Source organism: Clytia hemisphaerica, unplaced genomic scaffold, assembly GCF_902728285.1.
Source record: "Clytia hemisphaerica strain Z4C2 unplaced genomic scaffold, Clytia hemisphaerica genome assembly, whole genome shotgun sequence".
In the NCBI taxonomy this organism is placed as follows: domain Eukaryota; kingdom Metazoa; phylum Cnidaria; class Hydrozoa; order Leptothecata; family Clytiidae; genus Clytia; species Clytia hemisphaerica.
In genome coordinates, this window is record NW_027104416.1 from 17,028 (window position 1) to 84,899 (window position 67,872).

Genomic DNA, 67,872 nt, shown 5'->3' on the forward strand with positions numbered 1-67,872 from the left:
ATAGAAATCCTTAACATGTTCTTACTTTCACCATGCTTTGAGTACTTTTGTCCATTTTCCTAAGAAACAGGGTGTTTTAGAGTCCGCAAAGCCTTAAAATGTTCTTAACTTGTTCTTAACATTTTGGCCATGGAAGCCTTTTGTTCTTATATAGTTTGTTCTTATAAAAAATAGTGTACTAACTGACTTTCATCAATTTTACAGGTATACCACCACCACGATACTAACCGACACAGTAGTTACACAGTGTCTTGTACTGATTGTTAAACCTCTCCTGACGTAGGTGTAATCTGGATCAGCCCACAGTATAGCAGAAAAGAGCCAATGATAGATTTTTTGGCTATGAAAAAGCAGTCTTGTAGGAGCCAGTAGTAAAGTAGAAGAACGTAAATTTAAAATATGTACTACCCAGTATCTTGTCTTGAATTCGAGAGATGGACTTAGAGCTAACTTATTTACAAAAAGTAAAGTAAAGTAACTAAATTTTTGAAATAATAAGAAAATGGTGCCTAGTAATGAGGAAATAAAGAAAAGAAATAAACCAAGTAAAAAAGTTATAACTATTTCATAATTCATCAATCAACCATCAATTTTCATGGCAAAAACAATCTGATTAAAAAGGGCCATATTTGACGGACTACCTAATGAAAAAAGGTTCAAATTCGACATTCGAATTTAATCAAAATATGTCGTTAGCAGAGTTGTTGCCGGGGGGGGGGGGGGGTTGGAAATTGTACTTCTGAAACCCAAAAATAAGGTAAAAATAGGCTAAAATCAGGCTATTTAGAGCCTTCTATTTAAGGGGCCTTCTCTTTGACAGCTGAAAATATTCTTAGAGATTAATAAACGGGGGGTCCTAATAAGGTCCGGGGGGTTGGAAAATTTTCGAAAAATTAACAAGCGGGGGGGGGGGGGGGGGGGGCTTTTTTGGTTACAGCAAAAACGTTTGAAGATGAACTAAAAAGGCGACTTATTTTAGTCGCTGGGTCATCACGGATAAGTTCTAAAGTACTAATCTAAGGATTTAAATTTAAAAGGCAAAGATAATACAAAAAAGTCTAAAATAATTCAAGGAAAAAAAAGGAAATGAATATAAAGAAATTTTAATGACGGGTAGTAGTGTGTAAAAGGGCACTTACTTAGATAAGAAGGCTATCAAAATAGTATTCTAGCTAGGAAATATAATACTCGTGGTGTTCTCGTTCATTGTGGTATAAAAAATACTAACATTAGTTATAACATCATCTTTCGTTCATTAGTTGTAGAATAAGTTTTGTGAAAAAATGAAGGGGACGATATATGCGTAAGTTAAGGTCCTTTATTTATTATGTCCATCCAGATCTATCTTGGAATAGCGCGATTCAATGTTTCAAGTTTCTGTGAAAATAGTATTGAACGTCTTGGGAAGTTGATCTTCATTCAATACTGTATGAATGAATTACAGCTAAAACTAACAAGTGAAACCAAAATTATTTTCGCATACTATACATCAATTAACAGAGAAAAAAGTACGAACGTAAAAAGCTTAAAAATAATCTCATAATTAGCTATAACTTTCTATAAGGTGTAATAGAGCGTGGAATTGAAAAGTAAATTGTAAAAAAATTAAACATCATCATCATCATCAATATTATCAAAAAATTTTTAAACGAAGTTCAACCAGAAAATAAAAATAAATAAAAATCATTCGGCGCTTTGAATTTATTTGTAGCAGTATTTCTATCGTAATTTGTATTCAGTGCTAGATAACTAATAACCGTCTTTTAAGAAACCTTTTTAAAATGTTCATCATTTGTTATTGTAGTGATGCTCAAAAAATTAAAAAATGAATCTTAATTGGTTTGAAAAGTTCTAAAGTTAAGTCATTTTGTAAAACAGTTTTATTCAGGCATTGAGTCATACATGTGTATTTGTTTTTTTGGTAAATAAAAACAGAGGTCACAACATAAGCCTAAAAAAGAGTGACCTTCACATAGGAAGTGATACTATCTCAACATTGCAATAGACGATATCGGATTTAGATAAATGCAATGCATTCTGGTTTCTAGGGACTCTCAAAGGAATTATAATCTATTATAATTGATCTATTATAATTCCTTTGAGAGTCCCTAGAAACCAGAATGCATTGCATTTATCTAAATCCGATATCGTCTATTGCGTTGTTGACGAATATCCTGAACCAGTTAGACGGAATTGAAAATCTGCACTTGAAGAACAAACAGTCGCCACAACACGGCTTGAACGTACATTGAATGGTTAAATCCAATGAAAACCACCAAATGCCATGAAAGTATAATTAACTTATTCCGATTCCAAAGCATAAACCGTGAAACCCTTAGCTTTCCCATTCTCCAGTGAACGACATCCCCCAAAAAATGCAATGTGAAATTGTACCAACTTTTGATCCGTTATTTCTCCATTCAATAAAATCATACTCTATATTAATTAACCATTACATAGACCACCCTATCTAGGCGTTGTAGGTTTGGCGATGCTTATCTGGGGCGGAGCCACGCCCATGACTTGCATTAACGCCTCTACAGTCCTGCATAATTTTATTGGTGATTTCTCCTCTAAAATGTCTGGTGCAGTGCAAACATCCACCTGAAAAAAATGAAAGATACATCAAACTAATCTGCAAATTATAAATATAAATATTCTCAAAATATCTCATTATTTTTCTAACTTATTTCGAACTTTCTTTACGAGGCACTGTACAAAAGCTCGAGAGAATTGAATTAAAAATTTCCTTTAACGTAAGTAAGTTTCGAAACATGAAATTTGTCGTTCTTTTTTGTCGTTTTTTATGAAATTTGTCGTTCTTTTTGTCTATTTTTAGTAATGCAGGAATTGTAAGATAGAGCAGTTTCCTATAAGTGATTCCAATCTTCCTATTATTTCTATCTCTAAAGAAGGGTGTCAGAATTGGAAGAGGGAGCTCGACATTAGACCAACTTACGGTATATCACACGCCATACCAATAACATGAATGAATCACATTTTATGTTTTGCAGGGCTAGAATATAAATCTTTTGGACGAGTATCTTTCGTTCTCTTATTTTGAATGAATTCTTTCATCATAAATAAATTCCATACCTTTTCAACTCCCACCCTTCGACAAGCATCTAAAAACGCATCAACATTCATTTGACATTTTGGCATCGTTAGTTTCGGCTGTATAGAAGAAAAGAAGATAAAAATCTTAGTTAGAAATCTTAGTAAAGGAAAGCAGAAGCAAGTCAAGGATAACCGTCATGGCTTGAAATACCAAGCGAGACAAGCAGCATCAAGTCTCCTAGGTAGAAGACCGAGGTTTTCGATATCACTGATTTCTGGCTATTTGGCTGAATCGAGCTTCCTATACCTTAAGGAAACTATTTTCGCGTTTTTGGGCGTCTACCGCGAAAATTAGTTCCGGAAATACGCCCATTTAGTACCCTTGCTCCGCGAAAATAAGTTCCGCAAAAATAAGTTCCGAGAAAATTATTTCCCTTAATGTATAATAGAAAGCGTGTCCATGTTGAGCTGACTAGTCCGCCATCTTTCTTTCTATAATGCTTGTATGTTTGGCTTCGAATGTTTTGAAATTCAGACTAGAAGTTAAGACCGCTATGTTTTTAGGTGTAACACATTAAAAACATGAATTGACTAACAGGAGGATAAAAAAAAGGTTTAAAATTATAAACTTACTACTCCTGAGCTTGGTACGTGTATGACTTGTATAGTTCCTTTCCGTAAATGATTAATCAGATGACATAATACTATTCCGTCCGATAACGAGGCTGGTAGGTCGTCCGGTAATTTGATCCGCAGTTTTGATTCCATTGCCTACGAGGAAAGAGTTCAGAACATTGAAGTAACATGTATTGAAATACTTACATTTTAGAAGTGTGGTTTGGTCTGAAATTTGAGTTTGTTAAGACACTTTCAAAATAAAATCTGTATATGTATTTCAGTGACTCAATTGAAAATCAAATTAAATTACAAAATACGTAAAAAGATTCAACGGCATCAATAAATTAGCAATCCAATAAAACTGCAAAATAGTAATTTATTAACAACTAAATGACGTGTTGAATCGTTGACAGTTTTGTTAAAAGAAGCAGCGTTGCCATGGCAGCAACAAGGCAAATAAGTCAAATCAACGGCCATGGTGATTATACATACTTCTCTTAATTTTTCTAGCTTTTCGAATTCTTCTTTAGCGACGTCGTAGAAGCGCCTCATTGTGTAATTAGAAGCGCCGTCTTTTAATATTTTATCTACAACAAGAATTAAACCATACGTCATGACATTATTGGTGAAAAAGATTTTGTAAAAAAAAACTCGATTTTTTCTTCCAGTACTGCCTTTATTAGAGTTGCTGAAAATTTTAACATCTAAAGACTATTATTGCTAATTATTCATCAAAACAATCTACCTTCTATTCTAAAAAAAAAACAAGACAAGACAAAAACTGAAAGCAAGGCGATTCCAGCTAAGACCTAAATATAAGGCAGAACAAAACACAATTGCCAGGAAGCAAGATCTTTATTCACATTTTTATATTTTGTATAAAAAACAATAAATACTTATTTACAAACTATTAAAGTGAGTTATAGCCTAAATTATGACTAAGGAGTTGCTAATGATCTAATTAAAAACTTCAACAACGCTGATTACCGCAAGTCTTTTTATTGAAAGCCACTGATGCAGTTGGGACTGGTGTGAGATATAACTTTGTTAGGACTCGATTTCAGATAAATTAGCAATGCTGGTCAAGCGACTTACGAAATTTTCTAAAAAAATACTTCGATACTAAAATATTCACTTTATTTACTATTTAGGAACTGTTCCGAACTTCTTTTCATGCTTAGGGGTCGAGGCTCGCCAATGCCTTATACAACTTTCAGCTACAAAAATAAATCATTCAAATCAATTGTAAAATTTTAGCTACTATGGGACCATTCATAAACTAATACGTACTCTCAAATTTAGACAAAATTCGACTACCCTTTCCCTTTGTACGCTCCCCCTCCAAGTACGTACGTATCCCCGCGTGTGCGAAAACGTCTTCCAGATATTTTTAAAATGGAAAAAGGAGACTTAAAACTTAGTTTAGTTTTTTTCAAATAAAACGTTACACAAATTACTTGTAAAAGCAGTTTGAAAAAAATTTAAAGCATACGTACACTTTTTGATTGACCCTTCCTCTCCCCACGTACGTTTTCGTACGCTTTTCGATAGACCCCCTCCCCCTCTCAGAACGTACATACCTTTTGAATGGTCACTATGCCTTAGACCTCAAAAAGACCTTCCAAACACAGTACAAAAACTGAAGTATATCTTTTATCTTCATAAAATCTCATATAAAATCTGGTCATCAAAGAATGTAGAAATAGAAGGTTGAAAAAAGACTAATGACGCTGTACACTCCCCTAAATCTATACATGTTATACATACCAATACTTGAGAAATTTTCTGCAAATTTTAAAGGAATTAAATCTCGCGGTAACTAAATTTATTGGATAAACCCTTACTACTTTTAATAGGATAAAGATTCCTTCTCTGTCATTCGCGAAATTCAAGAGCTTTGAAATAAGACACTCAACTAAAGAAAAACTTACTATTCCTTTGTTTCAAGGATCCACGTTTTGCAATGCCTTCGAATACAACCTCCTACGGAAGAAATTAAAGGACAAGATAAATAAAAGGAATACTAGACTCATATGTATGCGTTTATTTAGTGTTTGAAACTTTGGAAGCGATGTAGGTTTTCTACATCATTTCATAAAACGCGTTCAAGTTTGAATATATAACCTGCGTTTTGCAACCAAATAATTGCAAATAATATTTCAAATTTATACTTTTGACCGAGTGGTTAAATTCATGAACCTTGGTTATCCTGAGAAACGACAATTACCTTTTTTTAATCTCATATTTCAAAATGTCATAGCTTTTAGATTTTCAATGAAAATTTTTTCAAATTTGAAAAAGTTTATTGGGGAGAATCGCATTTGGGTTTGAAAGGGACGAATAGCGAAAGGTTCAGAAATTCTACGTCACTAACGAACCTGATATACTCGTCCCCAAACCCTTTAACGAAGTGTAAAAACGCATGGTCTTACAACCTTATTTCGCGATTGGAGATAATGGCACATAATTTTCTCATTTAACTCAAAAGGGAAAACATACTAAGTGTTGCAAAGACAAAAAGACTTAAAGACAAAAAGACTTATTAAAACTGTAATATTTGGATAGGTCACAGGCAAGAAACGACAAAAAATTTATTTATTGATAAATTTTCTCTCTACTCTATGGTAGAGCATCTTCAGATCTATCATAACACTCATAAAAAACCTATCATATGACATCTAGCATTTACAAATAGTTATGAAAGATCTGAAGATGCTCTACCATAGAGTAGAGAGAAAATTTATTAATAAATAAATTAAATTTTGTTGTTTCTTGCCTGTGACCCATCCAATTATCAGACAGTTTTAATAATGGAAAGGCAATCATTGAAGAGTTTTATAAAAATACTTACACCAGCTTGGTTTGAATCTGACGAAGTATGACTGCTCGTTGAATTCTAAAACAAACGGGAAACGATAAAAAGTATTAGTACCTCGAATCACTTTATCATTTTGTGATAAAAGGAACCAGTCTACAATAGTTATACCGGGTGACTCGAAAATGACTTTCTTTGACACATACTTACAATACAACAATGGAGTTCTATATTGAGCTCAGTTTCTTTTACCAGACAGATGACAGTTGAACTTAACTTCAAGTAAACATTTTAAAATTAGGTCCAGGTATAAGAATTTGAAAATTATGCCTCAACGTTAAAGCTTCAAATTCCTCGCTCTAGCATAAGTAGCTCTGAGAGCAGGATAGAATCTTTTTTACCAGCCAAAAAATTCCGAAAGAGCAATATGTGAAAAAAGCCAAAAAATGATTTATTTCTTACCGGCGAGGACAGCTCTGGTTTATCACCAGGAGACTAGAAGAAAGAATTTATATATGAATGAGAACATTTATAAATATGTGAGACTGCGTCCAACTCAATCGCAATAAAAACACTTTCAAAATAATCTCATCAGATTTGTTGCAAATTGTTTCCAAGACTATACCAAGAGGATCAAGGTTCAGATGTTAAACGCGGGGTCGGATGACACAGTTCTGCCAAAAGAGTTTTTCGCTATGTCTCTGCCTCTACGACCTTTAACCCTAACAATACACTGGTTTTTCAAAAGATGACGGAAAGTTTTTATTTACACTTCCTAAAAGAAACGAGCAGGAAAGTAATACAGTTAAAGGGCCAGGTGGCGAAATTGGTGGCGAAATTACTGACACAATTTCTTAAGAAGAAAATTTATCCGTTGGGGGAAATATTATTAATTCTGGCATACTCAAGACAAACTCAAACTCTCTGGTCTTTCGTAAGACAAGGCATTTTGATGAAGAGATAGAGATTTTTACACACATGACTCTCTGGAGATGTCACTTTCATATGCACCAATAGGGACGGCCTTCTTGAATTTGAAAGTTATGGTTATGCTTAAACTCACCAGCATATTATTATCTCGTTGTGAAGTTTTGGATTTAATGAGTTCTAAGCGTTGTCTAGACTTGATTATTTCTTCTTTATTTTTTAACAATTGTTCTTTGCGTGCTGCAATGTTATTTAATTTCTGGAAAAAGAATTTAACATTTTAAAATTTTGACTTCTTTTGGAGGTATGATTTGTTAGTTAGAGTTAAATTTGAAAATGTATTTCTAGTCGATGAATATTTTGGTTAGCAAGCAGGTTAGTTTATATTAGCGTTTGTAAACACCCAGTGATGTCTAAAAAAGAGTAGGTTTACAAGTTTACCCTATGTTTTCACTTATTTTATTTCGGCAACTATAGGGTTTCAGTGAGACCGAAAAACATTAATTGCGTACAGTTGACTCTCTCTCTCTTATTCGATCTTAAAGCAAGACGTTTCTTTGAGTTATAGAAATAGTCGAATTACAGTATTTTACACTACTTTTCAACTGCGAAAGGGGACCAATGTTTTAGCTCAAATTACAGATAAATTTGAATAATAGAAATTCGAATTAGAGCGAGGCAACTGTAACGATTTTTGGTTTTAGTAGTAGTGTGTTTGAATTGACAGTTAATAAATTTCGATTAGTATATGTGAATTACAACTAGTAAGATTTTAGTTAGTAAGGTTTAGTTCCGGTTATTCTTAGTTATTCAACGGTTTAGAATTAATGTCATTAGAAGTTAAAAGAAAAAAAAAGAAGAACAGAAAAATATATAGTGGGAAAGAATATGAACATTATAAGCATAGCAAACCTCTTCTTCTGTGAGACTTTCCGACCTGAAAACAACAAAATTATGAAAAAGAATATCAGTTATATTCATGATTTAAAATGTTTCTGCTGAAAGCCTATACATGCTTGTTTCATAAGAACACGACATTCAATTTTGGCTTAATGATAAATTAAGCAGCACCCCAGCTTTAGATTTTAGAAAAAGCCCAATGCTGAATTTGATCTCATTTTAAGCGAATAAGTGAATAAAGGAAGCATTAAGCCTGACAATCTAGAAAAAAAAGTTAAAATTTACTGTTTCACATGTACTTCTAAACTGAGAACAAAAGCTGCAACCTAAACTCTGCTGATACAAAGATACATACTAGCTAAGTGGTAAATTTATAAAGTAAACAAACTTCTCATTGATTTACCTCTTGTTTCTTCCAAAGAAGGATGACATTCTTCGCATCAAACTATTCTTTCTACTAAAATATTACAAACAAACAACAAAGAATAGAAGATTGGATTAAACTTTTATATACCATAACTCAGCTCTTAACTGTTAAGTGCTACAAAAGTTTGAAAGAGAGTTTTAAGTCTGTGCCGGAAGAAGTAGTGTACTTTACTTTTAAGGCCCCCTAACCCTTTTAGGACAAACCTTTTCTCAAAACTTTTGATAAGCAAATACCTTCCTCACTGTCACTGTAATAGATTTCTTTATTGTCTATCACAGAAAAATGTTCATACCTTAGCTTCTCATTTGAGTCTTTGCTTTTAACTTGGCTACCCACTTGCCGTCCGACATTTCGGTCAAGAGACATGGTACCTTGTGTCGGCGACGTCACCATTTGGTTGTCCGTTGTTGGAAAAGTCGGTGTCGGCATTCTTGTCCTGTGAAAGGTCGAAAGTAATAAAACCAATCTCATAAACCCTATTTTAAACATGTAGATTTAGAAAACTGGAGTAAGGCTTATCAGGCATGTTAAGTAAAGGGACAAAACAACTTGTTCGAGTCCAGGAAACATTCGAGTTGTAGAGTTTCGAATTATGGAGTTTCCACTGTAGAATAAATAAATTATTTTATGGATTTTTCATTGATACATTCTTCTCCGCTTTTTTCTGGACACACTGTAACATATTAATCCCTGTCTTTTACATACTTGAATTGCGGTGTAAGTTTTCCTTTTTCTTGTAGGATCCTTTGTTTTTCTCGGTTTTCTTGTAATGTTAATCCTTCTGGTTTTCGAGGTAGCTTGGGTTTGATTGGAGAAAGAAGAACATTACCATCAGAAGAAGACATCATACCCAGCTGTGTTAATTGATTAAATGAAAAAGAGATTAGTAGTAGGTTAGTAGTAGACCTGAGTCTTCTTCTGACTAAAGTTAGTTTTCTGATAATTTTTGAAGTCGCTTCTGGTAAAGCAGACAAGAAGAGCGCGATTAAAGAGCCTTAAGTTGATCCTGGGCTAGGTTAGTAGAGATTATGGAAGGTTTAGATCAACTCTCTTGCACTAAACAAGTTGAGTAGGTAAGTTACACTATTTTTATGAGGCATTACATAAGATTAATAACATAATTTAAAAACTAAGTATCACCAGCTAGCAAGTTTATGTATTTGAAATAGATCGAAGGAGGACGGTAAAGTTGACATGTCCCCGAAATTGCTGTCCACTTTGCTTGACGACTGTAAAAACACCCAAATACCGTCGTCTGTTTAGGTGAGCAAAGGCGGTAAAAAGCCGTGAATCAACTATCGACTTTATTTTGCGTTGCCTTCTTACCGTCGCTCTCGATTTACTCCGATACATAAACTCGCTAATATTAGTTTTGATGAAATATTAGGAGCTCTAGGTAAAATAGAATTTTTTCCTTAATTCTTGTTTGACAATTTAGAAAGCTTGTTATATTAAACGTGACGAGCATCAATTAAAGTTTCTGATAACCGAGCATTCACAAAATACCTTGCTTATTCACTGGATAGGGTTTTTTACCTTTGCCAAATAAACTTTACCCGAATACAAATAACCCAATGTACTGTTTTAAGAGGTATCTATGGGTCTTATATCAAAACTTTAATCAAATAGCAATCTTACTTCGGATTTATGAGTGAAAGAATCAGATCTTGTAGGAGAATCGACCAATTCCTTCTCCAACGTATCCTTAAAAAAGTCAGACAGATACAAAATTTAAAAACATATTCATTCAACTGATTAGTTGTTAAAGTTGTTAAAGCATTTTAACTTAAAAAGGACACGGAAGAGGTCGAAATATCGTTAAAAAAAGAAAAAATGTGTTGTGTTTTATTTTGATTTGGTTACACATCACAAGGCTTTTTATGTTTCACTCATTCATTCAACTGATAATAGTAATAATGTTCATGTCGATTTAAAATCACATCACTATCATCCTTGAGCTGAGCTGAGAATGTAATGTTCCACGATTTTCAAAGCAATGAGGTCAGATTATTTATTAAAAAAGTGTACATCGTTCAGTTAAAAACATGCCATCTTAGAGATCTTTTATCATTTCAATAGATCTATGAAATACAAGTACAATGTTACATTGCGCTTTGCACAGGTTAATTTATCGGCTTGGTTTTGAAATTTATCAAGAAAACTCGAGAAATTCTTGCTGTAATTATTTAAAAATTCCTTAACATATTTTTGGTTGTTTTTTCTTTTGCATCGGCCAACAAAATTGATATGTTTAACACGCACATTACCTTTTTTCAGAAATTGAATTCTTTTTGGAATTTTATCGAAAATTTGACTTTCTGAGGCTCCGGTGGTCTGAGTTTTACTTTAAGTGAATTAATTGTACACCAATCAACGCAAAATGCCACGTAGATTTCAAAAATACAATGAAAAGGCAATCACAAGTTTTCTGTGTCAAAAGTTATGGTCCTTTGAATAACTACTGGTATTTTACGAGTATACTCGTAGTTGGCAGTGATGGTGTTAAAGCATTTTAAGACTGAACATACCGATAAAACATCCATTTCTTTGATGGCACCGTTAGCCATAATATCATGAACTTCATTTCCAAGTTGCTTATCTGTCATGTGTTTCTCACTGTCACTAAAAATGTAAAAAAAGTCAAAATTCTCAAAGTAATACTTGTGTCAGTTGGTAAGTTCAATTTTGATGAAAATTTATTGAAACTGAAATCTGTTTTTAAGATATTAATAATGCCTTTTAAAATGCTTTTTTAACTGGACATTTTTTTTTTGAGTCATTCCTTTTTGACAGAAATAAGGAGTTATTGTTGTAAGCAGCACTTACTTATTTGTCGTTGTTAGACTATTAGTTGATGGTGATCGATTTGCTTTATCTTTCAACATTGTTGACCAACGCTGAAAAGCAAGAAAATTGATTTGAATCAGTTAAGAATTCGACTTACAGCTTTTATTAACATATTACCTTTATAATATGAGATAAACTGGTTTCTTTATAATTCTGAAACATAAAATATGGATTTGGGTCACTCCAATTAATATAATGTTGTTGAAAATGAAAACAATGAGAAATTTGAAATTTCTTTATGCTGAAATGTATTTGGACGTAGTGATCAAAGCAAAATTTTTGTCTGAGATGGAAAATGAATCCAACACAACAAAACAGCTCAAATTTTCAATATCCTGGTAGGAAAGTCTCTGTTTATACTTCGCATAGACAGAAATCTGTCCACAACAGAAGAACTTAGAACATTGTGGACTCTATGAAAGTAACTCAAACCTTTTCTTGTTGTTGGGCTGCCATACTTAAAAATTTTACAATGTGTAGTCTTCCTTTTAAGCATATCTAATATTGAAAGAAATAAAAGAACAAAAAATGCACTAAGATCATTACAAAGAAACATAGTTGAATTGCTTTGGATGTCAGTCCTTGGCTTTCAGGTAGAATAGAATAAATCCATGAAATAATTCTTTAGTTTTATACGGAAAAACCTTCTATGAAGAAATTATATGCCATTACAAGCATCACTGTAAATTATTGTAGAAATACATGCCACAAAAAGCTCTTTTTTAAATGAATTTCCTTAATAAGACATGATCTTTGAACTTAAATTTTTACCGATAAATTTTCATATGATTTATTTGTTGAGATGATTTTAAATTCTAATTACCTGTGCAGGTGGAGATGATAGTGGGTTATTGGTCAAATCCAGTTCAATTAAAGATGATATAAGACGAAAAGCTGGCGGGATATTTGATATGCGATTGCAAGAGAAGTTTAAATTGCATAAATTCTTCAGCTTGCTCAACTCTACCAAAAGACAAAAAATACAATTTTGGTGTTAGTGGACAGAGTACATTATATTTATTCATATGAGAAGTTGACATGATATTGCAATTCTACCTGTTCACTTGCTTGGAAGGAGCTGCATGTAATGAATTAATAATTTCAAAGATCCTTAAAAGAATCTATTGTGTGAAATTTTATTCTTTTTGGCTTTGTTTTCAAACACTAGCAATTCAATACCAGAACTAGAAAAATGTACCACAACATTTTAGAATAATAAAAGATTGAAATTGAAATTAGGGTCGAAACATTTCAGTCAGTCTAAACTTTTTTTTAATATAACAACGAGTTTTTGAAGCTAGACAGCTAGATTTCCTCTATTACTTCATCATAGTTAGTGATATTAAATCTGGGTGGAATCTCAAAATTAACAATCACCGCATCACTTCAATTGAACTTGATGAATTTACTCAAAAATCATGCCTCTAGTAACTTACCATCAGGCAGCGATACAATAACATTTCTACGAACATTTAACATCCTGAGAGACGTTAAGTCGCCTAATGTAGATGGCAGGTTCGTCAACTCATTACAAGAAATATCCTAATGACGAAAAGTATAAAATGAATAGAATGATGGAAAACAAATGCAGTAATACCAAGTCAAATTCAGGGGATAAAACAAGAAAATGACTTAAATTACAAAGCACAATTTGGAACGAACGTAGTGAACAAAAAAAGGTGCATATTTAATTGAATTTGAAAGACTTGTAAAAGGCTGAGATATTGTTTTGCTTTATTTTGCTTTGGTTACGCATCTACCTTGGCTTTACTTGTCTGGTATTTTTAAATGTATTGATGGTTTAAATGAATTATTAAGATACTTACCAAGGATTGTAGTTTACTGAGTAGTCCTATTTCACAAGGAATCACGGTAATCTTATTATGACTGGCTTTTAGTATCTTCAAGGGTAGCGAACAAGTGTGTACTGGTATAGTTTGCATCTGATTTTGACTAAATACAAACAAAAATAAACCAGCTGCACTGGAAGGTCAGCCCAATAAGCTTAAAACGATTAGAAGGAAGTACAATCAAGAAACCTAATTCGATGTTAAAGCCAAAGAGGTTAAAAAGCTCATTTTGGTTGAACTTCAGGGGGGGCACTCGAGGGGTAAATCACTGAAAAAAATCACGTACACCTTTTTGAAAAATCAAAAAGAAATCAAAAAGAAATCAAAAATCAAAAAGAAATCAAAAAGAAATCAAAAATCAAAAAGAAATCAAAAAGAAATCAAAAATCAAAAAGAAATCAAAAAGAAATCAGAAATCAAAAGGAAATCAAAAAGAAATCAAAAATCAAAAAGAAATCAAAAAGAAATCAAAAAGAAATCAAAAATCAAAAAGAAATCAAAATCTCGTACACCTAATTTTTAGTGATTTACCCCTCGGGGCACTTGTCAAAACGAAAAATTCAAAATTTTTCCCATTTTCGCCCTGAAAATAAAAGTAGACGAAAATTTTAAAGATTTTGTGTTTTCCATCCTAAAAATTGTCCAAAATAATAAAAAATCGACCCTATCAGATACACATCTTGAAAATTAGTAAATTTGGGAACCTGTCAGATATCTTCAGAGCCTAAAAAAGAAACTCTGATAAGTGGCACGTCCCCGTACCCAATTTTGCCTAAGTGCCTCCCCCGGGGCACGGTTAGCTGTCTAGTAATCACATAGTCAATTGATTCAGATTGATTTAAATGGCGTGTCGAACCTAGTATAATGTGAATGAATAGGGACATTTTATATTGGGGAAGCTGCTTAGGAAATTCCGTCCAGTTTCGATAACGCAATCAAAAGTTATGACGATTCTAAGTTTATGTTACGCCACACTTTGACGTTCCTTTCTTACATACAAAAACGCTCCAGACAAGAAAGCCTCAAAACCAATCACAAAAAACTTTCTTTTACACCCTCTATTTATTTACAATACAATAGCTTCTTTCAATTTATTGAATAAACAAAAAAAATCGTTTTTCACTTTCTTCTTTTTAATTATAGTGTTCTTTTATTATTATGCGCAAATCTTTTAATGAAGTTATGTGTTTCTTTTCTCTTCCAAGAAAAAATATTTTTCGCGCCAAAGTTTTCCCGATAACTTGTTTTCCCAAAATAATCCGAAATCGGATTCAAACTTGAAAGTCTTGACGACGACCTCCGGGAAAAAAATCGTGAAAAGGATTTGAAGGGTCACCGGGGCTGACCAATAAGTAAGAGCTATTGTAAACATTAGTTTTCAAACATGCTTTCTTTTCTTTAATGAAATTGAAAAGTCTTATCACCTGTCATTAATATAAATAAATTACCTTATTATTGGGGAAACAAGAGATTAAAAAATAATTTGTCAATTTCAGTCTCAGGAAAACTAATATGATTAATTATGCAAGTCATTTTGAAAATGGTAGAAGCATTGCGGATTGCCCTCCTACAAACTTGACTTAAGGTAGAATCAAAATTCACGGTGATGGAGCAATACCTTATATCGAGATAAGTTAGAGCATTCAAGTTGCTTAGATCAGGTAATGTCTTGAGGAAATTATGTGATGCGACTAGCTTCTCCATCATGACGAAGGATAAAACCTCTTGTGGAAGCTCCACAAATCTGTTCTTTGAGATGTCTAAAGAAATAAAAATCACACTTATCATTTATCAAAATACACTGTTGAACATCTAATATTCCTTATTAGTAACAAAACCAAAATACATATAATCAATCTTTATAATAAAAAGAACCAAAAACTTACCAACATTGAGGACATCCAATAAATCATATTCATCCACAAAATTTGGAAAACATTTTAAGCCTTTGTGGCAGACCTTTAGTACTCCACTGTCCTGAGCTTCTTCAAAGCATTTCTCAACTCCAGCTGGGCTACTCATTTTCCAAAATTATTTGGATGAGGTGAAATGTTTATTGAGAGTATCATCTTTCACAAAATTCCATCACTAGTATTCACATCATGCTTTTTATTTTGAAATAGTATGCTTTAACACTAAATTACAAGCAATTAAATTTTCCTTAAAATATTGAAATGGTCAATAAGATTGGAGAACAAGAAAGTGCTTGACGCCTAATCACCAACAGCCTGATATAATGAAAAAATATAATTTCTCCTAATCACAATTTACCATTTTAAATCAAAACTCCACCCAAGCTCCAACATAAATTTTAACTTTGATGTTGTTGCTGTTTCCTGCCTATCCATTGCAACACATGGAGCTATCATAATTTAAGCTGGAGTTTTTTACTGTTCAACATGGCACTGAGAATAGGTTTAAGTTCTCCCACACTCGTGAAAAACTTTAATCTGTCACTCATTTTTTCAAACAAAGAGTATGAGAAGCAATTCTAGCTTTACAATAGCGCTGCGGATCATCAATGGATAGTATTTAATAGACCTTTTTGCCTTTCCATCTGAATATTGAAGTGTTTGCAAAAATTATGGTGGCCAAATTAACATGGTGAGATTGCATTAAAAATATGTAAAACTTATGCAAAATAAAAGTATTAAAATAAAACTTACATGCATAATTGGCATTATATTGTATTACAAGTGTAATCTTGTAGAAGAAAAATTAAATTAGCTTCTCTTGAAAACTAAAAATAATCATAATCGCTCATCTCTTAGAACAAGCACTTCAAAAACCATAACATTAGACATAAACTCAAGCTGAAAAATCACCAGCGAAGTTACAAAAATAATCCTTATTTGGCTGAACATAAATTATTCTCCTGGGGATAGAACCGCCAAATGATCAAATCAAAACATTGATCCGAACCCCCTGATTTACAGCGGCTTTTACTAACGTTTACTAACGTTTGCGCTTGACGTCTTGTATATCAAAACAGGGGTTTTAATGTTTTCTTGCACAAGAAAGAATGTGTAGTGTCATATACTGTTTTCAGTTTGCATGTTTTGAAAGTTTGATGTGTGTACCATCAACTGCTCTAACTTGGGACGATTAGTCGAAACATGGGACTGTAGATATCTGGCCTGTATTTTCAATTACTGTTAAATCTCTTTGACAACAAATTTGTGGCTGAATCGAATGATTAAAGTTCGATTAAAAAAATTAATTGAACCTAATCGAACACTCACAATTTTTGAAGCAATAGCAGTTTGATTAGTTCGGTCTGTAAAAACTTCGATTAGTTTGATGATATTAAATCCTCATATCTTCCCCCGCTTGCAAAAACTTTATCCTTGCATGCCATTGCCATTTCGACAGTTCCCGGACTTAACAGCTTAATGTTTATTGTACCTGAATATTTATCTATCTGGAATAAAGCGATTTTGCGCGCGCGGCCGAGTGGCGGAACACTACGCCCCAACAAACCGCCTCTGGTAGGGTGCGCACTCGTTAAGATTTTTTGCATGGAACAAGTCGAAAATCAAAATTAGAACATTCCATCCATCATAACTTATCCTTAACAACTCCAAACTTGTTCATTCTTTTTTTTTAAATGCTCAGAATTTATCAGAGAAAACAAAGAAAAAAACCCCATCCCATTACCTACCTTCAATAAAAAAATATACCATTTATTAGACATCAAGGTGAAAAAATGGCGACTCGGAATTTGTGGCACCACCGTCTACCTTGACCACCAATTTTCAAATGGCTATCGCTATTGAGCTAAATTAGTTATAGGTTTTTTTTATAAAACGCGTGAAAGATAGTACTTTAGTTTGTCACGTGGTAGCCTTTTGGATAATCTACGGGCGGTCTTTAAATCGAGAAAAAAGAAGAAATTTCGATTTTTCGGCACTTTCCTGAAATTTTTATCAGGACTACCATATATCGTTGGAAAGCTAAGGGTTACAGCTTTTCATTGGTAAAATTTGTTTTTAGCTATCATTTCCAGCTCATTAGCAATAGGCTAAAGTTTAACAGTCATCGGGCCGATTTTCAGACCGTGCCAGCAAAACTCCTCACGCCCCGCCACGCGGAAGGCTAGAATTCACCCGCCATCTTTAATGTTTTGCGGTGCTGTCCAAAGGTCATTTCTTGGTTGCGCGTGGTAGGGAGACGATTCCTTGAAAAGGTGGTTCTTTCGTATACTTCAGTTTGATTTGATGATATTCATCTGTCCAGCTCGTTGAGCCCAACACGTATAATTTGATCGAAAAGAGCATTTGATTCAGCCAATCTTGTTTGTCGCGACGTAATGTGAGGTTCGTCGGGTATAGAGCACAGATATTTATCGAGTCGTTTCTTGAATGAATCTTTTGAACAGCCAGTGATATTTCGTATGTCAGAGGGAATACTGTTGAAGAGTTTTGGACCCTGTACAGCTAAGCTCTCACAAATAAATTTGCGAAAGCTACTTCGTTCGATTGTTCATAGTTGGTATTTTCGACCATGATGGCTTGTAGTTGAAGACGAGACACCACCTTTTACAGTGCCATCTCCTTCAGTGTGGCTGAAATTTGGTACTAAACCCTCTAGTATCGACCAAATATAAATAATTCTGTATCTCTCCTTCCTCCTTTGTAGAGAATACATTTTCAACATTTTCAATTGTTCCCAATAATCGAAAGCACTAAGGCCTTTGATTTTATTGAAGAAGTTCTTTTGTACGGATTCAATCTGTTCAATTTGGTGGTTCTGTTTGGTGACCAAAGCTGAGAACAGTAGTCGAGGTGAGGGAGAACTAAGGATTTCCATAACGTTATCATAACATCACTGCTTCTGTTGTTGAATGTTCTCAAAAAAATGTCCTTAGCTTTTGCTATCTTTTTATTGATGTGATCAGTGAATGAGCAGTCACTACTCATCCACACTCCAAGATCTTTGACAGAGTTTTTGTTTTCAATTACAGTTTTGTTGTGAAATAGGTTGATAAACTTTTTGATTCAGTATCTTTACCGTATTTCAAATGTTCGAATTTACAACTATTTAGTTTCATGTTATTGTTCTCAGTCCAATCATAAACTATGTTGAGATCATGTTGCAACTTGAACGTGTCAATTATTCCTTGGATTTCTTTAAGCATTCTAGTATCGTCAGCAAAGCTTGCAAGGATTGAATACCTGATATTATCATCAATATCAGAAATCATCAGAAGAAACAAAATTGGCCCAAGTACTGTTCCTTGAGGTACTCCTGATATGACAGGGGCACTTTCGGATTTGAAGCCATTTACAACAACAGATTGTTTTCTGCCTTTCAAAAACGATTCAATCCATCGCAATAGCTTTCCTTTGATCCCGAGCTGAGACAATTTATGTAACAAAATTGCATGATCAACTTGACTCAAACAAGATCTACCTTGTCGAAAGCCATGTTGGGAGTCATTAACAATGTTATTCGCTTCTACAGGGCTCGAAATAACGATATTTAGGTGGTCGGACACACTGTCCGATCAAAAATTGATTTGGGTCGGACGTGTCCTAAGGCTTTTAAAGTAAAATGGGTCGGACATGTCCGATTGATTTTTATGTGGGGTATACTTCAAGTCTAATACAAGCTTCTGATAGAATTTTACATTGATCACGAAGAATCTAAACAAATGTCAATTAATGGTCAGAAGCCCATGATTTTTACTTGAAGCATGCTTTCATTTGTTGAGAAAAAGCATCACACAAAATGAATATCTAACACTAATGATCGCAACTTTGAGAGTTTTTGTGTGTAAATAAAGAAGTTACTAATTCTATGTAAATTACAATTTCTTTTGGAAATTTCACAACGCATCTGACAAATTTTTCGAAGGCACCGAAAGTAATTGGGTCGGACATGATGTCCGACTAGAATCGATTTGGGTCGGACATTTCAGCAATTGGGTCGGACAATGTCCGATGTCCGACCGTTATTTCGAGCCCTGTTCTAGATAATTAACAATGTTTTTTCGCACAATCTTTTCAAAAGTTTTCATTATGTGCGAGGTTAGTGACACTGGCCGATAATTTTGGCCTTCACCTTGGTCCCCACCTTTGTAAATAGGAATGATATGACTGTCTTTGAAGAGATGTGGTGTTCCCCGTTATCAAAACACTCTCTCCAGATTGAACAAAAAGGAGTTGCTAGTTCTTGACTACAATTTTTGAGAAAGATTGCAGAAAAACCATCGGGTCCTGGTGCTGCATTTTTGGATATTATTCCAATCTCCTCAACAAAGTCCTCTTTCGTAAAATCCATATCAGTCAAAACAAAATCACTGTCTTTATCATTATATTTTGCGTTTTCGAGTGGTGTACTGAAGACTGATTGGTACTGTTTTTGAAGAATGTCTGCTATTTTTTTACTGTCAGACACATAATTGTTTGTTGTTTTATCTATTAAAGGACCAATTCTAGCTTTGGTCTTACTATGTCTTTTAGCATAAAAAAAGAAATATTTTGGATTTAGTTTGATCGCTTCACACGCTTTCTTTTCTGCAGTTGTAGTACTCTTCCTGTATGAGGTTTGTAATTGTTTTTCAATATCAACAAGTTGGGTTTTGATTTTTTTTATCTGAAAACAGTTTCTTGCCAAGATGAATCGTTTTTCTAGCTTAGAACGCCTCCTCATTAGAATCCTCCTTTCTCTCGGAATTCTTTTATTTTTGTTCGTTTTGTAAGGTTTCCTAATTGGAACAAATTTTTCTACAATTTTTTCGCATATTTTCAACAGTTTTTCAAATTTTTCTACAGATTTTAATTCATAAAACGCATTGTCCCAGTCAATTTGAGACAGTTCATTTTTTACAGATTGTGGTTTAAAAATGGAATAACTTTGGAACTACTTAACCAATTTTAACAAATGACCCCTCATTTTTCTCACAAAGGTAAGGACTTTCAAATAAAATTAGTTTGGTTTTCAAAATTTGAGGGGAAAATTTTGGCCTAACCACCCTACCTCTGGCGCTAAAAGGATACAGGAAAAGTGTGTAACCCGTTATCGTAAGTGATTTCCCGATTTACATTCCAAATTTGGCTTTGAAAAGAAGTTAATATACGGCGGCAGAGCAGCACAAACTTGTCGAACAAAATTGGTTTATCGAACTAATCGAACCGAAACTCATTGATCACACTTAATCGAACACTCACAATCTTTTAAAATTTTTTAATAGAACTTTAATCGTTCGATGCAGTTCGATTGTTTGATTGGTTCGACAAGTTCGATTGATAGGGTCTGGTATAGTACTGTCTGCAGTCTGCTGTGATAAGCTTGTAATAGACCAACTTCTGAGTAATTGTGCAAATTACATGGGTATCAAAATTGTAGAATTTCTTAAAAGCAGGGTGCAATAGACCTTTTTTCAAAGAGGCCACCCTGTTGAATAATTATGTAGTCCAGCAGAAAAACAATGATAAAACCATGCATAATTATTACAATATGCATGAATATACAGTATTTATGCATGGCTCTATTATTGTTTTTATGGCTGGACTACATAATTATTCAACACTATTCAACAGGACGTCCTCTTTGAGGACCCTGCCGACGCACCGGACTGTCCGGTGTATTTGTCCGGTGGCAAAAAGTATCCTTTCGCTACACCGGACGCAATAAGTCCGGTGTCAGTCCGGTGTTGCATACAGGGAATTTTGGACGGACATTAATGAAACAAAAAATTAAGAAACACCGGACCCACCGGACTGCTCATGTCCGATGGTTTGATTGTCCGGTGGAAAAAATATCCTTCTTCCACACCGGACATCTGACTTCCTTAAGTCCGGTGTAGAGATTGTCCGGTGGTAAAAAAAATTCTCATTTTACACCGGACTTTCGCGTGTCCGGTGTTCGTTAAGTCCGGTGCGTCGGCAGGGTCCTCCTCTGCTCTTTGAAAAAAGGTCTATTGCACCCTGCTTTTAAGAAATTCTACAATTTTGATAGCCATGTAATTTGCACAACTACTCAGAAGTTGAGCCCATAACTAAGAGGATTTCCCAGACTGCTGGATAGATACCCCAGCCGCCAGAGCTAGCTGACAGGTCGTAGGCTAGCTAGCTAGAAAAAAAAAGAAAATCTAAATACTGGTTTGGCTTTATACTTAACATGCAAACAAAGTCTCACAGGAAGGAAATAAATTTTGTGTGTATCAAATAATAATAATGATGTACACAATGAAGTGTGTTACCTGCCATTCCATATAAAAAATTCTCAAAAGTCAAAAAGCCAAAAGCCAAGTGAATTTTTGATAAAATTTCATTTTTGGTTTCTCCCACTACAAGTTCCGCCATTATGTTTACATTAGAAAATATGTTACCCGCGTTTTCGACTAACCGCGGTAGCATGTGAAACAAAACGCGTGAGAGTTCATTGCCGGCAAGTTTTTCTTAAACGCGGGCGGGAAATTCCGCTGTCTAAAAAATCACCAGCTGATATTTATTTGATTTGCCATTGAAATTTCAACAAATTCGAAAATTTCCCCCAAAACATTTGATGAAAATTACCTAGGTAATAAATTGAAATTTCTAATGCCTAATTTTTCCTTTTTTGTTACAAAGTCAAAAGAAATTGGAGAAAAATTCCTCTATCTTCAATCTATGATTCCACCCCAGCCTCCTTGGTCCGCATTTTGCACGTGTTGAGCAATAAGATTCGCAGGGCCGTGACGATCTCCTCTTGCCATCTGCATTTCGGTTGGAGCTGATTTCGCTTAAACTTTTCTATTAAAAATGTCAACTGGTACAACAGTTGCAGCACCTGATGCACCTACAAATAAGAAAATATATGTTGGTAAGTTTGTTCTTCTAAAGTATGATGATTTTTGATATTTTTTATAACATAAATTGTGGCTTACTCATTAGCATATGTAACCAGCAAATTGTAACTATTAACTGCCCATTTATGGATCTGCACGTGTTAAATCAGATCATGTTATGACTTAGCAGGTTTTACTTCAAAAGCTGAAGCTCAACCACTTTTTTCCTTTAACAATTTTGATACACCATCATTCAAATCAGAAAGTGAAGATAGTATACTACATGCTCTGATGAGCAGGTTTTGGCCTACTTGAAGTTAAAAATTTCACATTGTCGATTGGTTTAGATCTACTAACCTGCAAATTGAACTAGTCAAGTTAAGACCATACTGTATTTTATCATGTGCCAAAAAGTATTAAATTAAACCAGACGGTGTCAATCGAACGAATCGAACGCCGAATCAATTGATCACAGTCGAATAATTGCGATTCGATTGTCGAACGCAATCGAATCGCAATCGAATATTACCCAGGATTTGCCGTTCGATTGCTTCAATTACGTTCGATTGTATTCGATTATGTTTGAGTACGTTCGATTGAAATGATTTAGATTTTATTCGCTTTCGTACTATACTTAATAAGCGCTCGACCGCCCCACGCTAAAAAGCTCTAACAGAGTGATCCAATTTAATTTAATCGCAATCAAACTCATCGAACATAATCGTAATCGAACCAATGGAACATAGTCAACTATTAATCGAACCACCAATCTAACCTTACTCGAACGCAATCGAACACAATCGAATATTACCCAGGAATCGGCCGTTCGATTCAGATTCGATTACGTTTGACAATCGAATCGCAATTATTCGATCGCGTTCGCTAACGTTTGATTGGTTCGATTGCGATTTTTGTTCGAAGTTGTTCGATTGACACCGTCTGGATTAAAGGAAGAAATTTTGGTGGGAAGAAAATTTAGCGAATTTGTCTGAAATCCACCATTATAAGTTCCAGCCAAACTAATTTTTTCAAATTAAATTTTTTTCTTTTTATGGCCAATTTTTCACAATTTACCACTGATATCAATGTTTTCAGCCTGATTTCAGATTTAAAAATCTGGCATCCGCCAAATCAAATTCTCGCCAAAATAAGCTTTTTCCATGATCCACCAAATTAAATTCTCGCCAAAATAAGCTTTTTCGGCCATCTGCCAAATGAAATTCCTGCCAAAATTTCTTCCTGTACAATACCATAGTGTCCTCAACCCATTTAAAAAGGGGATTCTGATTTGGCCCCATTTTTTAAGGTATGGGGAAAATGAAAAATTTAAATAATAAAGAGGATGAAAACCAGAAATTTTGATTGGGGGAATTTCACTGATCTCAAGGCGATCTCGTAGAAGACCTGTTTAAGCAATAAAATCAGCAAACCTTACTTGAACCAAACTAATTTTTCAACAAAACTTCATTTTTCAAGCAGTTTCAAGGCTATCATTTTCAAGATTTCTAAAACTTTAAACTTGATAAGGCATTTTTATGTTAAAATAATGTTAAATTTATGTTAACCAAACAGGGGAACTGCAAAATTGTCATATAACCAGGCGATGCCAATTGAACTGTTCGATTACCAAACCAAATCAAACAGTCATTGAACCGAGATTTTTCTGGTTTGATTACTGCTCGATCAGGTTCGGTATTTCATGCGAAGAAATTCTGGTTCGATTACAAAAATTGATTCGATGGAAATAATTGGGGGAAAGCAAAAAAAGAGGGGTGGACCAAATAAAATTTTAATATGGCGGGGATAAAAAAGAGGGGCACTGTCTGACTTTCTTTCTTTTGGTGAAAAATCTTAAAATTCAATAAAACCTCTAAAAAGTTTTCGCTTTCGCCGGCCGTCGTACAGCTTTACCGAAAAATTTGTCACTTTTCAACTTCCAGATGAGGAAAAATCTTCCCAAATGGGCAGAAAAAATCTGAGTAAATTCTTCCCATCTAGGAAGTTTTCCCAATTCGGAAGAATCTTACCGATCAGGTTAATGTAGACTGTTAGAGCTGTAGCATCAACGGCTGCCAATACCCCAATTGGAAAATTGGATATGAGCAGGCGCATTTTAGTACTGCATGAGACAGGAGTGATTAATGAGAGCAAATGCAACTGAAGCCATCGAACAGCAATTCCTGGGTGATATCGATTACGATTTGATTGCGTTCAACAATCAAATGACAATTTCTTTGATTGCGTTCAATTTACACTGGCAGAATTAACTGAACCCTTTTGTGCAATTGTGCGATTTTGAACTCTTTCAAAGTCTGGAACATGACCTGAACTTGTCAGCACATGTTTTGTGGGGGGTGTTCAGGTCAGGTTTTTGGAGGCAAAATCCAAAATCTTGTAGCTGAAACTTTGCTTGAATATTGTTCTTTTAATGAACCTTTGCAAGGCATATTTTATATCACAATTTTCATCAGAATTTCATGCCCTTTTCCCTGGGACCAGCAGATTTTGAATATTTTCGAAGAATTAAAAGTTTTGGTTTGATTGAAAGGTCGACAATATTTCAGGAATGGTCACGCATGTGCAGTAAGTATGCAATGCGTAAGTAAAAACAAGTGCAAGATAATAAATCTTTTTCACACAAAAGAATGTTTCCATGCATATAGTAAAATTGAAGGTTTTTCTGTATTTTGTATCAAAAAATTATATTGTAAATTCGTTTGAAATCAACTTTGCTATTTTTTGTTTGTTTACAAAAACAATAGAATGAGAGGTCACATCTCGAAACAACTTTCAATTTTTCATTTTGCTTTGAGATTATTGTTGTTTAAAGAAGTAGCTTTTATCTATCTGACTAAGCACTGAGGTGTCGCCCTTTCTGGTGCTTCCTTTCCTCCAAATACCGGGTGACCCAGAAAAAGTATAAGGGTTTGGAGATTAACTGTGTCTGAAATAATTTGAACTTTTACGTAATTCTTTTCACATTGTAAAGATGAAAGGCATACTTAAACTTTGTATAACTTTTTTAGATTTAGTTAGTGGTTCTCAAGTTTTAAGCTTTTGAAGTCAAAATTCCCTTTGAAAAATGTCAAAAATCATCAAAAAATTTGGTATCAAATTTAATTATAATGCTAAGCAAACCTGAGAAATATTTCTCCCACCGGGCCAGTCTGGAAATAGTGCACAATACTTAAATCTATTGATAAAATTGTTTTGCTTAAAATTTCTGTTATGATTTAATCTTATTAAGCTGGGTGTCCACTGAAAAAAAGTAAGTTAGTCTCAAATACCTATTGACAACAAATAAATCCAGACATATGTCTGGAATTAAAAAATCTTTTGTTCTTTTTAAATACAAAGTAAAATATAAACGGTATAGAATAAAATGTTTTCATTTTTTCATCACTTATTTTTTTCGCCCTATCGCAAATAAAACAAAAAGTATTTAATTGTCTGGAATTATTTTTTTGCGACAAACAAATTTGCGACAAACTTATTTTTTCCAGTGGACACACAGCTTTAAAAAGCAAATTCCCGGTAGGGGTCACTAGTGGCCGCCCATAGCAGTGCCTATAGACCAAGAGTGAGGCCTAAAAGCCATATTTAATCAGTGTGATAAACAATGCTGAAGGCGTCTGGAAAGGATGGCTTTGTTCATTTGCAAGGGCTCAGTAGAGGGCTCTCTAGTAAAGGTCTTATGTAAATCCTATGGAGGTTTGCTGGAGAAAAACCTGTCCTACCTAGGGATTGGTTAGGGATAAATCTAGATTTCCAGGTCAAGAAATGTTTTGATAGCCTAGCAAGTCAAAAAGGTTTTCATGTTCATGTCTGAGACCAGCTGAGACAAATAACTTTGCTGTGATGTTTTTTCCATTATCATCCATCTTAATTATTGAATTCTTTATTTTGTGTTTAGGAAATCTTGGAACCAATGTAACCAGAGATGACTTAGTAAATTTGTTTGGACTTGCAGCCACTCCATACTTGAAAACCTCATGTACAATTGAAATTGCTACTTGTGAAAAAACTGGAAAATCAAAGAACTTTGCTTTTGTTAATGTTCCTGAACATGTCCATAGTGAACTTATGAAATTGAATGGTATTGAATTTTATGGACGACAATTGGTTATCGAAGAAGCCAAAACAAAAGATGATGAGAAAAATGATGAAAACAAAGAAAACAGAAATAAACAGCGACCTTACAACAACAACAGACGTGGACGTGGTGGTTATAATAGAAACAATGGTAGAGGTGGTAACAGATATGATCAACGAAAAAAATACACTGTTCCAGCCATAGAAGCAGATCAAGTTTTTTCTTTGGTTGATGGCGGATGCAATTTAACAAATCCAAGGTTTCCTCAAATTTAAATCTAAGATTTCCTCATTTAAAGAAACTGAACTGACAAGCTTGTGTAGTGCTAGAGTTCCAGAGACAAATTTTAAGAGCTGCCGTATTACTTTGACAAAGTTTGCCTGCAAATGTTTAACTTTGAGATGTAGAAATAGGTCAAAATCAGTTAAAATACTATAATAGTACGTTTGCTACTGTTTGGTATCATATATATCATACTTCCTTTTAGCTACTTGTTTCAAATAAACTCCCCTCTATAGGAGGGGTTATTCAAAGGGGCATTTATGGAAAAATTTTTCCTCAAAAAATGTGTTTATTTATAAAGTAACGGTAATGTTCTAACAAACCAAAATTGTTGTAAGCAAAATAGACCAGAATAGACATGAAACTTCTCAATTTTATTAAAATGCTGGAACAGCTGATGATACTGAAATCTTGGAATACTGATCTTAGAAGCGAAGGACATTCTACTATTCGTCTGAGCAAAAGCTATAAAGTCTATCTATCATTTTAGATTCAACCAGTTCATTGACTACGTTATTGCCCGTGCATTGAAAGGTGGTATTCAAAAAATGGTTGTCACAGGACTTAAAATGAATGGATGTAAATCAGCAGTTGTCATGTCTAAAACAAGACCAAATATTTTGTATGCAGCTGTAGGCATTCATCCACATTTTGTAAAGGATGACTGGACGGATAAATCACTTAATCAAATCGAGGAGCTAGTGAAAGATCCTTGTGTTGTTGCCATTGGTGAATGTGGTTTGGATTTCAATAAAGACTATTCCCCAAGAGAATTACAAGAAACTGCCTTCAAGGAACAGGTAACCTTTACATGCTGAATTGCGTAAAGCTATATGAGAAGTTTGAGATTCAATTGGCTTGAGAGTGTCTTGAAAATAGCTTCTCGTCAAGCTACATTCACACATTGAAAATTGAAGAGTTTGAATTTTTCTTAATTTTTGTTTCACAGATCAATTTGGCTGTTCGCTACAAGAAAACTTTACTTGTTCATGACCGTGACGCTCATCAAAGTATTTTGGATATTCTTGAACCTTTCACTGATGCCCTTCCACCAGTTATTATTCATTGCTTCACTGGAACTAAAGATCAAATTAAAGCTTATATCGACCGTGGATATTATATTGGAGTAACTGGCTATCTTTGTAAAGGTATGATCTTGCTTTGAACCAGATTCTTTTCTTTGGATTTCATCCTATTTTTCTGATTCTTTTCACATCTAGGTATTAATCTATTTCTTTCCCGAGGAATGTATCATAATAATCTGATGACTATCAATATTTTTGGGCAGACAGAGTAGGCTTTGGTCCAGGTCAGCCATGAACGATTTGGTGGATGTGGCTGTGTTTGGCGTTAAGAAATCTCATAACACATCCATGGAGTATTTTTAAAGAGGTTAGGTAAATGAGATGATTAGAGAAATTTCTAATACCCTATAACCATGAACATATAAACGACTGGACATCCATCTCCTTTGTCTTTTTTTAGAAAAGGCTGCTAGCTTCGTTGCCGCCTCGTTAAAAGCATAAAATGAAACAATAGATTTTGATGATATACCACTTGGGAGTACCTTGCGAACAACGTCAAAACTTCGACAAAAGTCTCTGTTGTTCTAATCTTCTCAAGTCTTTTATCTATATCATAACAAAGATAACAGAGGCAAAATCATCGTCAGCTTGTCAAAACTCAGACTAATATTTCTAAATTTTGACTTAAAAGTGTCTAATAATTTTAGAGAGTGTCGCATTCTAATTTCGATATTCTTATGACACAGGCTCTAAACTTTGGCAAGCTATTTTTTTCAAGTCATCAAAAAAATTATTGGAGTGACAAAAGGGATTCAAAAGTATACACGCAGTTGAAATTCTGCATTTTAGAGTTGAAAATGTTGATAAAATATATTACAAACTTGTGAAAAATTCGAAAATAATTTTTTTGTACATTAGGAGTAATGTTCAAGCTCTATCAATACTTTTACCTAAATAATTCAAAGAAATAAAATTATGACGGAATATTGTCGGATTTTTTATACCAATGTTGAAATACAGGCGGCAACGAAGCTCGCTTCAAAGAGACAATAAAAGATAGATGTCCAGTCGTTTATATGTTCATGCTATAACCAAACAGTTAAAGTTAACCTGCAGTCCCGTTTTTCGCTGTCCACTCTTCTCATTTTTTTCAATTTCAGAAAAATATGGCGGCAGTCTTCGTGAAGCAATCAAAGACGGTACTCTTCCATTAGACAAAATTATCGTTCAAACAAATTCTCCTTACATGACACCATCTGTACCACAAGCAGAAATTGATCCAATCAGTCAAACATTACTCAATTCGTGTTGTGCAGATAACGAACCGTGCACGTTGTCAGTCATCGTCCGTTACATTGCAAAGCTTATTTCACAAGAGCCGAGTCAAGTTGCAGATGTCACAACTGCTACAGCTATGAAATTATTCAGATTCACCAAAAGCGAAAATTAATGAATATATAATATAAATACAGACAATTTTAGCTTTTAAATTAAGATCAAAATGCAGATGGCAGGTAAAATGATGCAGTCATAAATTCTCTTAGAATTTGAAGCATTCGTGATTACATTTTTGTGTTGGATATTTTTGGAAAGAGCCATCGAAATTTTTCTTTTTCGTGTTTTTATGAGATTTTTATTCGAGATTTCTTTATTCTTTTCATACCACTTTTCATTTCTTGTTGTGTTCGTTCCAACTGAAAAGTTGTTTTTTTTGTTTCATTTTGATTCTTCTTGGAGATTTATATTAGTCATATAAAAACCTTTCCAAAGTCGGTTACTGCATCAATTTACGGTGGTGGACAGGGTAGCCTCACACCAACAGGTGTGTGGTCGCTATGTCTACCAGACATTTGATTACCGTGGGTATAGCAATTTTTACCAGTTTTTGCAATATGCACAGTAATTGAATTAATATATTCCCTAGTGAGTTTATTTTGCTAGGGTAGGTATGTATTTTATGACTATTTCATCCTTGTCAAAGATACAGACCGCTATGGAAATGCTTTCCTTTCAGATTATTTTGCTTTCCCCACCTTTTGGACCTGCCGGAGAAATTGAAAAAGTCAATATGTTTTTTTTTTGTCATCAACTTCATTGAGTTTTATAAAGCTTGAGTAAAATCTAACCTTTGGCCTTTCCCATGTAAGAAAAAGTGAAGCTTTAGTAATTTCCCATCCAGACATCATGACGACGGATTGTATCTAGCGGTTCCTACATCCTTTTAGTCTGAATCGCAGACCTCTACAAAACTCCAGGTAGTGTAGGGAGCACGAATCCGTTTTAGTGGATGCCAGCAGCCTAACATTCTTTTAAATCTAGCGATAGATTTTACTTTCAATCCGGCATATTGTGTGAAAACCACGCGCATCCTGAGTTGGTCACGTTACCTCAAACTTGAACCCAGTCCCTTCCTTGTTATGGTATTTAAAAGTATACCTAGACTAGAGTCTATTTCTGAATGAACTTTTTTATTTTTATTATTATTAAATTCTCTTTCATCACCAATACGGTTTGGTATATATATGTTATGCCCCTTAAAAATATATACAGAGCGATTAACTACAATATGTAAATTAAAATTTCGTTTTTCGAACTATATAACGTTGTTAAAAAAGCAAATGAAAACAGTCAACCTGGATGGGTTGGAGAGACTCCGTACACCCGGAGAGCGCTGTATTTCCGCTACGGGGCCTATCCGTACAGAAGTAGAGCCTTCCCCAGGCGACACCACAGATATCTAAGCCCGAAGGGCTAGATTTGCAGCTTTAAGCTTTCTCCAGCAAAAAAAAGTGAAGCTAAAATTTGACTTTTTAAATTTCGTGCCGATGGATAGGATCTAGCATTTTGATTGTTTTCGGAGCGCGATATCAAAAAAATTAGGTGGCAAACGCTATTTCACATCTCTCAAACCGGTGAAATTGCATATTTTAGTCACGTGACTCTGGTAGGAAATCCTTCCAAAGATGAGCTTCACTTTTTGAACAAAGCTGCAAATCTAGCCCTTCGGGCTTTACAGATATCTGTGGGCGACACTAGATCCACTCGTAACCCATGCGGAAAAGAGGGAATCGCCTAAGTAAAATTAAAAAGGGAAAAAACCTCAGCTCTCGGCGATTCCCAGTAAATATGAAAAGAGCGAATAAAAAGCCGAAGGCAGCACTAAATATAAAGGAAAACGCGTGAAGAAACAGTCCAACTGACGCTACCTAATAACTGAAATTATAAATTTCTCATAGTGTAGACAAAAAAAAACAAAAACTAGAGCGTCTAACTACAATGTACAGAAAGTACGATAGTATGTAAGCTCAAAGATTCCACTAAAGTTTATGGAACGATAATAAGAATACGAAAATACCTCCAAATTTTGAAAACAATCGATCCCTTGGTTAGTCTACACAATAGACAGCTCCAGGCTTTTAGGCCTTACTCTTGGTCTATAGGCGGCCACTAGTAGCCCCCACCGGGAATTGCTTATTAATAGGTTTAAACATAATAGACAACTTTCACAAAAGATGTTTCAATAGAGATTTCAAATAAAAGAATGTTTAAAACACAGCTGGTTGGCTTAGGTTTCGAAACTTTCTATTGTATCATTAAAACCTCAGTGCGCATGCGATTTATCCGAATAATTTCAATATTCAAAACAAGAGCAGTGCTCATATCCCGAAGAGTAGGAGTTTTACGCTCGAACGAAGGAAGATATGACGTAGCCTATCCCTTGGTCAAAGTTTTCTGTTTGTTTCTCGTGAAAAGGAGACGTGATTTAGTCGTTCTATAAGCCATCACAGGCGAAAAAGAGCGAATATCGGAAACAATCTTGTTAATTTCGCCTAGCGAAAGTATTACAATCAGCTTTCGTGGGTCGTCGCGGGTCGGAAAAAAATTAGAAAACGAAAGTACTTGATACGGTGGACGAACTCACTAAAATTAATTTACAAATTACACGCTCGTATAACCACGGACGATTTTCGTAGGTTTTCTTTGGATTACGTCATATATCTTTGTGTCTTTAGCTTCACAGTTTTTGTTTTTTCTTTATTTTCTTATAAGCATATACTTTATAAGAATCAAATCAATAACTCTCGATAGACGGTGGTATACCTTTCGGTAATTAGTTCTTACAAAGTAAACAAAGGACGGTGCACAATATGAGCATATTTATTTTTCATATAAGCATTTACTTTATAAGAATCAAATCAAAAACTCTCGATAGACGGTGATATACCTTTCGGTAATTAGTTCTTACAAAGTAAACAAGGGATGACGCATAATATGAACATATTTATTTCTCTTGTAAGCATATACTTTATAAGAATCAAATCAATAACTCTTGAAAGACGGTGATATACCTTTCGGTAATTAGTTCTTACAAAGTAAACAAGTGATGGCGTGCAATATGAGCATATTTACTTTTTATAAAAGCATATACTTTATAAGAGTTCTTAAAAATAAAAAAACAATTATTCTTAAATTGGTCTTAATTTTTAGTGATTTTAAGCCTCGTTGTTCTTGTGAAATTGTTTCATCAAGGCTCGATGTAAAGTAGATCTCTACTTCTTGTTTTTCCCATGCAGTTCAAATTCTAGGCGAAATTTTCGACTTTAAGTCGTCTTGTTACTATTGTTTTCGAAAACTCGCGAAGCTTCTGATTGGTCAAGCGCTTAAATTCTATCGTAATGTCACGTGACCTAGGTGGGATTTCCTACCTAACCACTGGCACACTTTTCAGCAAAAGTACGCCATCTAGCCATTCGGGCTTTAGAAATCTATGGAGGGGATGCTCCTTTATTATTAGAATTCTAAGAGTTGTTCTATTTTTCTTCACATAGTTCAGTACTCTAGGCTTACAAACTTTACTTTACAATTTTTTTCGCGAATAAATGAAAATGAATTTCACACGAAAAATTGCTTAGAGAGCAAATATTTTTAATTTTTTAAATTACACGCTTTTTTTAATAAGAATTTCCATGATTAAAATGGCCAAAAAATTAAGAATATTCTAAGAATATCACCATCATGGAATTTTGCTACTCAAGCTAAGGTAAGAATGCCATTTTTAGAGCATTTTCAATTATAAATTGTCAATTACCCCCCAAGTAAGGCACACTCCTTTCACAAAAAAATGCCATCTTATGCTTGAGACGTATGTACTAAATGTTAAATCAACGATGTAAAAATAATAGATAACCAACTTGCCTTGATTCTCAAAAAACATCCGTGTTACGGTTGTAAAAATATTAATGGCATTTTGCATCGTAAAAAGTGCAATTAAATAAAAACTTGCTTCATTTGCAACCTTCTATTGGACAAAATCGATCACGTGATGTATATTTTTCCAAAATTTGGGTTAGAAAAAGTGTATTTTCCTATAGGCAGCCTCACAGAAGGAATTTTTTAATTAGATATTATTACGCACGGAGCGAGCGTTAGCGAGCGGAGTGCGACTCTTTTGGCAAACGCATGCGCGTAAGCAAAATTTACAAAATTTCAATGATATGCGGGCCCTAAAAATGGAAATTCAGTTTTTTTTCAGCTTTTTTTTCGTCTAGCCGCTATTCCACCATGTTTAGCCTCTGGAATGTTTAAACTTTGAAAATTTCGTGAAAATTAGCGTTTTTTAAGAAGAAGTCGTTGCAGTTTCAATCTTTCGCAAATTTAAAAACCCACTTTCCCTTGGAAAAAATTGACGTTTTTTGTTTTTTTGGGACCCTTGGGGCACAAGGTACCTGTTGACCGCAAAAATTCCGAAATTCGCGAATTGTCCGTTGATAACATTAGGGGTAAAGGGACCCAATGACGTCACGGGTTTGGGAAAAACTTTAAAATGCGATATCTCGAGTTTGAAGAGGAGTTGGGAGGTCGTTGACCCCGCATTCCATCGGGAATTTTATGGGGAATGAGATGGGAGAGTTTATAAGGCTTGAGTAGGACTTTCAAACTTGGCTGAATTTTTAGCCATTTTCAGCTGATGACGTCATCAAAAGAGAAAAATGCGATAACTCGAGATTGGAAAGGAATTGGGAGGTCGTTGACCCCTCATTCTATCGGAAATTTTATAGGGAATAAGATGGGATTGGAAAGGAGTTTGGAAATGGCTAACCCCTCTTTGGATCGGAAAATTTATCGAGAATGCAATGAGAGAGGGGTGTTATGAGGCCTTAGGACGAATTTAAATAAAAATTGGTTAACATTTAGGTAAACAGCGTGAGAAAATCAAAACAAAACAGCCGAAAAGAACTGAACTCTCGAAATAAATAATGGAAAAACGTAAAAAAAAAATATTTTTTGATGAGCTCTTATATTCTATTCTTTCCAAAAAGTCAGTGAAATTAAAACTGATGAAATATATAGAAATTATTACAAAACTACTCGACACACACGTGACACGACCCAAAGCAAATAAATTCAGCTTTCGGCACTTTCGTTCGTTTCGTGAAAACCAAACAGTTCTTTTTATCAATGTATACATAAAGACTTGAAATTCTTTAATACTTGTCAAGAATATTTTCCATAATAAAACGAGGGAAATTCAATGTCTTTGATTAAACCAGGTAACGAGGGATTTTTGTAAAAAAGTCTCTTGTGTCTCTCCCAATCCTCCACACACCACACAAAAAACTGTGTCTTTGACTTTTTAGCATCAATTCTTCAACAATCAAAACTTCTTACTTCGAAAATTCGACACGTTTACAGCTTGACGATAGTTGAAAGTCGAGAAGTTCGCCCCAATTAGTTTTTGTTGCAAAAATGTTCTTTCAGACCATTCATAGCTTAAACCAGTATTCATTATTTTCTCATCTATGCATCGAAACAAAAACATCGAAAAGTGTTATCAATCTGATAGAGAAACGCAATAATGAAGAATTTCTTCTCAATCGAAAAAATACAATACATCTTCTTTTTCTGTGTATACTGTAATGTATAGTAATTTCACATCTCTGAAAAAGCTGCTGCATTTATTTTGAAGCTTCTGGATCGACAAAGTTTTTCTTTATTTTGATGTGCATAATTTCGGCGGGAACTTCGGTCGAATGTTTTTGTTCGAATCTAAAATTCGAATCTAACAAGATTTTCGAACAAAAACATTCGAAATTATAGAGACCCGGAAGTTATTTTTCATTTTTTAACTTTGGAATTTTGGTTCCTTTAACTTTCTGTAAATAGATTAAATCTATTAAATTTTACGTTTAATAAAAAGGCTCGCCTCGCTCGTAAAATATTTCTCGTATTGCACTCAAAGTCATGCGATAACTATTACTTATTGAGTCTTCATTGGATTGGTAATCATCGATAATCAATTAGAAATCGATTTCCCTTCAGTAAAGTTAAAAATTCATTACCCTTTCGGTGACGACATTTAGGGCCAAAATGACGTCCTCATCAAAAGATTCACAGTATTTTGAGTTTTGGACCGTTTTAAGTTGTAATTTTTAGATTTATGGAATTTTGGATTTTCGGAATTTCTTTGGGGTTTGGGATTTTCGAAAAAAGAGTACGATATTCTTTTGAGCAGCGGATTGATAGCCTTCACCTCTTCTTACATAAAACTAGTGTGGGCTTGAGGCGTCTATAGAATCATTTCGCTTTGCGAACACGAGACTCGTTCTCCGTGCGTAACCCCTTTTGCGATTGATTGTTCTATAAACATTCATCTGTTTATTTTGTATCATGCAACCTTCATGCACTTTTCATACGTGAGATATCGCATTTCAAATCACACATATATTTTTCAGATAACAGCATTTTATGAGCATTTATTTATTATCCAGATGAAGATTAAGTGGTACAGTATCAGGCCGATCCGTAGTCAATTTGTCTAAAGATTGGTACCTTTATCTTTTGAAAAAAATTCCAAAATTTGCAGTAAATAACAATTCAAATTTTCTATCAATTCAGTGGATGTCAAAAAGTGTGTCAAAATCTAGCTAAAAGCATAACACGCACAGCACACAGAGCTTTTTAATAGAGTGCTCATTTCAATAGGAAAACAATGGTTCTTCTCTTGGGAGAAGTGCCTTCTAGAGAGGTAGTTGGTTATCTACTTATTTTTACATCGTTGGTTAAATCTACATCTAGCCCCTGGGCTTGCCGAGGGTGAGTTAACTAAATAAATTCTGGGGATGCGCGCAGCCTGCTCTAGACCCCATCGAATTCTTGGAATTAACCAGGTTTTGAAGCATGCTTTCTAATACTATACTCCAGAACCAGTTTAGTAAACAACACTCAAAAAATGGCGGCGATGATGCATAGAAAAAAGGTACCAGTTTCTGCAATTTTGGTAGTTTGTAAATTGTGTTTCTTTTCCAGTGGTGGTCGGAGATTCCGATAAAAATCCGTGTACTTTTGCAAAATGCATCGGAAATGCCACTCTTTTTTTGCCTTTTTTAATTCAATTGCCTTGAAAATTCATACATTTTCTTCTCTCGCCTTGGAAATTTCGAATTTTTGTAAAAACTTTTGCCCTCGGAAATCCTGTGTCGTCCGCCCCCCAGTTACAGACAAATTCTGGAATGGCCCTTTGCTTTTATGTAGGTTTTAAAACTCACAAGTACTGGAATCTCTATCTCGCAGTGTGGCGAGGGGAATACCGTGAAGTCGGGTAACTTGCATCAGTTCAGTGGAGGGTAACATGCATAGCCCCCAGTTTTCAGAGCATATCATGGCTGCCCCCCAAGGAAAAATTATACCATTGAAATCCTACCCTTAGACTTTGTATACCCGCACCCAGAAAGGCTACTAAAAAACAAGAAAAAATAACAAAATTGGCCAATTTTCAGTGATTTTGCCCCTGAGACCTGAGAAAATTATCAAAAATTTGCCCCTGCCCTTGAAACTGATACACCCTCTGCCCCCGAGATCTCGATGATTTCTGCCATACTCTGCAAACTGGCATAGCCCTCAAATGACTGACCAATCTAAGCAGCAAAATTTCAAAACAAATGAACTACGCAGCTCCGGTCACAGCTCTACTCTATCATTTTTGTTTTGATTTATTAACTTTGTATTTTAAGGACCAGCCAGGTCATTCATTTGAGGGCTATCAGTGTGGCTCGAATCCTTCAGATCCTTGGTTAGAAAAAGCTATACCTGTTTACTTTTTTCTTCCCCAGATTCAACAAGCCATCAACTAGACAGGAACCCGTCTGCGTATTTTTTTTTAATCTGATGAATACTTGACGGGTCAGAGCTGTGAGTCCGATTTTGGCCTCAAAAAAATTACAGTGGGAAATTCGAATTTAGCGCTGTCCTCACTTACTAAAATAAAAACCAAATTTCGGAAGTTGCGCTTTCTTTAAGAAAGTGTGACCAGTAAAACAATAACAGGAGTTGATTGGCTGTGTTTTCAACCGTTATTAGGATATGGGAAATTCAAACTGTCAGCCCATACCATGCTATATATTTCGCCATCAGTATATAGAATAAGAAATCATAGCATGGATCTCCAGGCTAGCCATCAACCAACAAAATTACCACTGACATCTGAAAATTCACACGACCTTTCCACTAGACACTTCTAAATTATCTGCCATTATGAAGATGTTCCGAAATTAACCAATCGGGTTTACAATCAGGAATTCCTCTGGGAGTTAGCGAGTCGGGAAATGTAAAGTTATGTAATAGGTAATACATAATTTTTCTGGGGGTTAAAGTTTTCATTATCAAAATTCTAGAAATGCTAATTTGTAGACCATATTAGAAAATGGTTATATATTTCGCAAAATAAACACTTACAAAAGCTATTACAGTACTTACTATTTTTACCCCCGCTTTTTAAACAGCGTCTTCTGTGGGCGTGATATCAGGCGGAGACAAAACGCCCTCATCGTAAGATTCTCCGGTCGTCTTATTGTTTGTTCCTTTTGTTGAGTCTGTCGTTCCTATTGTTCATGCTAAATCCATACACGATGACGTCAATGTTTGGCGGCATACCTGAAAATAAAAACAAAAAGTTTCTCTCGCGGTCTTTAGGGGAAAACGAAAGTGATCGATATTCTTCGAAGGAAGAATTTGCCAAACAAACCCCTAGACAAAAAGATTTATTTTGAGGTTGGGAATGGATCCTGCGAAGATGAAAAAATTTAGACTAGGCGTTTTTTTTGGCAAAGCCAAAAACTCTAATTTTTTTCTTCCCTCAAGCTAAAAAGGTTACGGGTTTTGGGCAATCGAGGCAAAAATCAGCAAAAAGCTGGTGTTTTCCGTAAATCTGAGAATCGCGATAAGATCCTCACTGGCTATGCATGTTAACCTCCACTGATGCAAGTTATCCGCCTTCACGGTAATCGTTTGGAAGAATGCGCGCAATGACCTATTGAATAACAATAACTAGTTACTCCAGAAGAAATTTTTTTAATAAAAACGTCATATAATTGATTTGTCTTTTACAACAGTCAGGGAAATCCCTCAATTGCGGTAGTAATTTCTTACTGCAATTGTTGTATAAACGTCACTTTTAAATTTTTCATGTACCGCAATTGCAGTATACTCAAGAAACAGAATTCAAGATTCAAGGAGAAAACAGGCAATTTTCTTTTGAAAAACGGTTTTCATTATTTCAAAAAAAATCACTATAGTTCCTCATTAATGTGTATTTTAAAAGTTTGAAAAGTTTGTCTGGATAATGAGCTACGGTGCATTAAAAATTTTCGACTTTCATTTCAAATTTTAAATACCTTATTGGTATTATATTTTGCGTGTTACAAAATTTCGGGATTCGTGAAATTTATTTGAGGAAACGTTTTTCGTGTGTACTAAATTTCGCGATTGCCATTTTCTGGAAATTTTCACGTGTATTAAATTTCGCGTTTCACTATTCCTAACAAATTTCAGCTCTCACTATTACTAGTTTTCCTCCATTTCCCGAGATATACTGAAAACTGTAATTTTTTTGGGAAATGCTGAATGAGCAGAATTATTTTTAATCTAGGGGAAGTATGTCAGAGGTTCTCATAAAACATCTAAATAATATTGTGGAAAAGATTTTCAGATCTTTAAAAGTGTTTTTTTTACAATACTCAAAAATACTGAAAATCTAAAAAGTCAGTCAAAAGGAGGAAGCAAAACCCATGTCGTGAAGTTGTTTTCATACTCGTGACTCTATTTTACTGTTTGTATTCCACCAAAAAGGGTTATTTTAAAAAGCATATGGTGCTAAAACCTTTCATTGATGGTTTGATAAAGTTAGATTTAAGATTGTCACAAAACTTTTGTCATAGTTGCCGTTCTCCGACAGGTAGTGAAAATCTACTGCTTTTTAATTAAATCAGCCGTCAGTCGAAATACATTGATCTAGGTACCAAAGGATATGAGCAACAGAGGAAATAGAATAGAGACATAAGTGTGCAGTAATGGAAACAGTATATTTCGAAACGTAAACAAGAATGCCGAAAATGTATAATAGAACTTGGGATGACATTGGGGATGCATCAAGATATATATTTAACTGAGAGCCTAACCCGTTTTGACGACGGGTGTCCTGTGTAACCCGTTTTGATGACGGGGGTCTTACTTAGCCTGTTTTGATGACAAGTGTCGCCTAGCCCTGTTTTGATGACGGAGGTTGATAAGCCCCGTTTTGATGACGACGGCTTATACGCCCCGTTTTGATGACGGAGGCTAATAATAAATAAATATAAACAATAAATAACAATAAACAGGGAGGTTGCCCTGGCGAACCTTAACACCGTTGGGACTACAGTGTGCGAACCTAATCCAGATCTAACTGGATCCTTGACCTTAGGGGATGAATCTAAGTAACTGACTACTGACTAGCCAAGGTTACGGAGTAACCCTACACTAGAACTAAACGTATCATGATGCATCCCAAATGACCTAATCTCTGGTTAACAGCCTTGCCCAGGAGAAACCATGAGATCAGGATCCGTCGCAGCAGCAATCACCACGCTTGGATGAGAACGCAGTTGGTAACTAAAAAAAGACAAGGAAGAAGCAGAAAGCAGGACCAAATTACAGGGGTTAAGGAGAGGGTGGGAGGGAAAGATTGAAGTTGTGATCAATTGAGACTTGAGCTGAACTGCGCTGAAAAGGGACTTGACGGTAGGATATATATAGGCGAAGGAAAGAATAACCGGCAGCCGAAATATACTATTTCATAACTGCCTCGGTGCGGTGGCGGGATGTACTTCATTCGACTTGGAATTAACCTGAGCTAAGGTTTAGCTCCAAAAAACAGTATTCCAATCAAGTAACCAACATCATATCATAGCTTAAAATCAGGAGAATTGTAAGGTGCTGGCTAGTAACATCTTATTAATATATCTTCTTTTTACATGTCAGAATGCTGACAAAAAAAGGCACTTTCTTGCAAAAATATTTACAAAATATTGAATTATAATAATCGTAAGTCAAATTCCTTCAAAAAGATTTATAATACTGAAGGTGATGCTCATTGTACAAAAGGATACAAATTAGCAGTCATTTTAGCCTTGGAAAATTTGTAAAGATAGCTTTTAGAGCAAGAAAAGCAATAACATTTTCTTTTGTCATTTTTATCACTAAACTGACACTTTCTACCAAAAATTTTGATGACATCATAAGATAGATAGTTCTAAGGTTACTTTGATTGAGAATTAAATTTATGCTCAATATGATGCAGGAAATATAATTGAATATGAATTGACATTAGGAAGTAGTCTTTGATTCTCTCAAACACGTGTTTTAAAGCAAACAAGAAGCCTAGCGGCGTGAAGGCCCAGCCCGATGAAAAAAATTAAAAACTTGAAACTGATTAAAGCAGGGATTTTTTCAAGCACTTTGAGCTACTACAGTTTTTGTATAATTAGATTGAGTTTCAGAAGCGTCACAAAACGGGAGCGAAGCGAGCGCGATTTATAGCTGGGGGACTGGGGGGCGCTCTAAGCCCCCTAGCGGAAAATTTTTTACTCCAAATTTGGCCCAGGATTGCTTTAAACAAGAACAAAACGTGAATACATTAACACCGCTTAAGTAAAAATAGAAAGATTTTGGCCCATTTTACGCCGGTCCTTTTAACGCCGGCCCTTAATCACGCCACGCACGAGCCCAAAAATAACGCCAATAAGGGCCGGCGTAAAAAGGGCCGATTAGGTAAATAGAAAGAGTCGTGGCAAAAGCGAAAGAAGGAATAACAACAGATCTGTTTTTTTTATGAAAAAATCTACAAAAGAATTTACAAGTAATAATGAGGATTCTCTTAAAAATTCATTTCATCAAGAACAAATCTCACATACACCCCTGTCTCTTACTCTATTCTTTATCGAATTATGCGTGTTTCAAAGATCACTTTTATCAAATCGCTTTCTTCGTAACTTTTAAGAGTGTTTCAAAGATCACTTTTATCGAATCGCTTTTTTCGAAACTTTTAAGAGTGTTTCTAAGATCACTTTTATCAAATCGCTTTCTTCGTAACTTTTAAGAGTGTTTCAAAGATCACTTTTATCGAATCGCTTTTTTCGAAACTTTTAAGAGTGTTTCAAAGATCACTTTTATCAAATCGCTTTCTTCGTAACTTTTAAGAGTGTTTCAAAGATCACTTTTAACGAATCGCTTTTTTCAAAACTTTTAAGAGTGTTTCAAAGATCACTTTTATCAAATCGCTTTCTTCGTAACTTTTAAGAGTGTTTCAAAGATCACTTTATCGAAAGCACTTTTTCCGAAACTTTTAAAAGTGTTTCTAAGATCACTTTTATCAAATCTCTTCTTCGTAACTTTTAAGAGTGTTTCTAGGATCGCTTTAATCAAATCGCTTTTTCGTAATTTTTCGTAACTTTTATGAGTGTTTTCTAAGATCGATTTTATGGAATCGTTTTCTTTGTAACTTTCAAGAGTGTATCTAAGATCGCTTTAATCAAATCGCTTTTTTGTAACTTTTAAGAGTGTTTCTAAGATCACTTTTATCAAATCGCTTTATTCTTTGTAACTTTTAAGAGTGTTTCTAAGTTCACTTTTACCAAACTAACCACTTTCTCTATTACTGTAGCGAGTATTGTCCCAAGGTCACTCTTATCTATAGCTTTACGTGTAACTTTCAAAAGCTAGCTTCTTAACGAGGTTAGAAAATATATTCTGCTAGTTGAAAAATTCCGACGAATGAATGACCGAGAGTATTTTAAGTTTTATCGACTGGATTTGATTTCAGTCGGACATAATGTCCGATTGCAGTCCTGCATTGTCGAAAATAATAATAAAGAATTTCAATGAGTGGGACAGGGGTATACCAAACTTCATTTTTTATTAGGTTATTCTACTACAGGTTTTCTCTAAAAGATTATTCGTGGTAGGACAGGGGTATCTTCAAAGTTTTTCTTTTAACTTTAAATAGTCTGATTTTGTTTTTCAAATGTTTTGACTTTCTAGACGGAATGAAGATTTGATTTGAAAAGAAAAGTTCTTGAAGTTTCGTTATACCTCATCGACCCCGAATAGTTTTTTAAAGCAATTTTGCTGTAAATCTGTAATGACTTTTATTTTAATTTTGACCCCTTCTATAAAGTTATCATTTTGAAAAAAACTTTAATGAAAGAAGTAACTCAATAAGTAAATTCATTCCCCGTTCCAAAAATCCAAGTAAATGCGAAATAAATGTTCTTAGAAAACTTTTCCCATTAAAATCCATTTGTTGCGTATGTTAAACCGTTTGTGACGAACGGTTTTTTGAATGATTCTTTAAAAGCATTCGCGGCAAACGGAAAAGCATTCTTCGCGTACGGTTTCATATCTCAAGTTTTCGTAAGCATTCTTCACAAACGGTTTTCTTTTTAGACCGTTCGTCACAAACGATTGAGTTTCATAACTCAATCTTGGATTGAGTATTTTTGCCGGTATACGGTAGTAAAAAAGTGCTTAGAAAAATCCCTGTTAAAGGTATCAAAAGTAGAGAGAGATGAGAAGTCGAAAGATAAAGATAGGTTGGAGTGAGACCTTCACTTGATTAACAAGGGTGCCAGTGGTAAAACCTCAAATCAATTCTAGAGCACAATATAACCTATTATAATATATTGGAGATCCAGTTCCGTAAGACGGCGCCACATAGTGAACATGGTCTAAATCTAGACGATGGTCAGTATATGACGTCAAGGTTCTGGAAACCAATGCTTTCGCACATCAGGTTGAGTTCATTGCATGATTGCATTGATGTCATCTGACGTCAATTGAATGATCTCAACCGAACGTTTGTTAAACCTGATGAAGACCTCCACGAAGGAGGTCGAAATATTGTTTCTTAAATTTATATTATGAAGAATGACCATTAAAACGTAATGAAAAGAATATAACCTAGTAAAACATATAAAAATGTCGGTGGTCTTTTGTTCACTGATTTACTAAATACGATTAAATTCCGAATTTAAGAAAGTCATTTTTATGAAATTTAGGCAAATTCGGTCAAACAGCATGTTCCAATCTTTTGTTACTTTTACTTAATTACCACTAGCCATAGCTTTGAAGCAAAGTTGCAAAATATCAAAAGAAAAAAACTCGATAAAAATCTTTTTTCAAACTTTGCTGACGTCAGCACAATTCAGCAAAAACAATCACCCTGCACAATGCTGACGTCAGTTAATTCGAAAGAAAAACCTCTTCAAAACTTTCCTTCTGATGGCTTGCAGGTTTAATCCAAATTTCATTTGCCCAAACTTGGGAAGATAGCTCCTAACTGTGATTATCATATTATAAAAGCCTTTCATTTATATGCAACTTGATTTGTGCGACTTGATGAGGTAAGAAAAGTAGACCAGAAAACAGTTTTTTCCAAGTTTAGGTAAAAAGTTGAAGTACGTACTCAATCAAAATAATTAGTTAGGCGGTCATTTCCAAGGCAACACACCATTGTCTAGGCATTAATACACAGCTGAACAACTATCTTTGCCAGTTTATCAGATAAAAGCAGCGGAAGGATCCCGAATAAGTGCCAGGAAAGTTCTGTTGTTGTAAGGCACCAGGTTATCATGTCGTTAATTTATTACGTAATATTTTTGTCACTAATTATGGGGAGCTTTAGGCAAACGTGAAAGTCTGTAGTAATTAGTTATATTCAATAGGGCCGTTAGTAAAAAATAGTTTGGTTCCCGTCACCCCAACTTTGAAAAGTGGGTCGGTTGGGGTTAAAAAAATTTATGCTCAAAAATATCATGCGACTCAGTATCTTCATCCGCCAGGTTGTTTTAAAAACCCTTCTCTAAAAATTAAGCCCCAGGTTCTTATAGCCAGAGTCGTTCCATTTGGTCCAAAAAATGAAAATCGGGAAAAAATCCATACAAAGCTGGATTTCGGATTAAATTTGGATGGAAATCCGCTCAAACGCCGCTCGCTACATCGCTCAGAGTTTGTAATGGCGGAGGTTGATGATGATGTGGGAACCATATTTTATATGTCCCTGGGGATATTTCTCTTTTATACATAGCTAGGCTACCATCTTGTTATTATTTACTTTCACTTTCACCTTCCCCATAATGATGACTCACAAGAATATTTTGCAGAACAGAGTTTTGGTCAAGGAGTCAAGAGTCATCATTCCCTTCTGTGTTTTGCCTGTTTATCATTTGTCTCTTTTGCCTTACTTACCCATGCTTTGAGGGACTGGGCCTGAGTTTGACCCTAAATCCCAGATTCCCAATAAGAGCATGGGGACTTTAGCCAGTCATAGACTAAATTCTGATCATGATGCTGCAGAAGAAAATGTCTTCACATGTGAAATTACTGTCTCCTAATTACTGACTTTTGTCCCAGTACCATCCACCATTCTTCAGTGATTTTGGGTCACTACATTTGGTAGCAGAGGGTGGTTTGGTATTGTGGAGCAGCATATTTTGACAGCTAAATTCTCAGGACGATCATGATATGGCAAATGGCAGACTGGCAAAACAGCAACATCTCAAGATCACTGTTTTCATCTATATCATAGCAATGAATGGATGATGGTGTTGAATCAAAATGTGCTTGTCAATATGTGCACGTAATTTTTATTGGTGGAGTTTGTAGTTGACAGAGGACAAGTGGATGACTGGTATGCGATCAAAGCAGCGCTGTTGACAAAATACGTCGTTTGTCGAGTATGTTTGAAGACACAGGCTGGCTCACTGACGGTACGCAGGACTGAAGTTGTGCCACACTGGACAAAAACTACACTCGAGTAACTATTATTGTTGATTCTTATTGAACACTTTTGGTCTGCTCTGTGGTAGATTGCCGATCCCACAGAGCCTTTATGTTTCTGAGTTTGAATGAACTTACCTGGCATATATGTTCATTTTGAAATATTGTGTGTGGACGTATTACGAGAGACATGGCAAAAGTAAAATGTGAATACCCAATGCAGTGCTTAACACACCGTCAAGTATGTTGAATGTTGAAAGTCAAGTACGTTTTGTTCCAGACTGGTGTTGTCGTGCTGAAATTGAAACTGTGTCAGTGTTTATTTCACGGTTTGAATGTTTTGAACTGTCATGTAACAGAAAGCGTAGTATGCTATGTGATGGATTGATTAAATTTATGTTTTGATTTACCGTTGAGCACTATGTATGTTGAGTGCACCATTCTTTAAAACTTTTTGGAAATTATAGAACAGTGAACGAGAAGAATAAGTTGATAAAACAGTGTTGTGAACAAGTTTTGATATTGAGATTTGTGCTGGATTTGTAATTGACATGATTTGTATTTTTACTTTATTTAAACAATTTAATTTTTGTATTTGTATTATATTTCAATAATTTGATGTTTGTCATTGGGACATGACTTCAGAAGTGGGGGTGAATGTGGGAACCATATTTTATATGTCCCTGGGGATATTTCTCTTTTATACATAGCTAGGCTACCATCTTGTTATTATTTACTTTCACTTTCACCTTCCCCATAATGATGACTCACAAGAATATTTTGCAGAACAGAGTTTTGGTCAAGGAGTCAAGAGTCATCATTCCCTTCTGTGTTTTGCCTGTTTATCATTTGTCTCTTTTGCCTTACTTACCCATGCTTTGAGGGACTGGGCCTGAGTTTGACCCTAAATCCCAGATTCCCAATAAGAGCATGGGGACTTTAGCCAGTCATAGACTAAATTCTGATCATGATGCTGCAGAAGAAAATGTCTTCACATGTGAAATTACTGTCTCCTAATTACTGACTTTTGTCCCAGTACCATCCACCATTCTTCAGTGATTTTGGGTCACTACAATGACATTCGAGCAGCGCCAAAACCGCTTCCTGTCCCTTCGACTCCTTTTACTTAAAAAAAAAATAGGGTCGGTTGGGTGATGGGAACCAAGCTATTTTTTACGAACGGCCTAGACCATTGTGATTGCCTAAAAACGACTATTGGAAATTGTATCATCTTTCAGTAATGTTTTGTAGAAATCCATAAAACTTCATGAAAACTTGAGCAAAGACTAGAAGATTTGGCAAAATGTTTGAAAAAAGGTTTACAAAGCAAATTCACTACAAATTTTGCTCGATTTGAAAGTCTCTTGACCAAATATATTTAAAGAAAATGGTCTAGAAAGTCTAAAGCCTACTCTCGCTTCGACCGCCATCTTGTTTTGTTTTTGTGCAAACGTTGTTTGTTTACGGAGCGCGAAATCAGAGAATATATCTTTCATAGCCAGTATCCGACTTTGGCAAGCTCTTTGCTTTTAAGACGCCAAAATTAAGAAGTGTGGTACTGGTTTTAAGCGCCGTTTCTACCAAAACGGACACACAGAAGGAATCCACCACCGCGGACAGACAGAAATGCAAATGAAAGGCCCTATCGCTAGCGCTGGGCCAACAAGCTTAATATTATGTTATAAACACATATTATATTATTTGTATTATATGTTATTATTATATCACTCTACATTTATTTTTAAAAGCGTCATGTTATTCTTTTTCACACGATTTAATCCTGGTCAGTAAATTAAATGGGTACCCCAATGAGTACCACCAATTGGGGTACCATGCTTTTTAAAATAACCCCACCAACAAGAACAGTTGAAAAAAATGAGGCCCAGTAAACACCCTATTAATAGTCTTGATTCAATGGGATTTGTTTCTTCCATTACTTGAATTCATAAGTTTGTTGATTTCTGAATCTGAAATTAACCAATTCTAGGCAGGTCAGTCGAAAACCTGGCCTACCTCTGTACCCTTGCCATATGGCCTACTCTATGGCCTACCTTATGGCTCACAAAAAAATCAGTTTAGACAACTTTAGACCTTCGGACCACTTTTTTTGGATTCTACACACAAAAAAAACATGAAATATCAAAACTCAGTGAAAATTTTTTAACCCAGTCCAGATTTGAACTGTTGGCCTCATAGTGCGTAAAGGCTTAGGCAACTGGCTGACTTTTGATGAAGTGCTGGGAATCTTGTCCATGGGCTTGCCACCAAGCTCAAAAGGGACCCTTTACAGTATTCTTGGGACCTGGCCAAAGGTGTGCTCAACAGAGGTTCCAGTGGTTCTTGACAGAGAAAAAATTCTTACTGTGCTCCATGAGACAGGAAGTACCCAGGCGGCCCCCCACCCAGGCACTATCCTGGCCAGACAATGCTGAACATAAATGATCTGACGAAATCGGGTGCTTTCACCGTAGTATGTTTCTCTTTCCTTGAATCAATCAAATTACTTGCAATCATAGTGCGCGAACTTTATGTCAGGTGTAAAAAGACTCAAAACTTATTTATTTTGTTTGTTTATTTTAGTCCAGCCTTAGAATTAGTTTTCACATTTTTAGAATGGTAACAATCAAATCATTTTTTAGATTTTTAGGGTGGGCCTTAAGGTAGGCCATAGGGTAGGCCATATGGCCGGGCCACAGAGGTAGGCCATGTTTTTTTGGTTCCTCGCCATTTTTCTATTCAAAAATAGGGTCCCACATAGGATCAGACATTTTTCCTTCATAAAAATTTGGAGAAAGATGTTTAAATTGTTATCATGTTTTTGATATTTAAAGGAAAAAAGTAAAAAAACAAAAAGAGGAAAAAATCTAAATCACTTTGAAAATAGATTCAATTTATTAAATTCCTCTTTATTTTCATTTTAGTTTTGTACTTTTTCCTTTTTTTATTCCCACAGAAAATCTAATGAAAACATTTAGATAACAAATTCTAAAAAAATGACTATTTCTTTTTATTTATATAATTTGTTTGTGAAAAATTTGTACCCCCTCTATTGAAAATAGTCAACATGTCTTTTTGTTAGAAAGTAAAGAGAGCCTATACACAAATATATTTTGGCCAAATAGAATTTGTAGGGGTAATTTAAGCTACCCACACATTAACATTATACATTGTTATAGTTTCTCAAGAGGTTTTTTGCATAAAGGACTTCAAAGCCTATGGCTTTTACTGTTGATAATATTTCGTTGTTTGTCCAAGTTTCATAGTTCTTACAAATAATATTGATAGCACTAGACACATTAGTGGAAGTGGGAGTAGCTAGTAAAAAACTTTTTCAAAAGGAAAAGATTTAAAATAAAGATGTTTTTTTTATGACTAAATTTAAATACATCTCATAATAATTTTTCTCTGATTTTATTGGTTTTCAGAAATTTTCAAGAGGTTGCAATGATGGTAGTCTTTTGGCTCTGACCTTCTTTGACCATATAATTGGAACATAAATTTAATTATCTTGAACAAAAACAAGCTTTCTATTTTGAATTGATAAGATTTTCAGTTTAAAGTCGAACTTTAGACAAACTCGAAAGATCTGAAGTTTACAAAGAATTAGACATGTTAAAAATTTATCAGAGTTGCCTGGGGTTGCATTGCTTGAGTTTTTGTTCAAGGCAAACATTTGGTATTATGATTTCATTTAAGTCCTTAGAACTGCTTAGAATGATATTCTATACTCTTGTAAAAAGAATATGTAATTGGTACTTCACGTTTTTTTTTATAAGAACTTCCAAAATTTTCGAAGCCTTCGGATGTTCGTAGTTTTTTGGATTTGAAGCCTAAAAATGTTCATAAAATGTTCTTATTTTCAGCATTTTTTGAGCATTTTGATATGTAATTTCTTAAGAAATTGCATGTTTTTAAGTCTCCAAAGCCTTAATAGTATGTTCTTAGAATGTTCTTAAATTTTTAGGCCTCGAAGCCTTATGTTCATATATAGTTTGTTCTTATAAAAAAAAAACGTGTAATACCATTTCTTAAGATAAAGAAATCCTCTATCCTAATGACTAGTTTAGTTGAGAAAGATGCCCCTCAATTAGATTGTTTTTTAATAAGCTAACTAACCAATTTGATTCGGTAAAAGAGTGGTGAAAACAATCATTTGTAAAAAGCTTGTTGTATATTCTTGTTATTTTTTGATATGTTATTTTCAATATTACTGGTTGTCTTCGTCTGAATTACCTCACACTTACCATACTATTTTGAAGTAGTTATAATGAGTTACACGTTTTTTTTATTAGAACACCTAAAATTTGGCTGAGCCTGTATGTGCTTATTTTCTGAGCAATTTTCGGCCTAAAATGCTCTTAAATGCGTTCTTAATTGTTCAGACTACTCTAATGGCTGAGAGTATGTAAATAGTTCACTTACTGTTGATTTTGATGATTTCAATTTCTCAAAGAAAAGCTTATCAAAACTGAAAAATATTCCCTTATAGAAGGGGCCAACCTTACGCGATTGCGTCTCACGGATCCTAAGGCCTACTATAAGGCAATATTTTAATTTAATTTAAAATCCCCTGAAATTTTAACTTTGATTTGGAAATACTACATAATCAAATGTTTGGATGATTCTATCTTTTTGGAACACATGTTTAAGTGGGTTTCGGGTGGAAAATCCTGCTGGATTCTCGAAAATTCATAAATCTTTGGGGGAATTAAAATCTGAGGGGACAATTTTTTTGCCTGATCTCTATAATTGCATGTAGAAATGAGTTCTGCGGTATATGTTTTTGTGTTGAACTTTTTACTTTCTTGTCATTTTGCTAAGGCTTAACCAGTGATGGGTCTGTTGTGTCGCGAGCACAGGGTCAACGTTGCTTAAAAGCACTATGATTTCTCTATCCTAGAATAGGTAGCTATCCCGGGATAGGGCCCATGCCGTCTGCATCGGCAGGATCATCCTTCTTCGCACCCATATTATCCAAAAGCTATAACTAGCCTCCATTATAATATCTTGGTTGTTTTCTTTCAGCTAGAAACGATACTTAGAAATGAAATGAGGAATTCATGTTCACCTTTTGAATGGCTTCATCACCACACACTACATCTTATGTCTCATACCAACAACATGTTATTCAATCATTACATAACAAAGAAACACACTTCACCAAACATAACATGTAATACTTTCCCACAGATATCTTTTATAGAACACTAGATAGAGCTACTCTGCCCCTGGTGAAGCAAGTTAATGTGTCGTCTTTATAATTCGGTGCTGGCATTTTTATCACTCAAGACTGCTCAAGACCACTCTCTTGCCTGCGCTTTTTTAGAGGGTGGCGCTTTCTTCAAATTTATTAGTATCATTTTTCCAAAAATTTGTGTGTTTTAGCAAAATACATTAATTTTACGATTATACGATTTGCGTTTTTCTTGCAGGGAGGCCTGGCAGGGAAGTGCCCTTTCTGATCTCTAATTTCAGGCGCAGCGCACTTCAACGGGCTCTAAATAGAGGAAAGATAGTCTACTTACTCATTGATTAATCCGTTTGCTTTTCTTTTACAGAGAGAAAGCATTGGGCAATGTTGGACATAAAGACATTGAAGTTGCTGAAAAATGGTGAGTAGTCTGAGTAGTAACCAATACCACATGAAAGTGTCTACTTCGCATCTATTGCTTCATTTTCAAAACAAAGTTAAAACGCATGCGTGTTTAAAAAATGTTAATCGTTATTATACGCAATACACAAAGAGGAATGAATACGTAGGGGTGGTACAGTTTTTTTCGGTCGGGGTTGTGGATTGTGAAATTTGTCGTTCTTTTTGAAATTTGACATTCTTTTTTAATGTTGCGAAGTAGACACTTTCTCGCCCTCACGGGACTATGGTTTTATGAGAAGGTGCTAGTTGTATGGGAATGAAATCATTAAAAGATTTATAACTCAAACTTTATCATGAAGATTTTGTGCTTAAAACCTCATGGAAACTAAAACAGTATGTTATAAAAATGTGACCGCCCTAAAACTGTTCTTTTCTCCACGTGAGCTGAATTTCTTAACATGTTTAAACTTTGAAAGTACAACCTTTTCTTGAGAGTGTCACAACAAGATGTTGATTTGACCAATCTCGTATGACTTTGGATTTGGAACACTGAATTTAATCTAATGATAATCTGGATACTGACATCGTCGTAAATTTTGAAGGTCTTTCATCCATTAACGAAGTAGAGTTTGGCCACCAATTGGGTTCAACTGACATATTTGGACTTTCAATTTTTGATTTTGTTTTTCAAGCTAAATTTACTTTTTCTTTAAAAAAGTTGACTAATTTTGCTAGAATCTAATCGATACAATATTTACTTATCTGTCGTTTAGCTGTTTTTATTTTTACATCTAAAAAATAGAATTACTCATAAAGCTGCCCTACATCTCAATGTAGTCTACACAAATTTTTCTTCCTCGGAATTTACATACTATTACGTTCATAAGAAACCTACAATGATCAAAGTTTTAGTTGTTTTCCAACGTGACCCCTGGTGACAAGTTTTAGACGATTTATTTGTCATTATAAGAATCATCGTATGTTAGAACCTAAAGATTTACTGATTGTATAACATTCAATGACCAAGCTCTATGCACTGACTGCCTCTTGTACCGTATAGCTCTATGCACTGACTGCCTCCTATTGGTACCAATTACTTCTAAATTAGCTTAGAGATCTTGTCGATAGTAAAGAGGGCCGATAAGATATAATTTTTCCACTCCAACCATATCTTTCTATATCAACCAATGGATCAACTTAAAACACTGTCGCCCATCACAACTTCATGTTTGCAATAAACTTTGAGATAAAGTCGACTCTCTCTCTCTCTATTGCGGTCTTCAAGAGACCAAAGATTCTTTTCGAATTAGAGAAAGAGTCAGAATCAGGGGCCGCGGCTCCACTTTGAAAGTGATCGGGCCATGATATACTGACGAAGGAGGCGCCAACGGGAAAAATCTTTTGAATTTTAACCCTTCTAGATCGCCTAAAACAGGTCTGTTTTAAAAGTTATTAAACAAAATTTGGCTTGATTAGTAAATTTTCTTTTTACTTTGAAAAAATGTGGTCGGGGCCCAAGGCCCGGGCGCCCCTCCCCCCGGTGTCGCGGCCCCTGCAGATTACGGAGAGTATTTTAGGCGACTTATCAACTGAACGAACGGATTTTTTAGTCCGAATTACAGAAATATTTCAATAATAGAAGTTCAAGTTAAACAGAGTTGACTGAGTTGAAATGTGTGCTAATAAAAAGATTGTTTCGACCGTTACATACCACACACAAATTGAATGCTGTCTTAATGAGATAAACAATTATATGTCCCAGTGTAACATCTATGCATTCATACAAAAAATGTTTTTTTCTCTATTTTTGAATCGATGGTATGAGGAAATTAAGGTATTCCATTGCAGTGAGTGAACATAACAGGTTATTCATTCGTGCTTGACCACTACATTTCTTTTCTGTCTGTTTTGAATTAAACCTGACAATTTTTCTTTATTCAAGTACAAAGGTGTACTAGTCTCTGGACACTGTGTTTAGATTTTTCATTTTGATGTTTCTGTTTGACGGCCTTGTTTGCTTATAATGCTCGATTCTAACATCCAGAAGCAATGCTTGCGTACTTGCCAACTCAATGATTTTGTACAGCTAAGAATTAGCCGATCTTGAGTTTTCTGTATACTACAGACTCTTCCGTCTTGCTTGAAGCTTTTCTAAAATGAAGGTGTAGTAATGAGATGCCGTCTGGTAAAACAAATCTAATTTAAACGACTGACTTTACTGTCTTTTTTTCCGTTGAGATTTTTTTCGTTAAAAAGGTTTATCTTTCCTTCGATGTACTTCAAGTGCTTATACATTTGAATCTCGATAAGTAGTACTATGGATAGGCAGTACGCGGCTAAGTTTATTATAAAAACCGGCAGATTTTTTATGATGCTTGGAGGTTCTTATTTTTTGTTAAACGCTTCGAGCCTCAAACTGTTGTTATACTGTTCGTATTTAATTTTTAGGCTTTATACCTAATTTTTACTACTTTGACTCCTAAATTGCTCGCAACTTACAGGCTCAGCATTTTCTTAAATTGTTCTTATTTCTTTGGCGATGTTGAGCCTTGTTGTTCTTATAAAATAAAAAGAGAGTGTAGTACCATTTTCCACCGGTAATGCAATAATGATGATGGTATTTGTAACCAAATCTATTTCATCGATAGTTTCAATTCGTTTTGGTTGTCAACAAAAGAAAGTAAAAAAAAAAACTTGATGAAAAACGTTGAACGTTTTGTGTTGTGTCATTCCTATAAAAAATTAATCAAAAAGATTTATTTTATCTCTTGTTTTTATCTCGTTATAATGGCATGTCAATCTGTAAAACAAATCTCTCTTTCTCGATTCATTGATTAGTTTGTTGATTAAAAAGGCAAAATCGGAGACGAGATTAAGCTGCATTTCACATGAGAATGTTTTGGTATGTTTGTCTCTATAAGCTGATTACTTAGATGGATGGATTGATAGAGGGATGGAAAAATTGGGTCGTTTTCTTGGTAGGGTAAAGTTCGCTTTGAGTATGAGAGCATCTTTTCGGTATGCTATTGCTGGATATTTGATAATGAGCCAATTAATTTTAGATTGAAAAATTAATTTTAGATTGAAAAAATTAAAGGTATTAGGATGTGGGTTTGCATCTCAGCTTGAATTTTTCATCATTTTATTCTCACCCTACTCGAATTGGCCTTAGGAATTAAAAATTGTTGGGAAAGTATAAAGTTAGTCGACTTACCCCTAGACTTGAGTTTACTTACTTGTTCTACTCCAAATATGGATTGGATCTAATAGTATGGATTTGCTACCATCTCTAGCAAAGCCAAAAAATAGAGACTGCCATACTACGCCGGACCACTTATCAGCGCCATCCAGTCTATCAAAAAGCTATAAGTGGCCCCCAGGCTAACTTACCCCCAACTTTTCGAGAAAGGTTTTGCTGTTTCAGACTGCAAAACTGTCTGATAATGTCTGAATAATACGAGTTTGTCCCATTAACAAATTTTTGCTTAATAATGAGTTTGTTAAAGTTTTTTTTCCTGGACTAAAGACTAAATTCTCACATTTTGGTATCAATAGTACTTTTTGATACACCTTTTTGATACATCGGTTTTCTCCGTTCATTGTTTGCTAGGTTATTTCAAAGTCGATAAGTATCATGGGAAATCCTGATAACTTTTTTCTGTTGTTCTAAAATTTCTGATTTTTTTGCGTCTAACAAACGGGAAACCGTTATGGGGGCGCAATCAGTCTAGATTATCCATGATTAATTTCGACTGTGAAATGGTCTATTGTATCTTTCAAAATTTAATCTCGAGCTAGTTTGCTTCGCTGAATTCATTAATTTAAGCAACTTCCAGTGAAATTTCTAAGAACAATTTAAGTCGGATTTAGGGAAAATGTTGAGGGCCCTAAACCTACCGCTATCTCTGAAAACTTTTAAAAGGGAGGGGGAGTTTTTTTTCAGAAAATGGGAAAAGGGTGGGCAAAATCGTTTTTAAAATTCTAGGGGGGGGGGGCCAAAAAATCAAAGGGGGGGGCAGAGGGGTTTTTTCAATTTTCATAGGAGGGGAACCAAACTACTAGGACACTATGTGCATCATGGAAAGTCGAATTCCTCAAAAAAAAAAAAAAACTATTTAAGGATTTCTCTTATCGTTTAAGGCTACAATCACACAGGCTGGATACAACCCTAGATACAGAATCTGAAAGAGAATTCATTTTGTTTTTATGTCCAACTGGACCGTTCTTGAGTGAGGTATCAAAGTTTTACGAAGAATCCTACAGTCGTTGTGGTAGCAATTCAGCGCATAATTTGTTTCCACACGTCACATTATCATCTTTCTTCAAGGTAATGAGAACTATTTGTTATTGTAAAAATATAATTCTCGTATAATAGTGAGTAACTATTGCGACCACGGTAGAGAGTGAACCTGATGGTCCCCTTTTGAAAGATAAGTAAAAGGACAACTACTTTTGAAAAAATGTTGTCACAACCTCCAGGAGAGGTACTACGGTACGGGGGTTGGACAATGTCGGTAATGTGCGAATCTCAGAAAACCGACCTGAGAAAATTTCCGAACCTTGAAGATTTTTTTGACTTTTCATGATTTTCGTACTTTTTGTAAGACCAAAAAAAAGAGGAAATTCCGATGTTTTGTAACTCTTAGAGAGACTTAAGAGGAAACAAACCTTTTTTTGCTTAAGTACCCCCATCGGGCACGCCCTCTATAAGGTGGAGAAGAAAATGATGTTTATGATCTTATGATCTTATGTAGTTCTTTGACTGAAAATGTCTCAAAATATCTTTTTTATAGGTTTCAGATTCAGCCCTACCTTACGTGTTAGACATTCTAGCGAATTGTATCGAGAATACGACCGCTCAGAAACCCGATCGAATACGATTAAGTTTACAATCGTGTGAAGGGTTTATTGGTATCTTTCTTTCGGAGGAGTCGTCGATTTGGTTGCAAGAAATTCTTGATGAATTTGTGAGAAGAACGGATGCTGATTTAGGTAGGAGCACCGATCACTATTATTAAAACCCCTGGACTAAACTGGCTATTCCAGAAAATAAATTGCCCCCTACCCTCTTTCCAGGAGGTAATTTTTAGAAGGTCACCCCCCCCGTGGATTTTTCGCAGAACTTCTAGAATCCTTCCCTGGATTTTTCATTAAATTTCACTGACCCCTCCATCTAGGTTTTTAAAGTATTTTGAGGGTTACGACCTCCTCAGCGAGGGTTACGACCTCCTCAGCTAGGAAGTAAATTTCTTTTCTGGGAAGGCCATTATCTTTGCATCTTACTGTCTTCAGGGTTATATAAATTCTAGTTGGTAGGAGCCACTTCTATCGGGTAGGAGTCACTTCTATCTCTTTTTGTATTAGCTTATTAATTGTCAAAAATACCTTTCTTCTAAGAGGAAGCTGTGAAAAAATCCACTATGTCACTATAAAATTTCGAGAACGGAGCTTCTGTACTGAACCTTGCAGAGAAGAAACTTTTTATATTGAGTGACCATAAGTCGAGTCTTCTATAAATTCTAGCCCAGAACAAGCCGAAAACCAGTATTGATAGTTTCCTTTGTACAAAATGTCTATACTGGATCAATAAAATTAAATAACAAATGTAATAATTTTTGCTATAAATCTTATGCCACCCTTCAAGAAGTCCTTTATAAATTACGTCAAGTGAATCATTAGGAAAGGCCTTCAATACACTAAATTGATTTGAAACTACTTCTAAACTAAAATATAAAATTCTTCAACTTTTTAGGTGTTAGAGTGAAACCACAGACAACTCAGTTCCACTTAACATTAGCTTACAACTTTGACCTTTCCAAAACTGACGATCTGAGTAGTTTGGCCAAAAACATCAAACTTGACGCACCAGTCCGATGGGAACTTAATCTCTATTCAAGAAATATCAAATTCAACGGAAAACAGGTGACTAGGCTTTATACTGTATCTGAAGTTTTCTTTTTGTCTGAAACTTCGGTTGAATCGATCACAATTCACCTTTCGAGCATCTTGGGGGGGGGGGGCAAAAAGGACAAGTTTATCCAATTGGCTTGAAATTTTGCAAGTGCGCACCAAATATGAAATGACATCTTTGGTGAAAATTTCGGCATCACTGTAGGCTAATGGTCAAGACGCCATTATTAAAATTACTGTCTGAGCCCAGGAGTTCTTAGTTCGAATCCCTGTCCCGTATTCCTTTCAGTCAGTCAATAGATAGACGATCTGAATAACTGTGGACCCTTTAGGGATTAATTTACAGACTGTCTAAAAGTCCGGTATCCCCCCTTAGGTCTCATTATTATGGTTTCAGCCCACTTTTCAGGTGCCCCCATTGAGCATGGTGCCCCCAGCAATTTAGGTCCCCTTGAGAAATTGCTTTGAGTTAGGTACCCCCATTCAGCAAAAAAATTTTTTTTTAAATTGACACTTTTTGTTCTTTTGTCATTCCTAAAATCTTAATGATAGCGTGGAAAGCGCTCACGCATGAACGCCTGCTAATAAGCTTTCTTGTTATGCTATAAAGATGGCGGCTGTAAATCAAAACAACCACATTAGATATAATATTCAAAACAAGGCAGTCGTTGCACTCAAAATATTTTTTGAAAAGACCTGTACGAAAATCGAATGAAAAAGTTGCTAAAAGTGTTTGAATGTTTGGTCTTAAAAAATAGTAGATATCCTAACTTACATTTTGAAGTTTTTATAAGTATCATCTTTTAAAGTTTGAAACGTAAAATTACCTAATGTAAATTTTCCTTGGAAACAAATACAAGAAATTGTATTGGTCAATTTTCCTTAAAAAATATTAAAATTTGCTTTAGGTTTTACTAAATACAAGAAATGAGTTTTATCTAATTTTCCTTATAAAATACAAGAATTTGCTTTAGGTTTTTACTAAATACAAGAAATGAGTTTTATCTAATTTTTCTTGGAAAATACAACAGATTGTTTACTATACTTACAAAAATACAGGAAAATGTTTAATTAACGTTCTATTCAATATACAAGGAAATATGATTGTTTGTTTTCCATGGAAAATACAAGAAATCGCTTAACTATTTCTCATAAAAGTAAAATTACATTTTAGCTTCATCATCATGGAAAAGAGTCTTCTCGGACGACGAAGGGACGGCTTATTAGATTATAATTACAACATTTAACATTTATTTTTACAACAATTACAACAATTCGTGCGGGTAGTTGAAGTCTCCTTATATATTGACAGACTAATATTTTGGTTTTGAGACAACGTGTTCATTCAGTCACATCGCCCAAGTTAGCTGGGAACCGCAAGGCAGCAACAGAACTGGCTACTCAACGCTGCTATTTCAGCCATTAGACAACATGGACAGTTCTTTAAATCGCTCCAGGGTTGAAGCCCCTGATTTTCGTCCTTTCCAACCTATTATATCGACAATCGATTCCAATGACGGCGATACCCCAAACCCCACAAGGAGGGTACCTCCCGATGATAGGAGAAAGAAAGGACTCTTTAACCAAAGGCATCACATTCACATCGCACAACTCAATTGTCGCACTCTGAACTCTCTTAACTCACGAAAAGAGATAGTCGTCCACCTTGAGAAATTCAACATTCCAATATGCTCTATCCAAGAACATCTCTTCCTCCATAATGCAAACGACCCTGAGATAATTACTCAACCATTGAATCGTTACACACTATTCACTGCTTCCGCCTGGAAAGCAGCAAACAATGCAACTATTGGCAGAGTAGGAGGTAACCCAAAATCCAACATAATATCTTGCTACTCTCCACATAGCGGTTACGATGAAAAAGATATCGAAAGATTCTACACTGAAATGCGCAACCTAGTTCTTACAATACCAAGTCATTCATTCCTCGCAATATGTGGAGATTTCAACGCCCGTATAACCGGCAACTTTTCATACCATAACATCTGCAACCAGAATGGTGATTATCTCCAAGAGTTCATTGCAGAATTCAACTTATTCTCCACAAACACATCTTTCAAAAAACGAACAAGCTCCCTTTGGACTTGGAAATCTCCCGCCTTAGACCTTAGCCATATTGGCTACATACTCTGCCGAAAGAAATGGAGAAACACTATCCATGATTCTCAAGCACACTCTTCTTCTGATCCCATCGGTTCTGACCACCGCATCGTCGTGACCAAGTGCAAGCTAAGCCTCCGTGCCCCAAAGACTAACCGTCAAAAGGCACTAAACTGGAAAGAGTTAGCTGATCCAACTACAGCAAACTCGATAAACGAGGATCTATCAGTAAACTGGGAAAACTGTACGGACAAATCGTATAAATCCTTTACTGTACAATGTATCAACACGGCAAAAACAGTCCTACCTAACAAAGAAATAAATGTATCCATAGAACCTGAAAGTGTCGCCAAAGCTCGCACGGAAGTGTTAAACGCACCACTGGAGGACGTATCGTCAAAACAACAACACCTCAAGGCAACACATTACCAAGAAGAGGAAACAAGGATCAACATCATCCTAGACGAATTTGACAAGTCCAAATCGACAAACAGCTCAAAAAACGCCTGGAAACTTGTTAAGGAACTCTCGGGAAAGAAAAAGCCCTCTACTTGTTTCATTTCAGGAGACGAAAAACTTGGAAAGACCACTTCCAGAAACTTCTTAACAACGTTACCACTGATGAAAACGAACTTTTTGATCCTCAACCAATTTTTGAACTCAACGAAAACATCTCTACCGGAGACTTCACTATGACGGAAATTGAAACAGCCATCAAACAAATGAAAAACAACAAGGCACCCGGTCTCGATAGTCTTCCACTCGAACTGTGGAAGCTCCCTAAATGTAAAGAAATTCTTCTTCCCTTCTGCAATGCAACTCTAGATGGCGCTCGACCTCCTGAGTGGGGATTGTCTGCTATCGTACCTGTTCCTAAGAAGGGTGATTTAACTAAAACCGATAACTATCGCGGAATCAGTCTCAGTCAAGTCTCGGCTAAAATCTATAATCGCTTGATTCTAAATAGACTGCGTCCTGAAATTGATAAAGTACTTCGACCAAACCAAAATGGGTTTCGTAGCTCTCGATCAACATCATCCCAGATCCTTGCCCTCAGACGAATAATTGAAGAGATGAAAAATCACAAAATGGAAGGGGTTATCACATTCATCGACTTCCGTAAGGCTTTCGACAGCATCGACCGAAAACGTATGTTCAAAATCCTGCATGCATACGGAATTCCACCGAAGATAGTTGATGCCATCAGAATAATGTACGAAAACAACTCTGCAACAGTTCTTACTCAGGAAGGTGAAACTGAGTTCTTTAAAATCGAAACAGGAGTATTACAAAGCGATCCACTTGCACCTTTCTTATTTATCTTATTTATCATCGTTCTGGACTACGCACTAAGAAAGGCCATAAAGAGTTCTGATGGATTTACTTTGTTCAGACGAAGAAGCCGCCGTCACCCTTCAATTCATCTTGCCGACTTAGACTTCGCAGACGATATTGCCCTAATTGACAAAAGCATCAAAGAGGCAGAGCGTGTTCTCCACAAAGTTGAATTAGCAACACAATCTATTGGCTTGTTTTTGAATATACAAAAAACCAAATACTTGCATATCAACTCAACAAGCAACCAAAGCTTCAAAACCATCGATGGATCAGAACTTGAAAAGGTCCAAGACTTCGAATACCTCGGCTCGTACTCCGAAACATCTACTGAAGTCAGTACGAGAATGGTACAAGCTTGGTCTACTCTCAACAGGCTTGATAAATGCTGGAAGTCGAAAATCTCTGCTAAAACGAAACTAAAGATCTTTGATGCGACAATCATGTCGATCCTTTTATATGCATGTGAATCCTGGTGCCTCAATAAATCTCTCGAGAGAAAAATTGACGGGACCTACACAAGGATGCTGAGAAGGGTGAAAAACATCAATCCCCAATCACATACCACCAACAGAGTCCTCTACGGAGGGCGACCTCCAATCAGCAAAGTCATTCAAATCCACCGTCTCCGCCTAGCTGTAGGGACCGCGAAAGACGGGGGTAAAATGGTTGGAATCGACCAAAATGTTGTTTTTAGGTTTTAGACCACCTATAACCATGGGATAAGTTTTAGAAGCATTCTTATCATTAAATAAATGTCCTGTAAAAGTTTGGTGGCCATAACTTTATTTTTTATGAAAATATGAGCAATTTTGTAAAATTTTGAATGGCAGACGACCTACCAACAGAAAATTGGATTTAGACAGGTGAGCGCGTCCTCAAACCCCCATGATGTTATACATTTTTGGAACTGGAAGAGATCAGCGCTGTTTGTTTTTTTTGTCTCATTGACCCAATCAAATCCTACAAAAAATTATTCAGTTTTTTCTGGGAAAAAGCCACTTTTGAGGGCTTTAGCTGTCCTCCCCGGCATTAAGACAAAGATAATATGAAATTTCAACCTTTTTTACATATTGTTTGTTAATAAAAATTAACATTTTCAACCGCGCTCTGCTGTCTTTTTTGGCTCAAAGTTTATTGGTATTCGAGAAATTCTACAGAATTGTCGAGCGCGTGTTTGTTTACAATTCGAAAGTTCAAAGTCCACGGAGAGTGACAATCTGCCAACTCTCCGGCATACAGGATATTTTCGATTCATTCGTACGGCAAACGAAAAATTTGAAAAAAAAAATTGATGAAAAATTAAAACTTTGTCTTGAGAACCTTCGTGCCAAGTTTCAATGCTATAGCATTAATAGAAGTAAAGTTATTGCAAAAAATGTATTTTTTGACATAACCCCCGGATTTTCACTTTTAAACCTATTTAACCATGATTTTTACAAAAATCCTCGAAAATCGTTCCAAAAAAAGGGTCATTTTCAGGAGATAGAAAATTTCATATCTCGAGAACGGCTTGGCCGATTTTGATGAATGACCCCTCATTTTTTTTCTTTTTTGATGCTCTTTCCAATGAGCATGGTTTCAATGCGCTAAAAACAATTTGAAAAAATCATTGCGGTCCCTACTAGCTGGCCATATCATACGTGGTAACGAACCTGCAACAAAACTTTTGTTCTGGGAACCTGAAAAGCCTAGACGAAGAGGTCGACCAACCAAAACGATTAAATCACTGATACATGAAGACACTGGGTTGGAAGAGAGGGAACTTACACGGCTGATGCACGACAGAGATAGATGGAGGGAACACATCATGTCACCCCAGGTGGATGCCTAAAGTAAATAAAAAAGTAATTACAACATACAAAGAAAAACGTTAACAATTCATAAGAGATACGCACATTACATACATTAAAAATCATCCCTTATCGGTGAAAGCTTGGAAAACATTTACAATTTTTTGTGGACAATTTCAAAAAAGAATACTTCAAATGTTTGGGTTGGGTTAGCTACTTTCTGAATATAAAAACTTTTTTTCAACATTTTTTGGCCTTATGACATTATGACATTTCGGCTTATATTGCATAACCTTATATTTATTTAATATACGGATGAAAATGTTCAATGTGGACAGCCATCCTGGAAAAATCTTACGGAGTTTGAGTTTTGTCAATTAGACGTCTCTAACACAAAATTGAGTACATTCTTTCGATAAGTATCCTGGTCAGTATTGGACTTCTTATGTCTTCTTCCCATATCATGAAATCGCCATCTTTGGTCATCATTGGAGAATCTGTTATGTTGTCATCGATTATGATTCTGATTGTGTTGTTGAATGTGAACGGTGGCTGGTTGAAGTTGTGTGCCGTTTCTTTGTTAAAGAAGATAATATGAAGCTGATTATCTCCTCCTATGGCTTTAATGTGCTCTGTTACAACAGCCGGATATGTAAGAGTTTTTTGTCGATCCGTGAATTTGAAGAGTTCCGTGATGGAATGATTCGACACAAGATCACTTATAATCTTTGAACCCATATGTATTGTTATGTTAATAAAATAGTCATTTATGAAGTCAGTCACGAATGAAACTTCTGGCCTTAACCTGAATGGACTCCACTGAAACACATTCCATATGAATGTATTTGTGCTGTTTGATATTTTGCATTTATTTTTTATACCTCCTGTATACCTCTCGCGCCAATCGTACTGAGGGTTGTTTGCGAGATCGATTAAAATGCGATGTAGATGAGGATTGAAAACTGTTTCATAGAAATCTCCAATAATGACATTTTGATTGGCCAGCCATTTCTTGCCTTCAAAGAAAAGCTGAGAAGTTGTCGAGCATAAGATAACTATATTGTGTTTTTGTCTTATTTCTTTGAGTTTTGTTATAAAGTCAGATGCAGTTTTGACTTTCTTATGGAAAATGTGTATACTATTAGATACAAATAATAGTGTTTGTTCAACTTGATCGTTACTGTGAGGTATATCTGACAAAAGATTCATAATATCGTTATCATCTGTGCTTGTTTTAGCGATCCACTCTGTCTCGAGAGATCGAACGTACTTTTCTTCTGTCTGGTGAATACAACGGTTTTGAATGGGTGAATAAATCCATACATCAAAACAACCTATATCAAACAAAGACTTGACGAAGTATATCAGCTGCATCGATCTATATTCAAAAACTTGTCAAAACCCAAAATGCGATAATCTTGTAGATCAATACGAGTGACGATGGTGATATTTTTCCTTCCAGTACATAGCAATCCACTACAAGTTGATTGTGAAGTTATGAACATTATTGCAAAAACTTTGATCAGTTTGAAGACATTCATATTGACTCATTGTGAAAAAAACTACAACTGCTATTTATTATATCGACATGATTTATATGGAAGTCAAGAAGGGCAATTTAATGAGACTCTATTGTCTTTTGTAAATGGATCCGTATTTGTTTTGTAATTCAAGTCCACAATCAAATGATTATTTCAAAAAAAGACACTCGTCAACATATTGTGTTTATCAACAAGTTAAGAACATCCGAAGGCTTCAAAAATTTTGAATGTTCTTATTAAAAAAACGTGAAGAATTAGATAGCGATTTTATACGTTTTGGAAAAGTCATCCGGAGTGGAATATTTTGTGTATAAAATTTTTCTAAAATTTTCAAACACAAAGATGAAAAACGAAAAAGAAAAAAATCAGCTTTTTATCTAGCATTGCTATAACCACCATTTTTGGACTTGAGAAACTTCAATCTTTGTCCATGTGAGCTTTGAATTTTTTTTTTTGAAAAAAAAAACAATTCAGTCGAAAGATATTGGACACGCAAGGAGGTGTTCTTTTTAGGTGTTAGAGTGAAACCACATACAACTCAATTTCACTTAACATTAGCTTACAACTTTGACCTTTCCAAAACCGACGAACTGAGTAGTTTGGCCAAAAATATCAAACTTGACGCACCAGTCCGATGGGAACTTAATCTCTATTCAAGAAATATCAAATTCAACGGAAAACAGGTGACTAGGCTTTATACTGTATCTGAAGTTTTCTTTTTTTCTGAAACTTCGGTTGAATCGATCACAATTCACCTTTCGAGCATCTTGGGGGGGGGGCAAAAAGGACAAGTTTATCCAATTGGCTTGAAATTTTGCAAGTGCGCACCAAATATGAAATGACATCTTTGGTGAAAATTTCGGCATCACTGTAGGCTAATGGTCAAGACGCCATTATTAAAATTACTGTCTGAGCCCAGGAGTTCTTAGTTCGAATCCCTGCCCCGTATTCCTTTCAGTCAGTCAATAGATAGACGATCTGAATAACTGTGGACCCTTTAGGGATTAATTTACAGACTGTCTAAAAGTCCTTAGGTCTCATTAATAGACCTTTTTATTAAATGCGTCACGACCAACGCTCACCTCATTTTCAAAATATTGCTATGGTAATCAATTTCCAGATGAGTTCACAAGAAGTCCACTCTATTCAAAAAGTAACACTTGGCGCCTCTAGGGATTTGATCAGCTTGTTAATGTAATATTCAAAACAAGGCAGTCGTTGCACTTAAAATATTTTTTGAAAAGACCTGTACGAAAATCGAATGAAAAAGTTGCTAAAAGTGTTTGAATGTTTGGTCTTAAAAAATAGTAGATATCCTAACTTACATTTTGTAGCTATCATAAGTATCATCTTTTAAAGTTTGATGTAATGTAGATTTTCCTTGGAAAAAAATACAAGAAATTGTATTGGTAGATTTTCCTTAAAAAAATAAAAGAGTTTGCTTTAGGTTTTTACCAAATACAAGAAATATGTTTTGAAAAATACAACAGATTGTTTACTATACTTACAAAAATACAGGAAAATGTTTAATTAACGTTCTATTCAATATACAAGGAAATATGATTGTTTGTTTTCCTTGGAAAATACAAGAAATCGTTTAACTATTTCTCATAAAAGTAAAATTAAATTTTAGCTTCATCATCATGGAAAAGAGTCTTTTCGGACGACGCAGGGACGGCTTATTAGATTATAATTAGAACATACAAAGAAAAATGTTAACAATTCATAAGAGTTACGCACATTACATACATTAAAAATCATCCCTTAGGGGTGAAAGCTTGGAAAACATTTACAATTTTTTGTGGACAATTTCAAAAAAGAATACTTCAAATATTGGATAGCTACTTTCTGAATATAAAAAAAATTTTTCATTATTTTTTTGGCCTTGTTACATTGTGACATTTCGGCTTATATTGCATAACCTTATATTCATTTAATATACGGATGAAAAAGTTCAATGTGGGCCGCGATCCTGGAAAAATCTTACGGAGCTTGAGTTTTGTCAATCTAGACGTCTCTAACACAAAATGGAGTACATTTTTTCGATAAGCATAGCGATGAATAATGGACTTCTTGCATCTTCTTCCCATATCATGAAATCGCCATCTTTGGTCATCATTGGAGAATCTGTTATGTTGTCATCGATTATGATTCTGATCGTGTTGTCGAATATGAACGGTGGCTGGTTGAAGTTAGGTGCCGTTTCTTTGTTAAAGAAGATAATATGAACCTGATTATCTCCTCCTATGGCTTTAACGTGCACTTTTATACCAGATGCATTTTCCACTTCTTTAAGAGTTAATCGATCCGTGAATTCGAAGAGTTCCGTAGTGTAATAATTCGAGACATTAAATCGATGAAATAAAATCTTTGAACACATATGTATTGTCATGTTAATAAAAAAATGATTTATGAGGTCAATCACGAATGAAACTTCTTGTACCTCGAATCGATTAAACTCTAATTCACTTACTTGCCATATGAATGTTTTTGTGCTATTTGATATTTTGCATTTATTTTTTATACCTCCAGTATACCTCTCGCGCCAATCGTACTGAGGGTTATTTGCGAGATCGATTAATATTCGATGTAGATGAGGATTGAAAAATTTGTTGTAGAAATCTTCAATAATCACATTTTGTTTGTCCAGCCATTTCTTACCTTCGTAGAAAAGCAGAGAATTTGTCGAGCATAAAATAACTATATTGTGTTTTTGTCTTATTTCTTTGAGTTTTGTCATAAAGTTAGATATAGTTTTGAGACTCCTTCTCTTAAGTCCTGTAGATACAAATAACAGTGTTTGTTCAACTTGATCGTTACTGTGAGGTATATCTGACAAAAGATTGATAATTTCGTTATCATCTGTGCTTGTTGTAACAATCCACTCTGTATCGAGAAATCGAACGTAGTTTTCTTCTGTCTGGTAAATACAACGGTCTTGAATGGGTGAATAAATCCATACATCAAAACAACCCATATCAAACAAAGACTTGATGAAGTATCTCAGCTGTATCGATTGAAAATCAAAATGCCTCTCATAATAAATGTGAAATAAACTAAGGATCTGTGGATCAATACGAGGGATGATGGTGATATTTTTCCTTCCAGTACATAGCAATCCACTACAAGTTGATTGTGAAGTTATGAACATTATTGTAATAACTTTGATCAGTTTGAAGACATTCATATTGACTCCTTGTGAAAAAAAACTACTCCAACTGCCATTTATTATATTGACACGATTGATATTCTTTGCCACGGAAAGTCATGTGATTATGCTTTTCGACCAATAAGATTTAATTATTGCGAGGGGAAAACAAACACTATGGTCTAACTCACTAAAAGATTTTGTTTAATGATTACTATTACTATTATCTTTAGTAAGTGTTCTGTTTTCCCTAATTGTGACGTCATGCCGTGACTCTATTGTCTTTTGTAAATGGATCCGTATTTTTTTTGTATTTCAAGTCCACAATCAAATCATTATTTCAAAAAAAGATACTCGTCAACATATTGAGCTTTTCAACAAGTTTAGAACATCCAAAGGCTTCAAAAATTTCAGATGTTCTTATTAAAAAAACGTGAAGAAGTTGTGTTTTTGATACAAATTTGAAACAAAAATAAGAAGTAAAGTACATTTCAAATTTGCTGGCAGTAAATTTTCAATTACGTATTACTTTTGATAGATTTCGAATTAGATAGCGGTTTTATACGTTTTGGAAAGGCAATCCGGAGTGGAATATTATGCGTATAACATTTTTCTAAACTTTTCAAACACAAAGATGAAAAACGAAAAAGAAAAAAATTAGCTTTTTATCTAGCAATGCTATAACCAAAAAAAATTCAGTCGAAAGATATTGGACACGAAAGGAGGTGTTCATTTTAGGTGTTAGAGTGAAACCACAGACAACTCATTTCCACTTAACATTAGCTTACAACTTTGACCTTTCCAAAACCGACGATCTGAGTAGTTTGGCCAAAAACATCAAACTTGACGCACCAGTCCGATGGGAACTTAATCTCTATTCAAGAAATATCAAATTCAACGGAAAACAGGTGACTAGGCTTTATACTGTATCTTAAGTTTTCTTTTTGTCTGAAATCTATCAAAAGAAGCACAATTCTCAACTCAACTTCGGTTGAATCTATCACAATTCACCCTTCGAGCATCTTGTGGGGGGGGGGCCAATTTATCTCAAAGAGGACCAATTTATCCAATTAGCTTGACATTTTCCAAGTGTGCACCAAATATGAATTGACATCTTCGGTGAAAAATTTCGGCATCATTGATGACGTCACCGCCACCTGATGACGTCATCATTCTACTTCCCTTAGTAACAAAAGGAAGATGCTCAAAGGGTTAATACAATATGAATGTAGGTTCGAAATAAACAGGGCACGGCAGGACGCGTTAAAGAGTGGTAGGCAAATGGTCAAGTCACAAGTGTCTGAGCCCAGGGGTTCTTAGTTCAAATCTCTGCTCCATATTTGTTTCATTCAATAGATAGACGATCTGAATAACTGTGGACCATTTAAGATGATTTACAGACTGTCTAAAAGTCCGGTATTTCCCCCTTTCTCATTAATAGACCTTTTTATTAAATGCGTCACGAGCAATGCGTATGCGTTTTTTAAATATTGTTGTGGTCATAAGAAGTTTACTCTATTTATACAAGTAACACTTGACGACTCAAAGGATCTGGTCACCTTGGTAATGGTTTCAAAACAAGGCAGTCGTATTATTTTATGAAAAGGGCTGTACGAAAATCGAATGAAAAAGTTTCCTAAAGTGTTTGAATGTTTAATAGCTTTTAAAGCTTGAAGGGGGGTTGAAAGTTTTCGGTGACACGGTGTCGGCCTTTTTTTGTCTTGTTTTT

The 67,872-nt window shown here is 35.0% G+C and overlaps 3 protein-coding genes across 3 annotated transcripts; 2 read left to right on the forward strand and 1 right to left on the reverse strand.

Moving 5' to 3' along the window:
• Nucleotides 1-2,301: 2,301 nt before the first annotated feature.
• On the reverse strand, nucleotides 2,302-15,612 carry LOC136820267 (leucine-rich repeat and calponin homology domain-containing protein 2-like). The gene is made up of 21 exons (XM_067076464.1): nucleotides 15,328-15,612; nucleotides 15,060-15,201; nucleotides 13,418-13,544; nucleotides 13,028-13,133; nucleotides 12,415-12,554; nucleotides 12,024-12,089; nucleotides 11,571-11,641; nucleotides 11,273-11,366; nucleotides 10,383-10,448; nucleotides 9,450-9,598; nucleotides 9,037-9,180; nucleotides 8,721-8,774; nucleotides 8,330-8,354; nucleotides 7,554-7,676; nucleotides 6,953-6,985; nucleotides 6,527-6,571; nucleotides 5,607-5,658; nucleotides 4,168-4,262; nucleotides 3,691-3,828; nucleotides 3,097-3,174; nucleotides 2,302-2,604 (listed from the first exon to the last, which is right to left on the reverse strand). Exons 1-21 carry the CDS (start codon nucleotides 15,461-15,463, stop codon nucleotides 2,467-2,469), a joined length of 2,022 nt encoding a protein of 673 aa, XP_066932565.1. The 5' UTR covers nucleotides 15,464-15,612; the 3' UTR covers nucleotides 2,302-2,466.
• A 6,473-nt stretch (nucleotides 15,613-22,085) lies between these two features.
• Nucleotides 22,086-29,614, forward strand: LOC136820266 (3'-5' ssDNA/RNA exonuclease TatD-like). Its single transcript, XM_067076462.1, has 5 exons — nucleotides 22,086-22,249; nucleotides 26,128-26,566; nucleotides 27,080-27,389; nucleotides 27,539-27,737; nucleotides 28,775-29,614. Exons 1-5 carry the CDS (start codon nucleotides 22,189-22,191, stop codon nucleotides 29,062-29,064), a joined length of 1,299 nt encoding a protein of 432 aa, XP_066932563.1. The 5' UTR covers nucleotides 22,086-22,188; the 3' UTR covers nucleotides 29,065-29,614.
• A 20,113-nt stretch (nucleotides 29,615-49,727) lies between these two features.
• LOC136820262 (ecdysteroid-phosphate phosphatase-like) lies at nucleotides 49,728-57,631 on the forward strand. The gene is made up of 6 exons (XM_067076460.1): nucleotides 49,728-49,875; nucleotides 50,261-50,314; nucleotides 54,436-54,622; nucleotides 55,089-55,287; nucleotides 56,048-56,235; nucleotides 57,518-57,631. The coding sequence occupies exons 1-6, from the start codon at nucleotides 49,778-49,780 to the stop codon at nucleotides 57,629-57,631; spliced, it is 840 nt and encodes a 279-aa protein (XP_066932561.1). The 5' UTR covers nucleotides 49,728-49,777.
• Nucleotides 57,632-67,872: the final 10,241 nt, after the last annotated feature.

Coding starts and splice junctions, on each gene's coding strand:
- LOC136820267 (XM_067076464.1), bottom strand. CDS start 15,463: ATGAGTAGCCCAGCTGGAGTTGAGAAATGCTTTGAAGAAGCTCAGGAC. Junction 11,642..12,023: donor CAGCCCAACAACAAGAAAAG/GTTTGAGTTACT, acceptor CTTGCTTTTCAG/CGTTGGTCAACAATGTTGAA. Junction 5,659..6,526: donor CAGATTCAAACCAAGCTGGT/GTAAGTATTTTT, acceptor TTTCTTCCGTAG/GAGGTTGTATTCGAAGGCAT.
- LOC136820266 (XM_067076462.1), top strand. CDS start 22,189: ATGTCAACTGGTACAACAGTTGCAGCACCTGATGCACCTACAAATAAG. Junction 22,250..26,127: donor AAATAAGAAAATATATGTTG/GTAAGTTTGTTC, acceptor TTTTGTGTTTAG/GAAATCTTGGAACCAATGTA. Junction 26,567..27,079: donor TGCAATTTAACAAATCCAAG/GTTTCCTCAAAT, acceptor CTATCATTTTAG/ATTCAACCAGTTCATTGACT.
- LOC136820262 (XM_067076460.1), top strand. CDS start 49,778: ATGGCTTCATCACCACACACTACATCTTATGTCTCATACCAACAACAT. Junction 49,876..50,260: donor CACTTCACCAAACATAACAT/GTAATACTTTCC, acceptor TTTCTTTTACAG/AGAGAAAGCATTGGGCAATG. Junction 54,623..55,088: donor CATTATCATCTTTCTTCAAG/GTAATGAGAACT, acceptor TCTTTTTTATAG/GTTTCAGATTCAGCCCTACC.